Source organism: Primulina huaijiensis, chromosome 5 (genome assembly GCF_012295235.1).
Source record: "Primulina huaijiensis isolate GDHJ02 chromosome 5, ASM1229523v2, whole genome shotgun sequence".
Lineage (NCBI taxonomy): Eukaryota > Viridiplantae > Streptophyta > Magnoliopsida > Lamiales > Gesneriaceae > Primulina > Primulina huaijiensis.
In genome coordinates, this window is record NC_133310.1 from 1209213 (window position 1) to 1280682 (window position 71470).

Genomic DNA, 71470 nt, shown 5'->3' on the forward strand with positions numbered 1-71470 from the left:
AAACAAAATAATAATAAAATAACTCATGCAACTTGCAACCTTCACGAACGAGGCATCCACACATTTAGCCGTGGATTATAGTTTGTTTATATTCCCAATTTTGTCTATATATTTTTGCAATGTGCTAAATATATGCCTCAAGTTTTTTTATTTCGCCCGAGATTGAACGAACAACTTCCATAATCTTTAATTTTATTGTGCTCTACATAACTTAATTCTCAGGGTTTAGAGATGTAGAGCATGATAAATAAGAGATTATGGATAGGGATGTAAACGATTCAAACCAAACCAAACAGTATTAAGCTTGAGTTTGGTTCGTTTAAGATTGTTTGAGGCTCGAGCTCGATTTGAGCTTCTATTATCAGGCTCGAGCTCGGTTTGTATTCAAATTACTAAGCTCGAGAAAAGCTCGAGATCGGCTCGTTAAAAGCTAGTTTATCATGTTAATCAAGCCAGACTCGAGCTTGATTCAGTAATAACTTGTTTATCATATTTAACAAGCCTGGCTTGAGCTCGGCTCGTTTTTGAGCTCGTAAAGCATAGAATTGAGCTCGAGTTTGAGCTTGATTCGAGCTTGTTAAAAATTAAATCTATCTATGAACTAATTTTAAATAAAACACAAAAATATAAATTCATTAATAAATAACCAAAACGACAAAAATAACAATTAAAAAAATATAAAATCATCATATTATTGAACATCGCAAAATAATATATCTAGCATCCAGATAACAAATATTCGTCATACACTGATATCACCATATAAATAACATTGCAATAACTTCACTCCTTTAATACTCTATTCGATGTGTTCCAAATAAATTTTATTTTTTAATCAATATAAATTCATTATATTCAATTTAATATAATATTTTAGGATAATACTTTGTAAAGTTACTCAACGTGTATATTACTTGGTGATGTAAATTTTTTGGGGAAAAAAATAATAAGTTGGTGTATTTCTGTTAATTTATTATGTTTTAAAGAACATTTTATTATAATGATATTCAAGTAAGATAAAAAATGTAATCGTGACTATGTAGTGTAAATTCATCTTTTTTTTTTCAACCATGTTTTGTGTTCAATTCCTTCCATCGACATTAGTAATAATATTTTTATTTGTCAACTCAACAAATGAGTCAAATTCGAGCTTACGAGCTACCTAAATGAGTCGAGCTCGAGCTCGAGTTCGAGCTTACGAGCCACCTAAACAAGCCGAGCTTGAGCTCGCGAGCCTATTATCAAATATGTTTGCGAGCCTATAATCGAACATGTTTGCGAGCTCACAAGCCGAATATCTTTAGGCTTGAGCTTAGTTTGATTAAATTTTCGAGCTCGAAATCGAGCTTGAGCTTGGTTTGATATGATTAATAAACGAACTCAAACGAGCTTTTTATCGAAACGAGCTCACGTGCGTTGCCATCACTAATAATGTCCTCGAAGAGTTATCGTTAAGATAGATCCAATAATCATCACTAATATGTGTTTTTGTGACTGTTTAATGATATTTTGGTGGCCGTCAGCGGTGAGGGTGGAGCTATATGAAATAGGTAACGAAGATGTTTTTTTTTAATTAATAATTAATTATTAAAAAATATATAAATATGGATTAGTAATCCATACGTTGGAAGAAAATAATGATCAAATTATATATATATCTTAGTTTGGTGAACAAAAAATTATAATCTCAAAATAAATTACCCAAAAACTAGAGCAACAAGGTGTAAAACGAACGTTTTCAATGCTAGAGAAATATTTTGATCATTGTAGCTCAGTATTTTAATATAAAAAATGGAATAACAGAAAATATAAATAATCAAGGTTTATCATCTTATTTATTATATCAATTGTTTTAAAATGTGCTCGATGTTTCCACATAAATTCACGCTCGTCCATAGTTGTGTCAATCCTGAAAATTTAAATATATTCTTTAATATACATCAGTAGTTAAATTAAATATATTTTTATAAAAAATTATTTCAAATAATAAGGGAAGCACAATATCGGAAAATACATAAACATCTTAAAAAGCTGAAAAATACGAATTAAAAATATCTTAATAGAAATAAAAATTTAGAAATCAGGAAAAAAAAGAAGATAATCTCAAATTATTTTATCTGAGATATATAAATGAATCAACTCAAATTCAAACACCTTGGTAAGTTAAGCTGAAACACAGCCCTAAATAGTTCATTTTTTTCAGTTTTGAGGAGGCTGAAATAATTCGAAATCGAGTGCGGTGACCACATTTTTAACCACAAATAATACATTCACAAACATGCCCATCAACATACAAGGTATAATTTGGTACATGCTCAAGTTTTTTTAGAAGTCATATAATCAAGTTTAAACCAACACACACAAACAACATGAACCATAAGAGCCATCACAAAACACCATAGTCAAACTGGAAAAAAGACAATGGTTCAATTCGACGCAGTATACAGTTACACCATGAGAAGACGCATAACATTCGACGCAGTATACGGTTACACCATGAGAAGACTCATAACATACGAAAAATAATAACCATTACTAATGCCTCTTCTTCTATGTCATCACTCCAATTTGACAGAAGAATAGAGGTACAAGGATGATAATTTTCATACCATAAGGAGAGTAAGATTTGGTAAGTTGAACCGAGAGCAGACTCCAAGTACGTTTTTGGTTGACATTCTCGTCATAGACCATAAAAAGTTGTCTACCCTTTCTCAAATTATATAATTGTCACGACCAGGAAAACGTTAGGATCCGTTCACATTGCATAAATTATCTCTCCACTGCTGTCAATGTCGAGGTCAGGATCGGAATCCAGGTCTTCCATGTCATCATCCATCATGTCCATATTATACAAACCAGCAGGAGGTATGGTGGCTTCTGACACTATCTGCATGATGACTTCCAGGCTCTGCATGGGCTGGTCCGGCTCTTCAAAACTCATTGTCCTCTCATCCATCAAATCCGCAGGAAGGTTCTTTTGAAACCACGGGTGATTCGTGATTTGGGGCATTGTAATTCGCTGTCCAAGTATTTTAAAGAGGTAGCATCAAATTAAAACAAATAGCAGGATCACTAATACATTGCTTAGTTAAAAAAATAAAAATAAACAAGGAACAAACTATATGTTAAACATGAGACTTGGGAACCGAGTCTTGAGCTCAGTGTTGGGGTACAAATATAGACTCCTCAGAGGAGCAAATTTGAGAGATGAAGAAATATGGTTTGAAAAATAAGTACTTACATAACGACCATTTATTCTACTTGTGCAGTATTCAAATTACCTTTTGTCATATCGAAATGGATTTGATTAATATCTACACTTCTCAGGTCTTATTTCTCAGGTCTTACATTATAATTTATGTACTTATGCCTGTTCAAGTTACCCATTTTGACTAGGATTCATCATGTCTTACATTACATATAGACTACAAAGAGTTGAATATTGCTGTAACAGTAGTAATAGAGTTCACATAAAAGGTCGGTTATAACGTTTGGGAGTAATAATTAAGGCCAAGGGAGCGTGGTTGGAACATAGTGTTTGATATGTTGTATGGTTAAATAAAGATGACAATAATTCCGGGTACGATGGGTAAACCCAACCCATTTGGCAGGGGCGGATGAGAAGTATGGCAAATGTGGGAAGTTGCCCGGCATGATTTTTGGCCAAAATGTTAAGGAAGTCGAACCCAACAAAAATATATCCAATATGAACTATCAAATTCTAATCTAATAGCACACGTGTTAGCATTTTTAATTATTTTCACTTCTCAAGAAATCTTCCCTCCTTGCTTGGTGATGCATTTCATTTTCATGGATGCTTCTGATAATATAGTTTTGCAATTTCAAAATTGATCTTGATAGATGATATTTGATTTTATAATTTTCTTTATTTGGTTGGTATTAAGGGAGTTTCATTTTGGTGTGGTTATTTTTTATGTGTTGAATGATTGAAAAAAGCTCGATAAAATGTCTACATTTTTTCACATGGCTAAAATAGAATAATGTAATTTTATAGTTTTGTAACTGATTATACGAGCTAATAATTGGAATTAACACAAAAGAATATTTCTAATTTTTTGGATTTTATTTAGTGAATTTATATGTTTCCAAGTTTTTTCGGCAAAGAAAAAATATTTATACTATTTTCAAGTTTGATCCAAAAATATGTTTTAATTTTTATATTGATTATGAAACCAAAAGTAAAATATCCATATAATAATATAGTTTTGCAATTTTGAATTGTATCTTGATAGATGATATTTGATTTTATAGCTTTATTTATCTTGAATGTGGTTAAATCTGTTGGTATTAAGAGAGTTTCATTTGGGTTTGAGTATTTTTTATGTGCTGAATGATTGAAAAGTGCTCGATAAAATGTCTAAAAATTTTCACATGGCTAAAATAGAATAATGTAATATTATGGTTTTGTAACCGATTATATGAGCAACTAATGATTGGAATTAACACAAAAGAATATTTCTAATTTTTTGGATTTTATTTAGTGAATTATTTATAAGTTTCCAAGTTTTTTTTTACAAAGAAAAAAGTTTACAATATTTTCAAATTTGATCCAAAAATATGTTTTAATTTTTATATGATTATGAAACTAAAAGGAAAACATCCATCTAATAATATAGTTTTGTAATTTCGACTTGGATCTTGATCGATGATATTTGATTTTATAGCTTTATTTATTTTGAATGTGGTTAAATCAGTTGGTATTAAGGGAGTTTCATTTTGGTGTGAATATTTTTTATGTGCTGAATGACTGAAAAGTGCTCAATAAAATATCTACATTTTTTCACATGGCTAAAATAGAATAATGAAATTTTATGGTTTTGTAACTGATTATATGAGTTAATGATTGAAATTAACACAACAGAATATTTCTAATTTTTTGGATTTTTCCAAGTTTTTTTGACAAAGAAAAAAGTTTATATACTATTTTCAAATTTGATCCAAAAACATGTTTTAATTGTTACATGATTATGAAACCAAAAGTAAAACATCCATTGATTGTAAATGATTTAGTTATATTTTTTACGCATACATATCTTTATTAGTACTTGATTATGGTACATTTTCCCACCGTTTCTCATTTTATAACAATCATAAAACAAGTCTTTTTAGTGATATAATTCATCAAGATGCATCGTCAAGACAAAATTTGCTCACCTGAAGAAAAACTTCTGGCTACGCCTATGCATTTGGGGCATGTCTAGATAAGTTAAACGGGTAAGAGACGGATAACGGATATTGGTTTTCACTAGACAAGTTTGAATTGGCTGACGAGTTTTATAGGACCCGACCTATTTAGTGAAGAATGTTTGATGATGAAGATCATTACAGAATGCCGAATGACGTCACCGGCTAATTAATTTGATTGTGTGGTTTGTTATAACGACTTAATTTGAATTTTTCTATTTAATTTTTGTTGTAAATATGTTAGTTAAAAATATCAAAAACATTATGAATCCATATGAGTTGGGGTAGATATGGACCCCTTGTAATCTTGGTCAAGCCTCGGGTCCAAGCAAATCTACCCATTGCCATCCCTAGGTTCAATAGGCTTGATTTGCATTGCTACAACTAATTAATTTTGATGAAGTATCATATGCTCCATCCTAAAATTAATATTACGGCTAAGGTCAATTGAGTTTGGTCTCACAACCTTTAGGAAGGGGATTATTTGAGATTGATAATTGCCCTTACTTTAAAAAGAGTTGATGATGCAGATCAATTGCTAAATAAATAAAAAGCTGTAATGACTCACTTGTGCAGGGTCAGCAACAAAGATCCTCGAGATTAGATGCCTACAATCCTCGGATATATTGATATTTTCTGGAATCGAATACTGAACACTTAAGATTCTTTGAATTGTCTTTCGGAAGTCCTTGGGTTCTGCAGGATCCTCAAAGGGATAGGCACCAACTAGCATAACATAAAGCGTGACTCCACAGGACCACACATCCGCAATCTGAAGCAAAAGCTTTGTAAATATTCACGACCTCTATTCAAAGATCATTCATGAGTAGAAAGGAATGACAATAAATCACATCGTTTAAACGGTAAACAACATTTGTTTATATCGTTATGCTGGGGTTATTATGAAACACGTGAAGACTTTCTACCAACGACACAAGGCATCCTCTATAATGCAAGATCCAAATTATCCAATTAACAAGGGCTTAAAACCACATTTATATTTCCTTGATCATAACATGCCAAGGGATATAAGAACACATCAATAATCAATCTCTCCCACTAGATTCACAACTGTTCACAAGCTGCATGTGAAAATAAATTACCAATTTACATTAGAGATACGATTGGATAATTGACACCCAGAGTCAACCTCATACGCACATAATGGAGCTACATAACGGCAGCAAGATCACAAGAAATTAACAAGAAAGTTGAATCAAGCCTAAGCTTCAACTGCACCTATAACAACCAGAGTACAGAGACTAGGATCAACTTAAAGGGCGAGGGGAGGGAGTTGGAGACTGAGTGTGAACTTCGTGCAGCCAAAAAGATTATTTTTGGCATTAGATCTTCCACGAGATTCACCACTAAATTTGATATAAATGACCGGGACATGGGAGCACATTTTAACAGTGGTATTACTAGCATAAGAATCCATTACTTATTTCCTAATCCCTAGTAGATGCAAATATAAAATGCAAGAAAAAAAAATTGGGCAGGGAGGCACAATTTACTACATCTTACATCTTCTGAACAAAGCCAATAACGAACAAAAGATAAATGACGAAAGATATAGAGAATAATTTGATGAACAAAAGCAATCGGGTAATAACCAAGCATACTGACATTTCAGCACAATGTCACAATATAACTGGTACAAATAAAATTTGACAAAGCCAATATTTATAGGGCATGTCAAATTGTCTTGGAAGAATATATACAGAAATTCTTCGAATGAAACCACATGCAGGCAAATAAAAAAGCAGATTACAGTTTCAGTCAGTGAATCTTTTTTTAAGGCACCAAATTGTTTTACCTTGCCATCATATTCTTTCCTAAGAAGCACTTCAGGAGCAATATATGCAGGGGTTCCCACTGTAGATTTTGGTTGAGAATGGAGCAAAGAAGACTGTCAAAGCATAATTATGATCAAATAATGATCAGAAGATAGTAGATGACTATGTTTCAAATTGGCTTTTAAAATGATTATACAAATATTCTTCTTCAGCACGTGACAGTGTCTGGCTCAGATTACCTTTGAATAACCAAAATCACATATCTTCAACCGAGGAGCTGGGCTCCCATCCAATAAAGTGTTTTCCAGCTTCAGGTCTCGATGGCAGATTTGCTTCATCAAGAAAATGAGAGATAAATCAGATTTCTATTATGCAAGGACAAAAAATAATTAAATCAAGAAACTAACTTTCCGATATAAAAGAAAGTTTTGATACCATAGAATGGCAGTAGCTGACACCAGATATAAGCTGTTGGAAAAAGAAACGAGCCTGCATGAGAAACGTGGACAATGAGTAACTCTGATCACAATCACACATTGCATAAAACAAACATATATGAGCAAATTAAGAACCTCATCCTCACTGAAACGTCCTGCATTGCATATCCGCTCGAATAACTCTCCCCCAGATGCATACTCCATCACTATAGCCAGATGAGTTGGTGTTAAAATCACCTGAAAAGCATAAAATTAAAAATCACTGGTATGAAAAGTCAGACAAATGCGAAAATAATGATGAGAATTCAGAGGATAACCTCTTTAAATCTAACAATATTAGGGTGCCTCAAAGACCTGTGATTGATGATTTCTCTCTGCACATTTTCATCTATCTGCCATAAAACCAACACGTAACTGTCATAGCTGGAGCACTATTTTACATAATCCCAACCCGGTCTCCAGCCAAAAAAAAAAAGATGAATATGCCAGATATAATGAAGTTTAGATCTTAGCTCATAAAATATGAGTAAACACAGTGGACAAGGCGAAGGACATAGGGACCAAAGGCAAGAATTTACCAACAAAATATAAATCGATGCAGAATTAGAAACAGATGCCAAATTTAAATTCCACGGCCACTAAAAAAATGACGAAACAATCTATTTGAAAATGGAGCACATGGTTTTTTCTCATCGTGAACAGATCTCCAATCAAGAAACTTCTTTCGGTGCAACAATGTTCTTTAATGGTTAAAACTTGTTCAAAACACACATCAAAATACACGATATAGAATAAGCACTGATATATACACATTCCTGAGTTCAAAACACACATCAACTGATCAAAGACAGTCTTGCCTAAGAAAGCAAATAAAATAAATAAATCAACAATCAACAAATATATAAATGCCTCACTATTGAAAGCAAAAAATATTTAAAACCCTCATTGTACTTCAAATGTTATTATTGAAAGAGAATGCAGTAATTTTCCACCAGTACTTTATTTACCAAATTAGAACGCTAACATTTCCTAGAAAAAATAAGGACATTATTGTTGGAAAACCAGTTTCAATGGTAAAATAAAGACAGATCAAATAGACATGTTTTGCGATGAAAATGCAAATCTGACCCGGTTGCCTCGCTCGATATACTTAATAGCAACAAGCTCATCAACCTGTTTATCTTTCATGAGCCGGGCTATCCCAAAATTACCAGATCCAATATTTTTAACAAATTCATATCGATCACTGTCGTGCAAGATGGGTACGTCACTAGGAGAATAATTTCTGGTTCCAGACTCCATATGGCATATACACAACCAAATTCTTGCTAAGACCTCTAGAAGTAATAGAAATCAGCACACCCTCATCACTTAAAGGCCATCCATAACAAATGATGAGAAGACAAGGAAAATCAGAGATAAAATTTGCCTTGGTTTTCAAATGGACTATATTAATTGATTCTGTAGAAGACGTTTACTTTCCTATTTTCGATTATTAGAGAAAGGGGGATACTTTCCTCTGCGTTTTGATGGAGTATGAAACAAGAGTGTGGTGGAGATATAAGTGATGCTGACTAATACATTGTCGTTTAGTGCCAATTAAACGGTGGTAGATATGAACATTTTCTCATCTTACAATGAAAAAAGTGTCATTTGTATCTTCATTTTTCCGTGACGCGGTTTTAACACGTGATTTAATTTAGGAATGAAATTACGACTGCGTCCTTCATAAATAAATTACTAAATCGCCAGTGGTCAACAGAAAATACCTTGTTAACTGTTATTGATTAAGTATTAATTATCATTACTGAGGTCAAGTAACATTCATATTCTGGGGAAAATTGTTTCTTAAAGTACAAGCGTGGTTAACATAAAACATTATAGGATCACAAAAGACTATTGTTCCTACAAGTTATAAATGTGATATACGAGCACCTGCCTTTCCCAGCTTATCCTCTCTACCTCCTCCTGATCAACAAAACTTGTAACATCAGTATGTATACAGTGGGGTTTTCCATGGATATTTAATTCTGAGTATATGTTCACATTCAATAATTAATTTAAAATTAGGAATTTCTGATACGCATGTCTAGCCCCAGTAACAAATTTCTCACGAGCAATGGTAACTGCTCTATGAAGTCAGATCTTAAGATGATCCTGCCAAGCCTCTCTAAACCACTAGACCATAATGAAGCACATGACCAGTACGATGGAAGATAGGAGATCACAAACTAGAGAATGGGAAAACAATTCACACCCAATGTCCACATGAAAATTCTCTATCACAGAATTAGTGCCAAAATCAAGGAGTGCTACTCAGAAGTCGGAACATAGACGAAAAGATTGAGTAAAGTTCATAATTACAAAACTTGAAAACTAAAAATTCATAATATCTTAAGTAAAACGAAAAATGGAATATTTCAAAGTAATTCCATTACACAATTATACAGGAATTCGTTAACAAACACAGAAAAGAAGCACGTGACCAGTACGTTTGGAAGATAGATCACAAGCTAAAGAATTTAGGGAAACAATTCAGACACAATGTCCACTTGACACTTGAGAGTTCTGTTACAGAATAAAATTAAAAGATTTGAAAATCAATAATATAAAATCTTAATTAAAAGCAGAAATGGAATATTTCAAAGTAAATCTATTGCGGCGGAAAGGTGTGGAGGAAAACATTTTTATAGGGGAGTTGTTCGTTAACCACCACAGAAAAGGAGATTTCCCCAGAACAGACGAAAAGATGCAAGAAAAACCAACACAAACCTTAACAGAATTTCTTCAAAAAAAAATCTCAATCCCATCACAAGCAGAAGAGATAAGAGATCTCTGAAACTAGAAAACCTTCTGTACAATTCCATTCATAATCCATCCATGAACATTAATCACAATAACACACAAATCTCAACCTAACAAAATAACTAGCTCCGAAGAGCTGATTACATACAGAGCCGCGGAATCTCAACTTTATTATATAAACTAATCATATAACGATAATCTCCAACTTTAGCAGCAAAAAAGAAATAAAAATGAAAACAAATATCAATCTGGTCTCGGGAATAGCAGCTTTTTCACGACTATCCAATGTCAAAATCGATGAAAGCCCTAAAAATCCCGACCATACCAACAAAATTTCCAAAAATAGACATTCCATAATTGCGGCATCAGAAACATTGGACCCGAGCTAAAGGGGCCAGCAGTACTTACCAAAACCGGAACCAATAGGAAAACCTATTACAAAAAAGCACGAAACTGACCTTATCCCCTCGTTCAATGTATTTAACCGCAATCAACTCCTTGGTCTGCTTATCTCTCATCAACCGGGCCACGCCGAAGTTGCCCGACCCGATGTCCCGGACTAGGTCGTACCGATCACTGTCATGCATGATCGGCATATCCATACCCGACCCGACCGTAACCGCCGCCCGATCCATTTCCACTACCAAGTCAGCACTCGACCTAGGATTCAGCTGGATTCACTCCCATTACCCAAGCCTCCAAAACGACGGCGTAACGTCCACCGGCGACGATGATTGCGGAGCAGTTGACCCAATCGGGGAAGCGTGGCTCGTGGTAGTGATAAGTCTGTTTTGCCCCGGGAAGAAAGTCAACTTATAGGGGGTGGCTGGAGGGGCATCTCCGTAATTTCAGTCCTCTTTGGTCGGCCATAGGGATAGGATTAATCTGTTTTTTATTCCAGCAAAAGCGTGGAGAAAGGAAGCAAGGCCGATGAAACGGCGTCGTCTAGCGAGGGGCCCCCATACGACGGCGTTTAGCGCAGGTTCGATCGGGTTGGTGGGCGGAAGATTTTGCGTTTTTGTTTGTGGGAGGTTTTGTTTTAGTGGGGTGTGGAATTACTGAAATGTCCTTGACTGGATGGGCTTTGGCGTGACTCTCGATGTCTTCTCGTATCTTTCTTCCAACAATGATGCTTTTGGAATATGGGGGCTGGTTTTAACCAAATTCTACCACTAGCACTTTCGCGAAACCTAAAATTTTTTTTTATATTTTTACGAAATTACCAATATTTATCGGTGCAGTAACTGTTTGTTTAGATTGTTGCGCACTATAAAAAAAATTTAGAATTTTAATGTTATTATTAGTTTATTTTTTAAAATGGTTAGTTTTTGGTTTTAAAAATATTTTACAATTGAATTTTAAAAACACATAGTTTTAATATATATATATATATATATATATATATATATTAATTCATCAAAAGTTTACTATTAGGTCAAAAATTATATTTATTTTTAAAATATACAACTGTATTTTCTTTATACGTGTGACAACGTTGAGCCTTGTACTAAGCGATCAGTGAAGGAGCTGTTTCATGTTTGTATTTGGATGATAATGACTCATATTATTCGACTCATGAATTCGAAGAAAGATATAACTTATTACTGATATTGTCTTGTATCATCTTACAAATATCTTTTTTTGTTTTTTGTTTTTTTTTTGATAAAGTAGTTGTATCCACCAAATATCACTTTTATTTTTTAAGATCTGACTTTATTTTTTACTGTTCACGCTATCAATCAAATCATATAACAACGACAAGAACTTGTCGATAGAGACATTTCCAAAAAGTCATTAATCTTAACATTCTCTAGTCCAAACATGTTTAACCCAAAAATCTGTATCCTTGAAACTATAATACATAAGATGACTTTATGATTTCGTTCGCGGTGTCACCATCTCGATTGCAATTGTGATTATGTTTTAATTTTCATGAACCGTGATCAAAATCGAATCAAATCGTGAACCATCAATTTTGATTTTGATTTTTCGAAAATGATTTTAGTTACAATTTTCAAAAACTAATCCCAAATTCATGAATTCACTGCCAAATCAGATCAGTTTTAGCCAAGTATATGTCGCCCAAGGAAAAAGAGGGGGAAAAAATACAAACCAACACAACAACAACAACAACGTCGGAATAAGCTGCATTTGGTGCAATGCATCAACAATAACAAACATTTTGCATCTTATAAATAGGTTTTTGTCTGAGTTAGTATCGAACTCTTCTCTTTCTCAAATTGAAAAAATCAATCAATGTTCCAGCATTGATATTTTTATGCTGATCGCTTACAGTTCTTTCATAGTTTCTCAAATCTCTTTCTGTGCAACCTACATGTCCAGGCCTTCTAGACTTCATCTCAAACAATCGCATTTGTTGACAAGTTGGCATCGGTTGTTGCAAACTGTTGACTCAGTGCTTTCTTTGATGCAGAAACACTACGGTGTGAATGAACCGTCCACTACCCGTTTTTCTTTAAAAATAAATCAACCACCCTAATATTTGAAAATCCCAAAGGAAAGCATTCAAACATAAAATCGTAAACGTCAACCAACCAAACCTAACATTATTCTAAAGATAAACTTAACTCTAGCATCTTCTCAAAAACATCTCAAAAGCATATAAGGTATAAAACTCTTTAAAGTAATCATAACTCATAAACGTAATTTTATTTGCGGAAAACTAGCGACGGTCCTCAGGTGGTGTGCACCTTCAGTCCAACTAGTTCAACCATCAAGACCTTCATTAACATCAATCTCATGCTCACCTGCATCGGTCACACCTAGTGAGTCTATTGACTCAGCAAACCTTAACCATAATAACAAGTAATACATATACATTCACAAACAACTGTAGAAATACTTTTAATAAAATAGCTTTTCATGAGCATAAACTTTAACATTTTCTTTTCAACATATCATATCATATTTTCTTTCATCATATACGTATATGTTTCCCTTTTATTGAATTCAGATCCTCAATCAGTCAATTGTGACTTTCGTATTAGCTGTAGGTCAATGGATCCTTCTACGTATTACCACGGTACTGGACGGCGGAGATATCAGCGATACTCTCATCCGTCAACTAAGCCTTGACCTTACATGTCATCGTATAATTGTATTAGTCACAATCAATGCACCTCCTTCAAATGTTCACATTTCCATCACTTATAAAAATTCATGCATATATAAATCATTTTTCTTTTAAACCAAGCATGTAACACGATTTTTAGCATTAACGTTTTATCATAAAATGCAATAAACATTTAAAATACACATTTTAACATTTATTACAGCATTCAGGGCACTGCGAAGACGTCTAACATTTTTCATGTGTAAAATGACCATTTTGCCCCTGAATCCCTAACTTTCTCAATTTATCCTTAGACCTTAAAACGACGACCCAAATCCATCCAAACTTAACATATCACCTTAAAATACAACCATAAATATTTCTTAGATGTCAAATTAAGCTTCTCGACTAATTTCTCAATTCGTATTTAAATTTAGACGTACATCCCGATTTTGACTCGTGTGAACTCGAAATTTAACCAAACTTCTCCAAATTGAACCAAAGTTTATTAACACCTAAATAAACCACATACAACCCAATTCAAGCACATTAAACCATTGGACAAGCCTAAACCAGCTACTGAATTTTTAGCTCCTATTTTTCGAAAACCCTAGCCATCCTAACCATGCATCCTTCGGCCCAAGCTACTAACCGGCCTATCCAGCCCTTAGCTAACCTTCTTGGACCATGAATAAACCCTAGGGACCCTATTGGACCGAGCCTAAAATACCTAGAAGCCTCAGCCACCAACTCGTGACCCTTAAGCCCTATGCGACCCAAGCCTCTCGTCTCCACCCTAGGCTTTGTTCCAGCCTCCCCTTGAGCCATCTAGGGCCATGAATCAACCCTTGTAGGACCCATGATCACGTTCCTACAGCCTCACGTGGCCTAAACCTCCCTATACCCCAAAACCGAAACCCTAGTTACATGAAAATCCAAATTTCGTTCTGCATGCTTCTCCATCTTGTCCTGCCCTTACACATGCATCTAAGGTCCTTTAAACATATTAAACTTCATTCCTTCCCATAGCCCTACCATGGCAGCCTCTTTGAGCATCATACTCAATAGTTTTACAAGATGAAAACACTAGTTTTATGCGTGTATAGTCATAAAAACGAAAATATAAGGAGTGCATAATATTTTTCATGCAAGGATAATCAAATATACATAATATGGTGTTAAAGATGTTTGAAGGAAGATTAAGGCGTGCTTTTGCGTTTATTACGCACGAAAAACGAGTTGAGATGCGAAGAACGTCGACGTAGGGAGGACCTTGCTGATTTTTCCCTTCAAAAACCGTGGCTTCCTCTCAATATTCATGTGTGGTGTGTGCTTGAATGCTGAAGGAATGAGCCCTAGTATGATTTAGGGTGAGGGGGCGTGTGGTTATAGGGATTGGGAAGGGTTTTAGGGCCTTTTATTTTAATTAAAACACATAGTATAAGTTTGGGCCCATTAACCGATTATAATGCCCATTAACCGATTATAATAGGCCCATTAAGCCCATTAATTAATGTTTAAAATATTTTGTTTAGGAAAGTTTGTGAAAATAATAGCCGAGTTCTCAGAAAGTCCATATTTTCATTTAAAATTGAATACCAGTTTAAAAATACGAATCGACATATAAAAACACCTCAAAACACCTAATTTTCGAAAATTCCATTTAAAATACATCACACATTAAACAATTGAAAATAATTATTAATAAAATTATTTTTCCGATCAACATTCCTCGATCGCATTTCGAATACCTTTTAAAACACAGTTTTATGAAAGTACCGACAAACCAACCGAGACCATTTTGTTCATTCACAACTGAAATCTTTAACTTATATCTAGTTCTAACATCTTCACGAGCTCTTTCCTTTCTTGGTCGATCACTATTTACTTGTTTACTCTATCGGTCATCTCTTTGCCCTTTTTTAAAGTATACAAATTTTTTTCAAATAAATTCATTTGTTTTCTTACTTTTCTTGATATTGCTCATTTTCGCATTAAAACTGGATTAGCGTGCATATTGGTTACAGAACAAAAATACTTCCTCTAACCATTCAAATGTCATCTCAATCTCTGGGATTCAATTGTCTCCAACTTGGGGGTGTATGCATGATCATCACCATTATTTTCTTTAATTTCTATAAAATATGACAATCACATATGTTTACATAATAATTTGTAATCAAACGCAAAAAACAAAAAACAAACCACTTATAATAATAATTGATAGATACCCAACATCACTGAATACAAGTGGTTTCAATTTATACAATCGAATTTTTGCACATCATTACACAACAAAGTGGGTGGGACAAAAATTCTCGTTGATGACACAATAAGATCGATAAATTCAAAATTTTATTTTTATTTTTTAAAGTGATGAAATAGAATGTAAGTAGATATTATTCTACAGAGATTTTTTTCACAATATATCAGACATTATTTCCACCATAGAATCTCGTTTTATTATAGCAAGATTGAATTTATGAAATACATGAAGCCAAAAAAATGGGACAAAAACTTGTGTGAGACGGTTTCACGAGTCGTATTTTTATGAGACTGATCTCTTATTTGAGTCATCCATAAAAACGTATTACTTTTTATTGTGAATATCGGTAGGACTGACTCGTCTCATAGAAATATATTCGTGAGACCGTCTCACAAGAGACCTACTCAAAAAATAGTGATATTTATATATTGAATCTACTGATAATACATTTAAGGTTGCGTTCATATTAATCATATCATTAATTATTTATTTTATATCAAACAAATTATTGATTTAAAATTACAATATTATTGTTATATCTTTATTTTATTTTATATTAATTAACTATCGATAATGATAAAAGTATATATTTTATATCGTTCTATATCAAAGTTAATGAATTAAACTAAAAACATTATTATTTATTCAATACTATTCTATATCACACTCAAATATTTTAAATAATCACAATATTTATTATCTATACATCAAAGACTTTGAGGTAATTATATTTATTTTAACTCGAAAAATAAAAAATTCTCAAAATAATAAAAAAATAAAGAGGTTGTTTACGAAGCTTTGGTCTTTGTTAAATATTGGGATTTGTAATTAAAATATTTGAATTGATATCATTTTTTGTAATTTTTTTTATCTGGCTGTAATACTAATGTAGCCATTGAAAATTGTATTTATTGAATTAATTTATTATATTTGTGTTGTAATATATTTCAATTGTCAATAATGAAAAATTAAAAATAAACGTTTGTAATCATAAAAAAAACCTTATCTGAACATTAAAGATGCCATTTTATTCTTTATTATTAGGTAAAAATATATAATCAATATGCATAAATTTACCTGAGAACAAGTAATCATACTGATTATTCTTAATTATACGAAGGCATCCGATCGGAGATCAGATATTATTTTGACTGAATATATAAAATTCATCCAGACCTATTTTTTTTAGTAAAAAACCCGACTTTATTAGTAAGGGTGAGCATTCGGTCGGTTCGGTTACCGACCGAACCAAATTAGCCGTAACCGAACCGAATCGAAATATTTAGCCATAACCGAACCGAACCGAATTAATTTTCATAATCGATGAAAATCGAACCGAATTAAAATCGGTTAATTCGGTCACTTTTTAAAAAAATTTGTGATTTAACTTTAAATATATATGTAATTTTTCTTGAACAATACAGTCTACACAAATGGAGAATAAAGAAGTGAGAACGAGAAATTCGGTTAGAGAAGTGAGTACGAGACCATATATTAGAATTATGGCTGATTTTAAAATAAAAAAATTAAAATATATATAAACATTGATAAATAATAGTATTTATTATATCGGTTAATTCGGTTAACTGATTTCAAAATTTTAAAAACCGTAACCGAATCGAATCAACCTATATAACCAAATTTTTTTAATTTGAAAACCGAATTTCCGAAATAACCGAACCGAATTTTCGAATTGACTCAGTTCGATCGGTTAATTCGATTTAATCGAAATCTTGCTCACTCCTATTAATTAATTAAATAGCCTATCGGGTTGGGTGGGATCGGATCAAGTCGAGTTCGATATGGGAAATTTGGAATGCCCACCCGTATAGGGTAAAATGATAATAAAAATAGAAAATAAAGGAGCAGGATAAATTTGTCCTTGGACCTTTAACTTCAACAACACTGTATTTCCAAAGTCCATTTTGTTCCGGGAAACCTGCCATATTCCAATCCAAACCTAAAAACACAGAAGATAACCGGGGGGAAAATGGCGTCGGATTCGGAGCTGATCGTCCGGCTGCGAGAGTTCCTCAGCAGGTCGGACCTGGACACGACCACCACAGCTATAGTGCGCCGGCGGCTCGAGGAAGATTTCTGCATCGATTTGTCTGACAGAAAGGCGTTTATCAGAGAACAGGTCGATATCTACCTTCAAAGCCAATTCAAAAATGCTGCTGATAATGAACACGAAAGTAACGGCGAAGGAGATATTGCTGAATGCGTTGGAGAGGTAATGGAAGAAGAAGGGGATGTGGAAGAGGAGGAGGAGGAGGAGGAAGAGGTTGATGAAGAAGAACAATCATCAAATGCAGCCGCAACGGGAAAATCCTCTACCAAAAAACGGTTAGTATCAATTTTTTATTTTCTGATTTTTTCTGCATCTTTAATTTATGCAGTTGAATCGGACTGCTGTTAGTTTGGGTTTTCTGCTGTTTTCCTTTGTTTTTCGTATATTCGGCGTAATTACTTGATTTTCTGATAACGATAATGCTAATCCTGCAAATGCTTGGGCGTGGTTACGTGCAACTTTTCTCGTCTATCCACTGGGAAAAATTAGGAATTCAATCGAATTTTCGTTTCTCTGGAGCGTAATTATTTAAGTCAAATACATGATTGGAGATTTGTGCTTTTTATTGATTTATTCGGTTGAAGATTGGAGATTAATTCGTTAAATTTTATGATTACACATATAAACGTTGTAACTTTTTGCATTCTTGCGAATTTGGAGAAGGGGTTGATTATTTTCAAAAAAATTAATTATACCTATTTATTCTCACTAATTGGTTGGTAGGCTCACATTGTTTGCTGGGTGCAGCAATGTGGGGCAAGTTAGCAATTAGCTAAGAAGTAGAAAGTGTCAAGACATAATATATATTTGTGATTTAGTTCCAAGTTGATGCAAATAAGTAGCTACCTCTGAAGTATGATGTTCAATTAGCTAAACTGAAGTTTATCATTCAGTGGCAGTTCATTGCCTTAAAATTTGATTTATCAAGACTTCATCTATGCACTTGTGTATGTATATCTGTCATTTTAGAGGTAGCAAATAGTTTCTCTGTTGAAATGACATTATTTACATCTTGGTTGGTGTAGAAAGAAGGAGGTGAAGAAAAAAGGTGGTGGGTTTGCCAAATTATGCAAGCTTTCACCAGAACTAGAGAAATTTACTGGAGTAGCTGAATTGGCTCGGACTGAGGTTTTTCATCTGTGTTTCATGATTTATCCGTTATGTATTTTAATAAATTTGATATATTGATCAAAATGTCTTTGTTTTGTAACCAGGTTGTGAAGCAATTGTGGAGCTATATTAGAGAAAATAACTTGCAAGACCCAACCAATCGGCGGAATATCATATGTGATGATACACTGCGCAACCTTTTTGCTGTAGATTCCATAGATATGTTCCAAATGAACAAGGCGCTGACAAAACACATATGGCAATTAGATACTAGCGGTGGTATGTTGTCTATCCTCACTTTCTTAATATTAACTCTTGATAGTAGTTGTTTTGCCTACCTATTCCTTTCTTTGTATTTACAAATTCTGTTGGAGAAATAATTATTCATTTGTGCAATAAATAGGGAACCGGTATTTCTGATTTGAAAAAATTGCTTATCGGGAGAGGAAAAAGCAGTAAATGAAAGAAGACAATAGTGTGAATGATCTTATAAGATGACTATGGGAATTACATGTATTATCTATAATCAAAATAATGTAATGCACTAGTTTCTGAGAGAAACTGAAGTTTCTGTTCAGCATTTGACTAATGATGCCAATATTACTGTCTAGCCCATTGAAGGAAAGGAACCACTGGCAAGATTTGTGCATGAGCACATGGTATAATCCTGTGAGGATGTAAGATCATGCATGGAAGTACCTGTGGCTTCAGCACTGAAAGATTTATTGGTTAATGCAGATAATAAACTTGAAACTAGATAAGTATGGCAACCTTTGTAAAATGCCTAAATGTCCTAGGCGAAAACTTTATGTAATGATCGGCGTGTCCTCGGTAGTTTTTGTTGAACGGTTGAACCATGGACAAAATCTGTCTATTTTTAGTTATAGCCGGAAAGGATTTCATACTTGAAAGGGATCAATTTTGGGTGTTCGAAATCGCAACGGAAGCACAAAATTGTTTTCTAAACATGAAAATCGAAATTTTTGAGAAAAATTGAACACCATTGTACTAGTGTGTAACATATACTAAACACCTTTGTCATACATAGGGTGTTAAGAAATTTTACCTATCAACCTCTTGAGGTTGATGATGGCTCCAACTAAAATGTAAACACTTTAGCTCTTGTATGGTAGACAATCTTCAAGCCTCCTCCTACCTTCAAAATCAAGCCCACCACCAACTAGGTAGATCCTCTCATATTTTGCACTAGAAAAATATGAGGATTTTTCTTTGAGAAGAGATTTGTTTCTTCAACAATTGAAGAACAAAAATTTGAGAGAAATTGAGTGTGTAATTTTCGGCCAAGCTAGGTCTAGGAGGGAAGGAGAGTGAGTTAATTCCTTGTCTTGGTTGTGAGAAAAGTAAAAAGCAAAAAGTTGCATGCCATGCAATTTTTAATTCAAAAGTATTCTCCAACCTTTCATCTCCCAAGCATGCAAAACCTAAAGGGCTTGTAACATTTACAAAGGGCCCATGGACTTTTAATTTAAATTGTCTCAAACACATTTGAGCCCAATTAATCCTTACTTGATTTTACTCAAGCCCACTAGTTTAATAATTATTTCCAATTGGGCTCTACAAGGCCCAATGTTATTTAATTAATACAACACTTGAATTAATTTAATTATTTGGACTCTACTAGGCCCACTAGTGTTTAATTAATTCAACACTTGAATTAATTTAATTTAGTCCATAATAATGTTTATGAAAATCACAATTTTCAAATACATTATTTATTTGACCAACTTTTAATTTAGGAACACTTCCACAAATTAAAAGTTATATTTCTCTCATAGAAATCATACTTCTATTTTTCCTTACGCTTATAAACTCATTTATAAGTCGTTCAACACATTGAACTATTTCACTTCTCAATGGGATCTAGAAAGCTAGTACTTGTGTGGCCCTCAATGGTTCATTGATACAACTAGCCGTGGGTTCACATCTCCATGTGATTCGAACTAAACATGTCCTTATACGAGCATACCCCAATTGCTCCATTCCTAATTATCAACTCCTTGATAATAAGAACGTCAGAACTCAAGTCTGATAGTACCCAACCAATCATGTTAAACGCCTAGCAGCATCGCTTACATGATTCCCTAGGTATCAAATGATAGTGCCTGCAAGAACCATTCAATTATGGTTAGCGTACAGTACGGTCCCTTCATCTCATATATCCCGACCGATTCGACAACCATTGGTATATCGAGAGTTGTCAATGAATCGATACTATGTGTCATGTTGTAGTTGCATCGATGGTGTAATCTATGAAACCCCTTTCATAATTACCACCATACTCTGATCAGAGATTTCAAACTACATATACATGAAAAACACATAGGATATCCATACCCGTAGGTAAGCGGTGAATCCCCGACTACAATGCATCGACTCCTATATGTTTCGACAGAACACCCAACCTTGCCACCTGATGACCCCATGAGAGTCGGTAAACAAGTCAAAGTGTAATTCTAGCACATAGAGTCTCAATGTTGTCCCGGGTCATAAGGACTAATGGTGTACAACCATAAACTAGGACTTTTCCACTCGATAAGTGAGAACCACTTGGAAAGTCCTTTATGGAGGGTTGTTCAGTGCACTCTACAAGGAGCACCTATCTGCATGCTCGGACATCACAATGTCCCCTACCAATGAAACATGGTACTCACATCGCAGATACTAGTCTCGAACTCGAGCGGCCTATATCCTTCTTAGTGGCGGCTGAATCGACTAGGAACCGTTTAGAATATACAGTATTACAAATATGAGTTTCATGATACTCATCATATGAGCATCTCATATTCTTTCTACTATTTGTATATTCAAGGGCTTTATCTATGCAACTAGCATGGGTATACAGATAAAGAAGTGCCAAAATAATAATTTCAAATATTATTAAAATAAAGACTGTTCATACATAGAGTTTAAACATGAACCCTCGGCCAACACTTGGCTCGACGGGCACCTACTCTAACAATACTAACACTTCATGATGGTTTATTGACCTTTTAGGGTTCTTATGTTGTGGCATTGCATTTATGTTGACAATTGTTATGCTAATTGTAGATGAGCTCATTATGTGGGCTATTTTCATTCAATCAACTTATTTAATTTTGTGCCTTTACAATCTGGCAGTTGCAGTTATTTCTGCTCCAAAGGACAAACCTCGGAAGCAAGAGAGAGATAAAGGTTGGGAATCTGTACCGAGCTCTTATAATGCTTTGTTATTCTTTAACAGCTGAATCACTTATTTCCTCCCGAGGTGATTGCTTATATCTTTTTACCTGCTTGAACTTGTGATAAAGTTGAAATAGGTTCTAGAGAGAGGGTTGTCTTGTTCATTCAAATCGACAAATTGCCAGTTATTGTGGCTTGGTACTTGTATAACTCTTGGAAAAGAACTTCTTTTTGGCAAATAACAGGAAAAGGTTTCTGGAAATAGGGGTCAGTGTCAAGTAGTTGTTCTTTCACCTAACATGAGATTTTAGGGAAAAAGGAAGGAAAGATTAAAATCATGCAGAGGAAGGAAGGGAATTAATGATGATTTCTGCATGTTTCTGCTCTTTTCTATGTTGTTAAATGCAAAGATGCCTGCTACTCTTGGAGCATGCTTAGGCTTTGCTTGATTAATCATGCAATTTTTTTCTTATGTTATGAACTCTGAAATTACTTTCTATTTTGTCTATTTTAGATCAAGATGAACCGCAAATAAAAGAAAAGCGGCAGAGGGGGGGAAATTCTGCTTTTCTAGCTCCCCTGAAACTTTCTGATGCTTTAATGAAGTTCCTTGGCACTGGAGAAGGCGAACTACCCCGTTCTGATGTCATTAAGAGGATTTGGGATTATATCAAGCAAAACAACTTACAGGTATGAGATTCAGCAGAACCATACACATTTAATTTGCTTATCAGTTTCCTTTAGGATCTGTATTATTTATGATGTAGAATCTACTTTGGAATACGGAATTATATCATATATTGCTACAAATCGATATGTTTTTTCTTTTGTTTTTTAAACCTATAGATGGATCAATGACACTTGGAACACTTGTCTTTTGATTTATCTACTTGTTTTCAACGTTTCATATCTCTTCTTGCCTCATTATCTGTGGAAACTGAAAGCACTAATTTAAACCTTACAAAAGTGGAAAATTTTGTTTGTCCTTTCCCCAAGTTGCTACTAAACACGAGTTCACAATTTTTTTGTTCAAGCACATGCTGAATCATCTCATAAAGCAAGTGCTACTGACACAAATGAGAATCCCTCAATTTTCATTTTGTACGCTTTGTTTCTCTTATTTTTCTCAAATGTTGCTCATACCATTTTTCTTTTTCCGAAGGACCCATCGGACAGAAGGCAAATAATATGCGATGAAAAGCTGAAAGAACTGTTTGACGTTGACACCTTCCGAGGATTTTCTGTTGCAAAATTACTCACAGCCCATTTCATCAAATCACAACCGTGAGTTACTCAACAGTTGCCTTTCCTAAACCCTTGGTAAATCACAAAGTTTAGTATGGTCACACTAGCGTAGACGATCTTTGGTTACTTCCATCTTTCTTTGATAGCATAACTGGTTTTTTTTTTTACCAGAAAAAGGAAATTTGTTAATGTCTTCAACCCTCTGACATGCCGTCATGTAACTCTTGCTAATTCACCAAGCTTATGACAAACTGTATCCGAGGTAGATCTGAACTATTGTAATTGCCATTCCATGTTTCTTCTGGAATTAGAGAAGAGTTGAATTACATAGAAAACAATCGACACAGTTGCAGTGGTAGTTACTACTCATGCTTTGATAGAATATATTACTTCTGCCCCATATTTTCATGTAATATCATCTTTCAGGATCCGTACATTTTCTTCAAACAAAGTATATCAAATCTTCTTTTTTGTTTCGAGCACGATGGAGAAATTCCCTGATCCTTGATTTATTCCCTTTATTTTTATTACTTGCAATCAATCTTATGGTTGAAATTATTTCATAGTTCGGCTGCATATATCTGTTATGTGGATATTTGTGGCATATTTTTCAAGAGACAAGAACTAATTATCCATTTGTGGTAGCAGAAGAGGTATTGACGATATGATTGGTAAGTCTTGGTTCCTGGAGAAGGTAAATATAGTTCTTGAAATCTGGAAATATGGTTAATTAGGATTCTTTTGTCGACCAAAGGCCATCGATTTTTAGTGCCACGAGTGGAAAGAGTTTGCTGAAATCAAATGTTTGTGGAATCTCTTCCTTTAATTTGATAAACTTTTCAAGCTCTTCACATTCCACTTGTTAATGAATCACCGTATCAGGGCATCGTGTTCTTTTGGTTTGAAGTATATCGAGCTATGGCTGATTTAAAACCCAAAAATATTAACTTTAAATTTTAAATTCTTCGTCTCAGTCTATCCCGGGGATAAAATATTAAGATAGTACCGTTACTGTAAAAATTTTATTTTATTTTAAATTTTTTTTTTGAAATCCTAATCTAGGGGGTTGGGGAGGGATCGAATTTTTGCCATTTTCATGGGAGTAACAAGTAAGAACCAGTGAGCCACTGTCCTGGTCTCTCAAAAATATAATTTCTAGTTACACTCCAAACACACAAATTTATTATAATTATATTATTAATTATTAATAAATTTACAACCGGATTATTTAAAAAAAATATTTTTTTTCCTAAACAAAATAAATGGTGATCTTAAACTAATAATACCACCCCCTATACATAACTGAACCCAGTACAATATTTTAAATCTACATGCTTATAAAATAAACATTAGGTAATTGCCAATTTAAGAAGTATTAACTTTGTAATAATTTTGAGATTCTTGATTTTTTATTCATCAAAGTATCAGCAAACATAATTATAACCTAAAAGCCTCATGGAATTTAATAAGAGTTATGAGACTTGTAGTGGATATTCCATCAGAATGACAAAATAATTATTGAAATCCTTTAGACATCAGTAATTTTTTTTATTGCAACGACGGATTTCAAATTAATGGATGATTATAGACGTTTATTAGGATCAATAACGAGGTCTTAACTCTCGATTTTTTTAACCATATAATTAAATACTATTTCACACCAACATTTTCACACATTCTTTGAAAATTTGATAGATCATTATGTTTTAACTTATGCTGAGTAGGATATGCTAAGACACTCAATGAGCAAGTTGATAGTTAGAATAACACCTCAATCATATCTTTGGCACCTTTCAAGATACTTCTGGAAAAAATATTTAAATTGCATCTTTTATGTCAAAATCAAAATATATTTATGTGTATATTTTAAATGTATGATTTTTTTACTGAAAATATGATTTCTGTTAACCGATTTTTGTTCAGTGAGTAACTATGAACAAAATATTAGGGTTATTCAGACATTACTTATTATTATTTACCATCGATGAAAAAGAAATAATATATAAGGGAGTGATATTAGTTTAGCTATTAGGAACATTGTTATTTTAGTGAACTTGTGAAATGATATGATTAATGTTATTAATGATCACTGAATTTTCAATTACTGTTACCCAATAATTATTTGATTTTTTTGTCAAAATCTACTATTTTTATATAATTTTTTCAAAACTGGGAAAATTCTCATCCTCAATTTCTGAGTGACAAACAAATGACTGACAAACTCACCTTTTTTCTAGTTAATAACAAAGATAACAAGGAAAACTACATTTAATATAACCAAATTTTTGGGAGGGTAGATATCTGATGATGGAGATTCGTTACTGATGTTAATAGAAGAATTATGTTGTTACTTTATTTAGTAATATGTTTTTTTTTTTTGAGTATTACGATCTTATGAATCTTTATATGTGAGACGGGTTAATCCTACCGATATTAACAATAAAAAGTAATACTTTTAGCATAAAAAGTAATACTTTTTAATGGATGATCTAAATAAGAGATCCGTCTCACAAAATACGACCCGTGAGACCGTCTCACACAAGTTTTTTCCTTTTTTTTTCGCTATTATATCTGAGAATTTCAAAATGTAAAGACAGTACTTAATCATTTTTATGAAATTAAAGATTGGTTTTAAATTTTCTGTACTCCTTATGCTTGTTATTATAATTATTATTATTTAGTTGTCATGTCTAGCCACCGCAGGAGATATTTTATATTATTTTTATTGGAATTTTTTTTGCGTTTGAATTATTTATATATGATGTGTTGGTTTCAAGACTTGAAATAATTTAAAGTACTTGTGATTATGTTATTTTATGTTACTATCTAGCAAGTCGCACGTGTGTTTTACGTCATTTTTTATGTGGAAACTAAAAGGTTGCATTGGATTGAGATATTTAACATGAAAGGAACAAAAATCAACCTATATAGTTTTTTCAATTTCTTTTTTGAAACCTAGTTTGTTCCAAAAATTATTATTTTTTATATTTATTAATTTTTTTTATATAAAAATGAACATTCAAACCAAAAATTATACTCATCAAATCATTTTTTTAAATTAAAAATAATTATAATTTATAAAACCTCATACACAGGGTTTGGGTAAACTAATTAGTTAAATTTACTTTTAATACAATGTCTCTAATCATATTTGCCGTGGAAAAAGACTACAAATGAAAAATAGAGGCAAATTATTATTAATGCTCTCTAGGCCAATTTACGGGCAATTTTTGAATTTTTTTTCCTGCCAACTCAGAACACATATTACACGTGTACGTTTAAGGATATTATAATTATTATATATTATTATTACAATTTATTTTTACTATCTAATACTATTTTTAAATAATCTTACGAGAATGCGACGACTTGTGTTTGGAATGAGTAAAAAAACTGCAAATCAATTAGTAAATTTGTGTAACTTTAAAACATGTTCTTGCATTACCATTATTTTCTTTTACAATTAGTGTATCTATTTTTACAAACAGATTATCAAACGCGTCCTTTTTCCTAAACAAAATAAATGGTGAAATATTTTAAATGCACATGCTTTATAAAAAAATATATTAGGTAATTCATAATTTTATATGTATTTTATTTGAAATATTTCGAGATTCTTGATTTTTTATTCATAAAAAGTACTGACAATAAACTTCATAGTAACATAACCTAAAATTCCCTAAAAAAAACATAACCAAAAAGGGTAGTGGAATTTAATAAGAATTTAGGTTAAAACTTATGTGAGACGGTCTCACGGGTCGTATTTTGTGAGACATATATCTTATTTGGGTCATCCATGAAAAAGTATTACTTTTTATGCTAAGAGTATTACTTTTTATTGTGAATATCTTTAGGATTGACCCATATCACAGATAAAGATTCGTGAGACCGTCTCACAAGAGACCTACTATAAGATTTATGAGACATGTAATGAATTTTCAATCAGCATAAAAAAATTAATGTAGTAAATTATTATATAAACTCGATTATTTGTTATTATTTCTCTTTCCGAATTCTTATTTTGGTTAAAAACTTTATCTCATTCCTTATTTATTTATTTATTTTTTAACATATCCACTAATTATTTCGAGGAACGAGAATTTTTAAGAATGAATAAATCTGATTCTCTCTAAAATTTTCCTCAATATCCAATGAATCATTAATCATGAATGAGAATGAAAATATTGAAATCCAAGAATAAATGCTATAATCCCATTCAACAAAGTGAGGATAAAACGAGCATAATCCCTAATAAAGTTTTCCTCTTTGAATGGCCTATAGTGATCCTATAGTGATTATCTTGGGAAATTGATTACATATAAAGTAGTAATTGGTTAGAGGTGAATCTTGAAATTACATGGAATCTCTTCCCTTTAATCCAAACAAAGATTATACTAATCGTGCGAATCAGGGGCAAAATAGACAAACACACGAAATAAAATTCAACGCTTATCGAATCAGATTATTCATGAAATTTCAAACTTTTTCATCATGATAATATTTCATTCCGCATGTTTTGTACATAAACGAATTCCATATATGATATATGTGTCAAATTTGAAGCGAAATACTATTTGGAAATATAAATTTATATTATTTTAGAAACTGTTTCCATACAATTTTACGATTGTTTTTTGTATTATAAAAAAATGTCTTAAATAATTTAAAAATCTAATCAAGAAAATACTTCAAAATGGAGACAATCATTTAAATTTCATATCCCATTACAAAAATTTCACCAATTTATGCAGCCACCAGAATGTGAAACTCACAACACAAAACCTAAGGAATCTTTTGATTCTAAGAATCTCAAATTCTTTTTCCTTTTTTGCCCCTAATTTACATTTCATACTTTACACCCTACTTGCTCCACACATCTATATAAATGGGAGAAACCCCAAACTCTCCATGCACACAAAGCACCAGAAAAACCATTAAAAAGAGAGTACATACAGAAACATAAAGATTTGTTAACATATAAATTCTTTTTTTTTTTTTTAAGATTAAAAATGGCTAAGATTTACAAAGAATTTAATGAAGAGTTGGGATGGATTTATGTTCCGAAAAGCATAGCACAGATCCTCATAGACGTTTCAACAATCGATGATGTTTCGAGGAAAGTAAAGATCCTAGAATTTCATGTCCAAGCATTGGAGGAAGAAATGCGGCGTATTTACGGCTTCAAACATCAACTTCCTCATTGTATACACTTCTTAGAAGATGGTCAGTTTACAAAAATTTAGTTGATAATCTATATGACTTGACATATCTAATTTCATTTTTTATTCAAGAGGAGAGCGCCCTCGATTGCCTTCTAGTACTGTCCATGATCTTTTTTTTTTTTTTTTGCTTTGCAATATAAAAATCCTATGAATTTGGTTTTATTTATTAATGATTTTTTGAATTTTTTGTGGTTATTAAACTTTTGAAAATGAATGGTGATTTGCAGCAAGTGAGATAATAAAACAGGAGATACTGAGGTGGAATAAAAATGAAACATGCCCGATTGTAGAAGAATTCATGCCACTGAAAACTGGCATGGAAGGATCTTCAGGGTTAAAAGAGTCGAATGATGTTGGGGAGAAGAAGGAATGGATGAGTACATTTCAGCTCTGGACCACTCCTGTTCAGTGTGACAATGTTTTGCACCAAAAATCTGTGAGTTTGTTTTATTATTTCCAGTACACATGAATGATTCAATCCATTCATTTCATGAATTTTTAAAATAAATTTATATTTTTAGATAGATAAAAATTCAAAAATGGTACTGTATGTTGACCAGTTTTGGGGTTTAGACGTCAAATTAGTAAAATTTGATATTAGTTCTGTAAGCATGTTCTTCTTTTTTCTTTTGATTCCATTATGTTGGGAGTGCTAACTTCGACTAAATAAGAATAAAAAAGAAAAACTAAATTACAAGACAAAGACTTAATTTTGAATATTTAAAAGATCAAGTCCCAAAACAGACGAATTTAGAAAATGAATTTGGCTATTTTTTCAAAACATCAAACATAAAATTTATTTTTTTTGGTTAGATTTGAATTTTTTTTGTTTAGATTTGAAATGACAACAAATGCTACACACTTCTGGTACCAACAATAACTCAACAAAGTTTTTTTTAAATAAATTGATGAATAATTGGATATTCATTCGTCCTACTCACCAAATCTTAAAAATTGATTGTTTCGAGAAAAAAATATAAACTAAATCCGAAACCTTGTTGTTTTGCAATGGTTTGTAATCAAAATTTACTCAAATATTTTAATCCGTAAAATAATCAGCGTGATTTTTAGGTATTTATTACTACTCTCCAAAAATGTGTTTCCAATAATTACATTAATTTATGGCTCATTATAATTGAACTCATGATTTGGATTTTTATATTAATTGTGGGATTGAGAATAACTATAAATAAAAGTAACTACGTAATTTAAATCTTTTAAACGTTTTGACCGTCCAAGCGATATATTTCGACTTTACATTTTACCTTTGACATCTCTTATATGATCCAATTTTGACATTCTTTTACATTACACATCCAATTAAAATTTCATATTTAATTAGAAATATTGTCATTAAGTTTTACTTTAAATAATTATTGGATCAAGTTTTTTTATGATTTCGTTTTCGAGAGTTTCTGTCTATTTATATGCACATATGATCCCTTATACCTACCTGTAAAATTTTTTTTGCAGAGTTTTCAAGAAGATCAAGCAAGTGGCAGTGGGGGGAAATTTAAGCACAAGGGAGAGGAATCTATGCCTTTTAAGAAATCTACCCTGAAAAACATGAAAGGGGTTGATCTAGTTTCTTCCTCAGCTGCTGATCAGTCTGAGGTGGAACTGATTGATTTGAATGTAACAGGGAAGAATCCACAAGTACAGGAACCGTACCTTCAGCCGGCGCCGAAGAAGCAGAGACGCTGCTGGTCTCCGGACTTGCACGAGCAGTTTGTTAATGCACTACAAAAGCTTGGAGGAGTAGATTGTATGGAGAAATAATCCTTTATATATTCTAATTTATTTATCATGTCATTTCGTTTGTAGTTTGAAAATTTTAATTTGGCTTTTTTTCATAATTCTTTCAAGTTAGTTTCTTCATTTGCAAGGTATACAGATTGATTTAGAAAAGAAATAGGTATATTGACTTGAAATCATTTATTTGTTCATTTTAAAGCGGCAACACCGAAGCAGATTAGGGTAATGATGAATGTTGAAGGCCTAACCAATGATGAAGTCAAAAGCCATTTGCAGGTAACCCTAAAAAAGTATTATTAGAATGAAGGAATTCGAATAATTCACCATAAAAGTTATATATATCCATATTTTATTTTTTTTATAAATTTTATTATTATTGGTTTCGTGCATATATTTGAATCTATATATAAGATCAATTCATTTTCTGGTCATATATATGACGACGTTTTACATTTCTTCGTTTTCAGAAATACAGGCTTCACCTTCGAAAGCTTCCATCTTTGGCCCAACAACTGAGTCACTCGTGGCTGGTACGAGACAACCAACGTGGTGGTGCGGCACTGGTGCCAGTGGTTGCAAACTCCGGCAACTCACAAAGCCCTAATTTGCATAGAGCTGGAGGATCGGTTTCGAGGGGTTGCATGTAGTTTTGATCTGAACCATGCTAATTGCCAATTGCCATTCAATGTTTCTTCTTGAATTAGAAAAGACTTAAATAGAATAGAAAAAATGGACACAGTTTGTATTCACTAGTCATGCTTTGATAGAATATATGACTTCTGCTCCACATTTTCATGTAATATCATCTTTCAGGATCTGTACATTTACTTCAAGCGAAGTATATCAAATCTTCTTTTTGTTTAGGTCCTTAATTTGTCACCTTTATTTTTAGTAGTACCGCGAGGCTGCAATCTATACATGGCTAAAATTATTTCGTTGTTCGCCTGCATATATCCTGTTATGTGGCTTATTTTTCAACAGACAAGAACTGATTATCCATTTTTCTAAAAAAATATATAACATGAAATTTAAGTTCTTTTAACATCAGGAATATGGTTGTCCTGTTCATTTTAGTCCATTCTAGCCCATATTACTATGGCAACTGCACTGGGTGTAGATCACCCCGATATAACATAGAATTTACCATAATGAATAGATTTGTTTATAATTATGTTCCATTAGTACTGTTTTATCAATCTAATAATGCATCTGAATTATGGCCTTCATATTGGATAAGAACACATGCAAATTTTATACGCGTAGATCAAGGGTTTGATGCTGCTACTTTAAGCTTGAATATATAAAGCGGAATAATCCAAAAAGGGAACCTCGATTTGCCTAACATATTTTTTTATCGAATTAACTTTTGAACACGGAGGAATGAGAATCAGTTTCTAACCCAACACTCTATCAAATTAAAAACTCTTCAGAGTATGACCGTTCAACTCTAATCAGTTAGACACTAATATATTAAGATGAATAAAACAACTCAAGCTGTTCAATTATAATATAAAGTGTCAAGTATAATGTCTTACCAAGTCCCGGTTGATATGGATGTTTCCTAAATGTCAAGAGTCAATCAACATTTTAGAACCTTTAATCCAAACAAAGGTTTTATACTAATCATGCGAACCTAGGGCAAAATAGACAAAATACATCGAATAAAATTCAACGTTTATCGAATCATATTATTCACGAAATTTCAATCTTTTTCATCACGATAATATTTCATTCCGCGTGTTTTGTACATAAATGAATTCCATATATAGATATATGATATATGTGTCAAATTTGAAGTGAAATACTATTTGGAAATATAAATGTATATTATTTAAGAAACTGTTTCCAAACAATTTTACAACTTTTTTATGTATTATAAAAATATATTTTAAATAATTAAAAGAATCTATTAAGAAAATCTTTCAAAATGGGGAGAAATAATTTAAATCTCACCAATTTATGCGGCCACCAGAATGTGAAACGCACAACACAAAACCTAAGGAATCTTTTGATTCTAAGAATCCCAAATTCTTCAGTTCCTTTTTTGCCCCTAATTTACATTTCACACTTTACACCCTACTTGCTCCACACATCTATATAAATGGGAGAAACCCCACACTCTCCATGCACAAAAAGCACCAGAAAAACCATTAAAAAGAGAGAATATACAGAGAAATAAAGATTTTTATAACATATAAATTCTTTGCTTTTTAAGATTAAAAATGGCTGAGATTTACAAATTAAGAATTTAATGAAGTGTTGGGATGGATTTATTTTCCGAAAAGCATAGCACAGATCCTCATAAACGTTTCAACAATCGATGATGTCTCGAGGAAAGTAAAGATCCTAGATTCATGTCCATGCCTTGGAGGAAGAAATGGGGCGTATTGACGCCTTCAGGCGTCAACTTCCTTGTTGCATGCACTTCTTAGAAGATGGTCAGTTTACAAAAATTTAGTTAAGATAATATATATGAGTTGAAATATTTAATTTTATTTTTTTATTAAAGAGGCGAGTGCCCTAGGATGCCTTATAGCTAGGGTCCAGGATAGTAATTTTATAATAAATTTGAAAAATATTTAATTAATAAAAAATTATTTAATTTAAATAATTAATGCAACGAAATAATTTCTTCTTAAACATTCAATCACCCAAATTTAATTATCATTATATTATTAAATTTATAAATAGATTTCTAATTCTTTATTTTATTTTTAATGTTTATTTATTTTTAAGAAATACAAAAAATTAATTAATGGTTTAATTTAATGAATAAATAATATAATAGTCTCGTAATATTTTTTTATTAAAAAAATTTTGTTATTTTTTTATTTATTAGTATATTTAATTTTTTCCATAATATCTTTAAAGAATTTTACTTTTTCCACATATGATTTTAGTTGTCATGCCTAGTCACCGCGAGAGAGGTCTTATTTTATTTTGTTGGACTTTTTCCTGGGTGATTATTTATGTATGATGTCTTGGTTTCAAGACTTGGAATAATTTAAAATAGTTGGGATTATGTTATTATCAATCGCACGAGTGTCGCACGTGAAGACATGCTTTATATGAAAACTTATTAATAAGTCGCACGAGTATCGCACATGAAAACATGTTATATGTGGAAACTAGAAGGTGACATTGAATCGAGAGATTTAACATTAAAGGATTTCAGATCTTTCAAACAAATATACTTAAATTGTTTTTTAAATTTCCTTTTCTTGGAACGTTAAGTTTTTCAAAAAAATACTTTTTTATTTATAAAACGGTACATTCAAACCAAAAAATATAAGCGTCAAATCATTTTTCTGAATTTAAAAAATTATAATCAATAAAACCTCATATACATATAGTTTGGGTAATCTAATCATTTAAAGTTTCTCTTAATACAATGGCTCTGATCATATTAACATTGCGGTGAAACAAAAAAAAAGTGAAAAATGGGGACAAATTATTATTATAAATCCTATCTATGCCAATTTACGGGGGCAATTTTTCGAATTTTTTTCTGCCAGCTCAGAACATTGAAACGATCGTATGTATACATTACACATGTACGTTTGAGGATATTATAATTATTACATATTATTACAATTTATTTTTATTATCTAATGCCATTTTTAAATAATCTTACAAGCCGCTAACCGCTTTTGGTCCCAAATCTTTAGGTTTGCTTTTTCCAATAAACGTTGGTTATTCCACAGGAAGGGAGCGGTCGGTAATCAATCTATGTCAGTGTACTTCCTTCAAGGAGGAGGAGGTCAACCTCTTTCAAATATACAACATGGATTCTGGCAATGCAATATAGTTGGACTCTCGTGTCGATCCGAATGGATCATCCTTTCCACGTAGGAAAATCTTAGCTTGTTAAGCAAGAGGATAGCAAGTTACGGGTCCAAAAATTGCAAATCAATAATTAAATTTGTGTAACTTTAAAACATTTTCTTGCATTACCTTTATTTTCTTTACAACTAGAGTCTATTTTTACATGTCTTTTTTCCTAAAAAAAGAAATGGTGATTTGAAACTCATAATACCACTCCCAAAAATATAATTATACCGAGTACAATATTTTAATTTCACATGCTTTATAAAAAAAATAATTGGTAATTGTCATTTTTATATGTATTAAATTGTACTATTTCGAGATACTTGATTTGTAATTTGTCGGTTTAAAAAAAAAAAACATCAAGCATAAAATTTAATTTGTTGGTTAGATTTGAAATGACAGAAAATTATCGACATCCAATTAGAATTTCATATTTAATTAGAAATATTGTTATTAAGTTTTACTTTAAATAATTATCGATCGGATCATTTTTTTTATGATTTCGAATATAATTGTTTCGAGAGTTTCGATCCAGTTATATGTACATATGATTCCTTATACCAATTAACCTGTAATTTTTTATTTTTATTTTTTGCAGAGTTGTCAAGGAGATCAAGCCAATGGCAGTGGAGGGAAATTTAAGCACAAGGGAAAGGCATCTATGCCATTTAAGAAATCTACCCTGAAAAACAAAGGGGTTGATCCGGTTTCTTCCTCAGCTGCTGATCAGTCGTCTGAGGTGAAACTGATTGATTTGAATGTAACATGGGAGAATCCACAACTACAGGAACCGTACCCACAGCCAGCGAAGAAGCAGAGACGCTGCTGGTCTCCGGAGTTGCACGAGCAGTTTTCTGCTGAACCTTTCCATTTTCTGAATTATTGATGCTGATCACGAGTTTGTTTCAAGACTTCAATAATTTACAGTACAATGGACTGTTTTATATTATTGTGAATGGTTGTGTTAATATTATTTATGTTGGGTGCACGACGGTCGCACGGACTTTCTTTTTGCGCCTCACAATCGTCGCACGACACATTAACCTAGTATGAATCGAATGGTGATTGATATTATGGGAGAAGTATGTTTTGTTATTAGCGCCATAATGTGCAAGTGGGAGATGTTCGACTTAGTCGCACATTTGAGTTTTAACCCGTTCAAAGTAATGAAATGAGATATTCATTAATTTGAACAGAATATCTATATGATAGATTTTGATTAGATATCAAACAACTTATTTTTCAGAATATTTATATGTGATTGTGGTTACTCTATATGTAAATTGAAATTTTTACTTGCCAAATTCTTTTTCTTTTTACTTTTTTTTTAATTTAGAAAATAAATAGGTATATGCACTTGAAATCATTTATTTGTTCGTTCTACATCTGGAACACCGAAGCAGATTAGGGAAATGATGAATGTTGAAAGCTTAAGAAATGATGAAGTCAACAGCCATATTTTGCCAGATATATTGTATGTATCTGCGAGCATTTTATGCCTGGTGTTTTATTTTTAATTTCTTATCTGAAGTATTTATGCCTGATGTTTTGGTTGGAAGACTTCAATAATTTACAGTACTATGAATTGTTTCATGATTTATTGTATGTATCTGCATGGAGGAAATTTGTAAAATAAACCTAGTCAACTATTTTTTTAAGAAAAAAGATATCTCCAAGTGTATTTAAAATATACTCGAGGATATTATTTTTTTAAAAAAAAATAGTTGACTGATGTGTGTGCAATATATATCGGCCTCGGTGCAATTTAAAAACATGCTGCAGGAACACCATATCGAAGATAAACATGAACCATACAAGATGATTCTTTGAAGGAAGGATCAACAATCAACTTCCTGGCCTCCTCTTCTGTCATTCTCTTCCAGTGGTTCCGGCTATATGATTGGTCCGTTGTTTTTTTTTTTGTTTTTGTTTTTTTTTTTCAATTTTAGTGGTTCTCTACGTGGTACTGGTGTTTTACAAATACTAAGTAAGAATAATGGCTAAAGGATTTCTATCTAAAGATATAGAAATTAAAAAAAATACTTTAAGTGGATTTGTTTGAAAGATTTGAAATCCTTTCATGTTAAATATCTCAATCCAATGCAACCTTATAGTTTCCGTATAAAGCATGTTTGTGTGATACACGTGCGACTTGCTAGTAAGTCTTTACATGCTACAATAATGCGACTTGCTAGTAATATACAATAACACAATCCCGATTACTTTAAATTATTCCAAGTCTTGAAACCAACACCTCATACATAAAAATTTATTCTTCCTAAATAAAAATATATTATACGGTTTTTTGATTAAAAAAAATATTACAAATTTTAATAAGAAAATTTGCACAATGTTGCAAATGTTCATTAACGTTATTGTGTAACAAATATTGATGGTGAGATTCACAAAATTGGTTTCATGAGTTTTTCTTGCATTAAAAAATATTAGTATAATCAAGAATTAAATAATGTACCCATATGCCCTTAGTTTTTTTGTGATAAATTTATTAATACTGGTCACTATACGTGTATATAGTTGATCTATGAGATCAATTTGTTTTTTTTCGAATCAGTATTGCATTGATAAATATATTAAATATAAGAAAAATAACAATTTTAGTCGGTTTTTTGAGTTTTAGTAATGTAACTTGGATTTTTTTTTCCACCTAAAACCACTAAATCCATCGAATATTACTTATTTGAAATTATTGTTCTCTTACATGTCTCATATGACGAAAATAAAACACATATTAAATATAATAAAATCTATTTAAGCAAAAATAAAGAGCAACAACAAGCTTTTTTCTCTCATTTTGAAATTTTTGGAGTCTTTTGCTTTTTCATTTTTGATTTTTATTTAAATTATTTTAATGTGGGTAATATAGGTTTATTTTTGCTATAGATGTTATGTGGAAGACCGTCGTTGCTAAAAAAATAATATTCAATGATTTATTGGTTTATGGTAAAAAAAGACCAAAACAAAAAGAAATCCAAATTACTATATCAAAATCATATATTGATAAATTGTATTACTAAAATCCAAAACACACTAACTTGTACAACTAAAATTTCGTTTTCTCTTAAATATACTTTTTTTTCCAGAAATACATGCTTTGCGTTCGAAAGCTTTCATTTTCGGCATGACAACTGAGTTACTTGTGATCGACACGGGACAACCAACATAGTGGTGCACCGATATCCAGTGGTTGCATATTTTGGGACCTCTCAAAACCCTAATTTGCACTTAACGGGAGGATAGGTTCCAAGGGGGTTCGAACAAGGCTGGTTCAAGCGCTGGGAATTAAGAGCGGCTGATGAGGAATTCGAGGGTCCTAGCTGGAAGGTGCGTTTTTGGGGAGGATCATTCAGGAAGACGTCCATTGGTGATCTCACCTATGAATTTTTCCGATGCGACGTCTGAGAAACAAAACTGAAAATGCTTCATAATACGCATCGCTGTCGATGCATGACGAGTTTGCTGTCATTTTGTTGTCATGCCTTTCCACCTCGGAAGAGGTTTTATTTTATATTTAATGACACACGTAACTGCAAGCATAATTATATATTTAGATGTTGCCCTTCAACTTTGATCACGTCCGAGAGACACTCACATATTGGATATAATGAATCATATCAAAATTGTATATCAATATACGAGTGTCATCTCATTAATGGGTACACAGGTGAGTACGGTTAGTGAATACTGAACAACATAGCAAAACAGTATATATATATATCGAAGAAATACATACTAGAGATCTTGAACCTATGCAGATCTGCATAGTGTGATTCTGTTTTTGCTGAATCCCATTATAAATTAAGCTTTCTACATATCAGGGGCAGACCACCTATTTGGGAAGAGTTATGAGGCATGTAATAATTAAGTATTATATTTGTAAGAATTTTGAGATTCGTCATTTTTAATACTTATTATAAATTAGTAACAATAAACTTCATTATACAATAACCTCATGGAATATAGTTAGAGTTATGATACATGTAATAAATATTCAACAAGCACAATGAAATAATTGTAGTAGAGTATTATATGAAACTCGATTATTTGTTATTATTTCTCTTTCCGAATTCTTATTTTGGTTAAAATTTTGTTTTATTACCGTATACCTTGTTTTTTTTTAACGTATCCGCAATTTATTTTGACGAACGAGACTTAGAAGAATGAAAAAAAATCTGATTCATCTATCCCTTAATTTTTCCTCGATATGTGACGAATCATCAATCATGAATGATAATGAAAATGTTGAAATCCAAGAATAAATGTTATAATCCCATTCAACAAAGTGAGTATCAAATGAGCATAATCCCTAATTAAGTATTCCTCTTTGAAATGTTGAAATCTCAATATTTTGTGAGATTGATTTGCTTTAATCCAAACAGAGGTTATACTAATCTTGCAAACTAGGGGCAAAATAGACAAAACTACCAAATAAAATTCCATGCCTATGGAATTAGATTTTTTAGAAAGGTTCAAATTTTCTCAACATGATAATATGTCATTTTGCGTTTTATGTATATAATTGAATTTCATATATGACATATTTTTACAAACATGAATTGAAATATTATTTGGGAATATAAATTTTTATTATTTTAAAAAGAGTTTTCTAACAAGTATTTGAATTTTGATGTGTCTTAATTTTAATCGCAAACTCTTTTTATATACTTGAAAATGTTGATTGTGAAGAATTAAAAGAAAGTATTATTAAATAATTAAAATTCCAAGTAAAAAGTCCAACCAAAATGTGAAGCATAAGACACAAAACCGAAGGAATCTTTTGATTCTAAGAATCCCAAATTCTTTTTCCCTTCTTGCCCCCGATTTACATTTCACACGTTGCACCCTACTTGCTCCACACCATCTATATAAATGGGAGAAATCCCACACCCTCCATGCACATAAAGCACAAGAGAAAAAACATTAGAAAGAGAGAGTATACACACAAGATTTGTATCACATATATTCATTTTTTTGGATTAAAAATGGCCGGAATTTATAAAGAACATTATGAAGAGTTGGGATCGGTTTATGTCCCAAAAACCATAGCACAAATCCTCGTAGATGTTTCAATGAACGATGATATTTCAAGGAAAGTAATGATCCTGGAATTTCATGTCCAAGCATTGGAGGAAGAAATGAGGCGAAGTGGCACCTTTATGTGTCCACTTCCTTACAGCATTCATTTCTTACAAGACGGTGCGATATTATATATAATTCTATGAATTGGGTTTTCGAAAAAAAGAACTAAATGATTTCATTCATTTTAATTTGAGAAAATTGATTTTTTTAGTCAATTAACTTATTCAATTTTGGATTTTGGTTCATTAAGTTTTAAAAGTTTGGTTTTGGTACACTAACTTTTAATTTTTTGTTATTTTGATCAAATTGTTAACTTTAATTTACATATGTAAAGTCAACAATTTTCCATGTTACGTCAGCATTTTTTGATGTCATGTTAGCATTTTTTTGGTGTTACGTCAGCATTTTCCAATTTCACAATAAAAATTTGATTAAAATAGATGAGTATTAAATGTTAGTTTACAAAAGCAAAACTTTGAAAATGTAGTCGACCATAACCTAAACTTGAACTACTTAATTAGCGGACTAAAATAAACTATTTTCCTCTTAGTTTTTTTGGGTTATTAATTTTTTTTGTTAAATTATTGGTGATTCGCAGCAATTCAGATAATGAAGCAAGAGATACAGAAATGGAAGAAAAGGGAAACAAATGCAGTTTTGGAGGAATTAATCCCACTGAAGAGTGGCTTTGAAGGGTGTTTGGGGGCAAAAGAGTCGAAGGACATCAACGAGAAAATGGAACGGATGGGTTCAGTTCAGCTATGGAACACTCCTATTCAGTATGACAATAATTTTGGCCCCAAAAATCAATACTCTCTTTTGCACCAAAAATCAGTAAGTTTATTTTGTTACTTGTAGGAGGAGTGGGATTGTATATGTATCAAAAACCGTAACGAAAATAAGGTTTTTTTCCCCACCCCTAAGCAGAACATAAACAAATAAGTTCAGTAATTTCTTGAATATGATTAGTTTGTTAGCTTTGAAATGACTAGAGGTGGGATCGGGTCTGGACCTGTCCCGTAACCATCCTACTCAATTCTCGTGCTGATAAAAATTGAAATTTTTTTCTCTCCCGATAAAGTATCCAAAAATACCGGGACCTAAATATTCGGAATCCCGAAAGTTTGGGATCCCATCGGGTAGGGAGATGATATCCTGTAAATTCAGGATCTTACAAGATAGAAAGATGATATTCTGATAAATAGAGGTTGAACAACAACGTGTTCCTTCATTTTCTAAGTTTAGGCTGAAGTGGTGAAAACGATGATAAATTCTATTTTTATTTTGTATAATTTAATTGTAATTATAATATTTTTTATGTGATCTTTTTATTTGGATGAAATATTAGTTAATCATTTAATTTAAGCCTTAAAATCGTCATCTATGTGCTAACCTATTTTAAACGCGTTGCCAATTTCTATTTGAGCTTCGATCAAATATTATTTTATTTTAAATTACAATCTTTCAACTCAATGTGTTAATAATATTATAATATTTTTTTTAAAAAATATTAAAATAATCGGGTCGGTTCGAGAATCCAATCAGGTGGATATTGGTTTCTCAACCCCTCTCCCGATATTGATCGGGATGGGAAAAATCCCGACAACTGGGTGAAGAAAAATGCGGGTCGGGATTTTTCAGGATGGAAATAGGGTGGGATTCAGGAATTATCAGGATAGGTCGGGGTTTTCAATTTTTTTGCCAGCCCTAGAAATGACAACAAATCCTACACATTTTATGGTTACCACACACATTAAATATAACGCGCATGCTCCTCGCGTAATGGATTCGACAATTTTAATTAATGATAAATTGGATATTTAAATTATTGTATTCACCAAATCTTAAATTTTTTCTCTTATAGAATAATGTACAAAATCTTAAAATTATAAACTATGTAATCGAACGCTCGTCCCTTAATCAATTGCTATGTCAAGCATGATTTCATTCTTTTTCTAATTAGGAGTATTTATTATCATACGAATAATAATATTCTCAATAATTACAATTATTACTAATTCATTACAATGATTTTGATTATGATATCAATATAGTATTAGTGCTCACTGTTTTATGAATAACTATAGTTGGTAACAGTAACATTGTACAACTCAAATTTATTTAACATGAAAATTATATGTTTGGTCTTGTAACTTGCATGTTTTTCATTTTTGTTCATGTTATATGTCAATCCACCATATCAGTCCACTAATTTGCTAATTTTCTCTTTATTTTTACAGAATTATGAAGGATTTCAAGCTAGTGGAAGTGGAGGAAATTTCAATCACAAGGCCGGGGCGTTTATGCCATATAAGAATCCCACCATGGAAAACAAAGGAGTCGTTCCAGTTTCATCCTCGGCTGCTGAGTTTGAGGTAGCACCAATTGATTTAAATGTGAAAAGGAAGTATCCAAAACAGCGGAAACCATACACAGAAGAGCCAATGCAGAAGAAAAAAAGACGTTGTTGGTCTCCTGAGTTGCATAAGCAGTTTGTTAATGCACTGCAACAGCTCGGAGGAGTCGAGTGTAAGGAAAATAATCCTTTATACTAATTTATTTATTTATTATGATAATTTTTTATTTGAAATATAATTAGGGTTTTCTAATGATAAATATATTTTTAAGTAAAAGTTTGCTGGTGGTATTGAAGCTAATTTATTCATCTGCATGGTAAACAAATTTCGTTGTTAACAAAGCAAACTATTTTTTGAGAAGGGAATCTATCTATTTTTAATAAATGAAAAGGGTTCTTGACCTTCGGAATTTTTTCAGAATATTTATTTATGGTGGTGGTTACCGATCTATATATCATGATCTGTTTCCTTTTTTCTAACTTTAATTTAGAAAACAATTAATAGGTATATACAGTTTAATAATTTATTTGTTCATTTTACAGCTGCAACTCCAAAGCAAGTTAGGGAAATGATGAATGTTAAAGGACTAACCAATGATGAAGTCAAAAGTCATTTGCAGGTAACCCTAAAAAGTATTATTAGAATCAAGAAATTAGAATAATGTACCAAGAAATATTGTATGTCCCCGCCAGTTTTCTTTTTTTTGGAAACTACATGTCCCTAGTTTATTTTCTGATAAATTTTTTCTACATTGATCACTATATGTGTATATATCTATGAGATCAATTCGTTTCTCTGGTCATACCAGTATTGTGACAAATTATTATATTTTTTTGTTTTCAGAAGTACAGGGTTTACATCCGAAAGCTTCCATCATCAGCACGAAAAGTGAGTTACTCGTGGCCGATACGAGACAATGGGGAACGTGCATAGGTGATCTCTAGCTACCACCGCAAGAGAGGAATATTTCTTTTTAATTGGAGTTTTTTCTTGTTTGAAGTATTTATGTATGACGTTTTGGTTTGAAGACTATAATAATTTACAGTAGTACTAATAGCTTTATGATATATTACATCATAATTATTAAATTTCAGACGTTGCTAGCTGTGCATGCTATTATGATTGTTACATGTTGCCCTAATTTTGTGTTTTATCTTTATGAACTTTTTTATGTATCTGCATGTGTGTGTAATATATATCGGCCTCTGTGCATTTTAAAAAATCTGCTGCAAGAAAGAGGAACAACAGATCGCATGGTAAACACGAACCATACAAGATGATGATTCTTTCAAGGAAGGATCAACAACCAGTTTGCATCCGCCCTCCTCTTCTGAATCTTTCTCCTTTGGCTCTGGCTATATGATTGGTCCGNTTTTTAATAAATGAAAAGGGTTCTTGACCTTCGGAATTTTTTCAGAATATTTATTTATGGTGGTGGTTACCGATCTATATATCATGATCTGTTTCCTTTTTTCTAACTTTAATTTAGAAAACAATTAATAGGTATATACAGTTTAATAATTTATTTGTTCATTTTACAGCTGCAACTCCAAAGCAAGTTAGGGAAATGATGAATGTTAAAGGACTAACCAATGATGAAGTCAAAAGTCATTTGCAGGTAACCCTAAAAAGTATTATTAGAATCAAGAAATTAGAATAATGTACCAAGAAATATTGTATGTCCCCGCCAGTTTTCTTTTTTTTGGAAACTACATGTCCCTAGTTTTATTTTCTGATAAATTTTTTCTACATTGATCACTATATGTGTATATATCTATGAGATCAATTCGTTTCTCTGGTCATACCAGTATTGTGACAAATTATTATATTTTTTTGTTTTCAGAAGTACAGGGTTTACATCCGAAAGCTTCCATCATCAGCACGAAAAGTGAGTTACTCGTGGCCGATACGAGACAATGGGGAACGTGCATAGGTGATCTCTAGCTACCACCGCAAGAGAGGAATATTTCTTTTTAATTGGAGTTTTTTCTTGTTTGAAGTATTTATGTATGACGTTTTGGTTTGAAGACTATAATAATTTACAGTAGTACTAATAGCTTTATGATATATTACATCATAATTATTAAATTTCAGACGTTGCTAGCTGTGCATGCTATTATGATTGTTACATGTTGCCCTAATTTTGTGTTTTATCTTTATGAACTTTTTTATGTATCTGCATGTGTGTGTAATATATATCGGCCTCTGTGCATTTTAAAAAATCTGCTGCAAGAAAGAGGAACAACAGATCGCATGGTAAACACGAACCATACAAGATGATGATTCTTTCAAGGAAGGATCCACAACCAGTTTGCATCCGCCCTCCTCTTCTGAATCTTTCTCCTTTGGCTCTGGCTATATGATTGGTCCGTTATTTTTTTCCCCCAATTTTAGTCATTTTTCTATGTTACGTTGACACGTTTTACAAATACTCACAAAAAACTCATGTGTATTTCCACAAATAAAGTTTGATATGATTAAATTCTCTTTGAACCAATTAGCTAGGTTTTCTTTTGATTGGATGATTTGATTTCAAATCATTAACTTCAAATGAGCCCGTATAGTAAAGATTTGAAATCAATCATTGTCATAAAAAAAAAACTAAGAATAATGGCTAAAGGATTTTATATCTATAGATTTAGAAATTAAACAAACAATTTAAGATATTTGTTTGGAAGATATAACATGAAAGATTTGTTTGTAAGATTTGAAATAATTTCATGTTAAATCTTTCATATAAAGCATGTCTTTATGTGCGACATACGTGGAACTCGTTAGTAATATAAAATAACATAATCCCAACTACTTTGAATTATTTCAAGTCTTGAAACCAACACGTCATACATAAAAATATTTTCCCAATATAATAATATAACAAACGTTTTTTTAATAAAAAAATATTGGAAATTTTAATAGAAAGTTTAATACATTAATGTTTCAAAATGTTCAATAGCATTATTGTTTAACAAATATTGATGATGCATAGATTCATAAAATTGGTTTGATGAGTTGTTCTTGCATTAAACAAATATTATTAGATCAATAAAGTAGAATAATGTATCACTTTGTCCCTAGTTTATTTTGTGATAACTTTTATTGATATTGGTCACTATATGTGTATATATTTTATTCTACGAGATCAATTCGCTTGCTGGTCGTAACAGAATTGCATTGACAAAATATTGAATCACTGTTTTTTTCGAAATACAGGCTTCACATTCGAAATCTTCCATCTTCGGCACGACAACTGAGTTAGTCGTGGCCGAAACGAGACAACCATCATGGTGGTGCGCCGATGCCAGTGGTTAATTGCAATGACAAAATATCAAAATACAGTCAATATTGCATTCAAAAGCTTCCATCTTAGGCACGACAACTGAGTTACTCGTGGCCGACACGAGACAACCAACATGGTGATGCACCGATGCCAGTGGTCGCATAATTTGGGACCTCGCAAAGCCCTAATTTGCACGTGATGGTAGGATCGGCTCCAAGGGATTCGAACAATGCTGGTTCAAGCGTGGGAATTAAGAGAAGAGGGTGAGAAATTCCATTGGTGATATCACCTAGAAATTTTGCCGATGCAACGTTTGAGAATTATGTATGATATGTTGTTTCACGACTTGGAGTAATTTAAAGTAATTGGGATTATGTTATTTTATATTACTATCTAAAAAGTCACTCGAAAACTAACTAACAAGTCGCACGTGAAAACATATTTTATTTAAAAACCCCAATTATGGCATCCCTCAGTTATCACTTCACATCTCAGAACACACCGTAAGGTTAGATTACAACGATAGATTTCGAATTTTTTACTATCTTGACTCATTAGAAATTCATGATTTAATTTGAAATAAAATAACCCAATTTAAATGAAGCTTAATAGAAATTGGTTTAAAGAGAATTGAATCAAATCCTTTATTTGTGGAAATGGATGTGTTTTTTCGTGAGAATTTGAAAAAAAAAAAAAGAAAAGAAAAAAGTAAGTCTCTTGTGAGACAGTCTCACGAATCTTTATCTGTGAGACGGGTCAACCCTACCGATATTCACACTAAAAAGTAATACTCTTAGCATAAAAAGTGATACTTTTTCATGAATGACCCAAATAAGATATCTGTCTCACAAGATACGACACATGAGACCGTCTCACACAAATTTTTACCAAAAAATTTTATTTATAAATAAACCTCCGTAATAATTATTGATTAATAATATACGAATAAAATATCAATTCCAATTTTATAATCTCATCATCAATATTTGTAACACTATAACGTTAACGAACATTTTATAATTATATAAAATTTTTATTAAAATTTGCAATATTTTTTATTCAAAAAAGTTTTTTAGATTTTCATTTATTAGTATATTTACGTTGTTTTCCATTATATCTTAAAGAATTTTTCTTTTTCACAATATAAATAAATATAATTCCTCACCACTTGCTCCTTTATATATATTCACAAATATCTTTCAAAATAAAAATCTTTCAAAATCTTTACAATAATCCTTTTTGTGTGGACTGATGGCTACTTCTAACGCATTTTTTTGTTTTCAATCCCTCTATGATTAAATATTTTATATTTTAAATTTCAAGCTAAATTCTTTTATACAAAAATAATAAGTTAATTTTTCGTATTATTAAATTTTTATTTGTATTTATTAAATCTATAAATAAAATCCTATGGCTATAATTTTGTTTTTCGTTGTACATAAGATTCTCGTTTATACAAAACTAATAAGTTCCATGGCGTGTCATCGTAGATTTCAATTTTAAAAGATGAGAGGGTTTTAGCTCATTACTTTATAAGATTTTTATAAAAAAAAAATAATCGAAAAACACAGATTTTAATGTACTAATTCGACTTATTTCATGCTATTAATCCATTTTTGCTGAAATTACGTTAATACGACTTGATGAAATATGAAGTTTTTTTCCAAAATAAAAAAATAAAATTCCGAACATTGTTGAGATCTTTAGTAGTCCGATTTTATGATACCAATCAGTTTTTTTTTTTAAAAAAAATCTTATTTATTTAGATAAATAATGTTTTTTTATATAATTTACTCGTAACGATAATATCTATTCTAATTTAAAAATACAAAATTCACATATTTAATAGAATTACATTATATTTATCCAATTAATAATTAAAATTACAACAAAATTTTATAAATCAACTCGATTTTTTAATGATATGATTCATATAGATAATAATCATTATTTTAAACAGTATTATGTACGTGTCATTTACTAGTATATATAAATGAATGATGAAGAATTATATTTAATATTGAAATTATTGGGACTCAATAATTGTGAGTGTATGTATATTCTCAATTATCGAACACATGTCTGTATTCACAATTATTGAGTCGCAATAATTTCCAATTTAGCTGCGTGGCATAATAAATACATGGCCCACGCAATCAATAATGTAAGAAGAGATGAGATTCAAGGTTGAGGAGAATAATTGAATGTAATTAGTTAAATTTTTTTAGTTTGAAACATACATAAAATTATAGTTTGTGCCTATTTTAAGAATAAATAATTTTCCCAAGTTATAATCAACAAAATCGATCATATTCTAATTGAATGGGCTTACATAAATTGTTTCGTTCGAAGCCAAAAATACGAGATTTAATCTAGTTAGTTCGGAAAATCGTACACCATATATATAAATTTAAATATCCAAAAAAATCTAGATATTATATATAAATGTTTGAGAGGCTAAGACGAATTTCCCAGCTAGGGAAAAGTCAAACGGATAAATTGAGATCCAATCTATATTTTATTTATTTACACGCTGGTAAGAAAAAATAAAATAAATTTCAAAAAACACAATTATTAGTTGATTTTGAAAAACATTAACATGAAACATTATATATAAAGTATAAACATGCAAAAGTAGATATGAAGTTCATGATTTAATTGCTTCTCTAAAATGACAAAAATATATTTGGATTGATGTATTTGGATATAAGGATTTCAAATCCGTTAATTCTTTCGGGAAAATCAACTTGTTAAATGATTTTAAATCTCAAATTATTATTTTTGAATCATTACGGTGGACTTTGTAAATCCATGACAACATGTATATATTCATTTCAATTATCCCTTCAAATGCTTCTTCAAATCCAAATCTTCAATCCAAACACAAGCTTATTCACATTTTAAAATTAAGATTGTATTTGGAACATTAGATTTTAAGTTATAAATTTCAAATAATAATAATAAATTCATTAGTTTATTTGGACAAATTCATTTCAAAATGAATTTCAAATCTCAAATAATTATTTTCTGGTGAAATTCTAATTCATTTCAAGTAATTTCAAACCGTCTCTTCAAATACTTCATCAAATCAGAATCCTTCAATATAAACGCGACTTAAATATTCACTCTCACTTAAGAGGTTGCTCGTGACTGAGGTTTGGTAATTATGTGATTGTTGAATAACATCGGTGTCGACTATACACAATATAATATAAAGTTACAATATTACGTGGGCCAAGTGTTTTCTTGTTTTTACTATATTGTTAACAATAGATCATGAAAAATATTTTGGAGAATATAATTTATGTGCTATGCTCCAATTTTTTGAATTATATATATTTGTTAGTGATATTACATGAAAAAAATAGCATATAAATTTTTTAATTGTGTGTGCTAATTTTTTAAAATTTTAAAATAAAATATTTTGCTTCGGTTCACAAATAACTCTACACGGAACATATTTTTTGTTGCCAATATTTAAGAGTTAGAATATTATAATATATAGTCGAATCAAAGAGAATAAATAATTATCATTGAATACAATTACCGACATATAACATTAATTATTATTGAATAGAATCACTTCATGACATATTACATAATAAAAAGATACAAACCATACAAATACAATCAAAGGAAGATGACAATATAGGCTTGAACATACAAATTCACCACTTAAGCATATAAAAATATAATCCAACAAACATATTGGAGACAACTCATGATCAACAGAACTTGCGTTTCGATGGATATCGAAATCGAAACACTTATTCGAGGATGAATCCCGCGGTATTGTTCAAGAGGTGGTTCACGTCGCCCCAAGTTTTAACGATCCATTCGCCCTTATCGGATACGAGAAAAACATTGAGAGAAGTGTTTATAACCTTCCCAATTGGCTTCCCATGTGGAGAAACCTTCCTGTGAAGTGCTCTTATGGCAACATCATGAGACACCACAACCACCCTTTCACCTACAAATGCAATTATTTTTGAATTAATTAAATAACTTTGCTTCTTCTTCTTTTTTTTTGGTTAAGTTATCCGATGTCAAGTCAGTATTTGAACGAGAAAAATATTAAAATTGTATAAAGTACTTATTTTTACTAAGACTGCATTCTCGTTAAGAATAATTATTTATATAAATTAATATTTTAAGAATATGGACCTTGGTGTTTATTTGCAATCCTTTGCAATGCGGATGTGCTACGGTCATAGAGTTGATTCAAACTCTCTCCACCACCCTGCACCATAATTATATACTTTGAATATATAATCTTAACTTATATATCTTTTTTTTTTTTAATGTGTGTGTTATATATAGATAGAGACAGTGTATGTATGTATGTATGTATGTATGTGTATGTACTGGAATCTCTTGATCTCTTCGGGTAGAGACAAAAGCTTTGTGGGCCTCGGGATGAGAAATGGCTGTTTCACGAGCGATGACACCTTGGAGGACCCCAACGTGTCTTTCCCGCAACTTTGGATCTTTATTTACCTTTATTTATATATAAAAAGTCAAAAAAACCGTTCCCATTAACTAATTCACAATCATTCAGAGAGAGTGTGTGACTGACTGTGTTATATATATATATACCTGGTGCACCCCACATTTTTTGGCTATTAACTGGGCAGTGTAGGAAGCTCTTTTCAAGTCAGAAGAATATACAGCAGAGATTTTCGGCTCCTTTGAAAGCCGCTCAGCCACCTTTACCAATTCATACATATACATATAATTAGCACAAGAACAAACAAAAAGATTAGTAATATTCTTATAATTACCAGAAAGGCTTGCAGTCTCCCAGTCTCATTCAAGTCCACATCCAATTGCCCCTACACGCAATATACATTTTGTGATCATGCTTTCATACTATACATTAGAACGTATATAAAACACACACACACACACAGAGATAGATATTATGCATATGTATATCTGTGTATTTGGAACATGAATCGATTTCACGGGACAATCATGCATGAATGCAGTAACTCAAATGACGATCGATCATGAAAACCTGGAGTCTTCCATCTACATTCCATCCAGTTTCGCCATGGCGAATTACGATAATCTCAGCATATTTGGAACCATCATTGATGGAATCATAAGCCATTAGATTAAATGAATAGCTATACAAAAGTAGCTCGCAGAATTTTAATTTATGGTGGAGAAGATGAGCAATGGAGGGGAGATTTTATATTACTCCGGAAGCCATAGAGGCGCGGGAACATGCATGGTGGTGGGGTACCACCCCATCCATCCACCCCATCACCTCTCAATTATTACAACAAAATTATGTGATATTAGGTCCCATCGACACCAATAATTACAGAAATTCATGTGCCTTTGCCTAATAACATTCTTCCTTTTTTTACTATTTATAAACAATGCTCAACCATAAATTGGTTAAATGTATCAATTAGCCAGATGTTTTATATGATCATATACCTTTGTAATAAGGAATATCTTTTGTGTTAAGGAATCAATAATGTAATAATCCATGTGTAGTACGTATTCAATTTTAGATGATTCGAATATGTATTAATTAAGTTTATGTGAAACCTATATATTTTTTAACTGTTATATGTGATGCTTAATTAAAATATTTCTTTGGATATAGCATATAAAAAAATTGATAATATATGATTTAGCATGGAGTAATATTGTAATTCGTTGGTGTAAATTAGAGATCAATTTGTTTGTTCTCGTCTGCTCGATTATCAAATTGATCGATTTGGTTCGTGAGTTTTTTCTGTCTAATATTCAAAAAATAACACCAAAATTAGAAATAAGTAATTTATTTTATTTCAAATCACATAAAGTAATTTTTATTTTTTTATACGTAAGCATATTCTTTGTGGACCAATGATAATTTTTTATACGTATATAAGTTTATAAAAAAGAGTTCAATTCTGTGGACCAGTGCTAATTTTTTATACGTATATAATTTTATAAAAACGAATTCAATTTTGTGGACCAATGTAGTAAATAATTATATTGACACGTTCAGAAAATAGGAAACGATGTATCGATTTCTTCAGCATGAATTTAGGGGTGGAAAAATATCGAAATATTCGGAAGATTTCTATAATAAAATAATGAATTAAAATATATAAGATTTTTTTGGGTACGAAGTGGTATATACCGATAATATACCGAAATCTCGATATACCGCAAAATTTCAGTATAATTGATATGCTAGTTATACGTACTAAAAATTTCCGCATACCAAGACTCAATATACCGAAAATTTCGATACAGTATCAATATAAATTTTCTTATACCATAATTTTTCAATAATGATATACGTTATATATAATTTTCTGTACGTTACATATTTTACCCTGGCCATGTTATTTGTAGGAGAAATTTTATTAATCAGTGCAGGTGCATGCCGAAATATTCTCTTTTTAATATGTCGCTTTAATAGGGTCGGAATCACACTTTTAAATTTTGTACGTATTAAATTAATGTCTTCAGTACTTGATTGGTGCTTACACCTATTTTTCGGTGAAATGATAAATAAAATATTGTTTTAAATTATTATTGGATTAATATCTTATCGATATTAAGTTTGAGTGAAAATTCCAATTTGGTTTTAATGTTTGTTTTTAAAAAAAAAAAAAATTTGTCCATCATTTTGTTGAATTTCGAGCTTAGACTTTTTTGCATAATTGATGATATATAATTATATAAACGTCAACATCTTATCAAAAATGATTAAAATTAAAAAAAAACATATTAAAACTGAAATTTAATTTCACTTGATTTCAAATGTTGTGAATATTAAAAGACATATAAACAAGCGTGTATATGCTCAAGATTTAAAAACACGAGGATATATGTGCTCGAGATTTGAAAAAATTAGAGTTAATAAATTATTATTTTTATAATAGATTTTCAAGCATCGCAAGATTTTACAATCATAGTATTTTAATGAACCCTTTTTGATTTTATACAGCATATACACATATATATGTCCACTTTTGCGTGGGGTCGGTCATAGAAATATCTAATTCTAATCTAAATATCTAAATATTTCACAAGATTGTATATGGTTCTCATGATTTACGGTTGAAAATAGATTAGATTGGGCTGATATCAAGCCCAATAGTTTAACAACTTCTAATTGTCTTAAATATTTGTAGCCCAACAAACTGCCCAGAAAGCCCAATTTTCTCATCAGACATGATAACAATACACTCGGATTGATCCAAAGGTCCAAAATAATATAGACATATCACTTACATGTATGGACCTCATTTGTCCAAATAAATATGAGTCTTGCATGATGCAGGAACCTCTCGCATTTTAGGGAACAATGTTATATAGTTTCAAATTAATGAATCAAAATAAATAAGACATGTTTGATCTAGCATGAGGGCAATACACTCACACTAGCATCGACCTTCCTAAACAGAATTTTTTGAAAGAAGTTGTTGAAGTGGTGGCGGTGGGTGACCGCGCATATAATTAATACTAACGAGCTCGAGTTGAGTACAATTATGATTATGGAAGCACAACCAAGCAAGTTACTCGAGCTTGAGTCAAGTTTTGATGAAACTGATAGCTCGGTTGACTTGCACGAATCAAAAGTGTCTGATTTTCAAAATCTTACAAGCCCAAAAAATCTAAGGTATGTGCTTGATTTGGAGATGTCAAATGGATTCTCGGGCTATAGTTTTCTATAAGAAATGAAGATCAAGTGGGTGGAGGATTATTTTTGCTTTTACGTGAGTTCGAACCATCGTCTCTCTCTTTCAAAAAAGGATGACATATCACACTAGTGGTATCGACGATTATCAACAATGTTTGGTCAGTGTGGTGGAAAGTGAGAACGAAGTCAAATGATCACGATTTCGATTCTCCTATTAACACTTTCTCACGGTCGAATTTATCGCACAATGTTTGTCTACTGCGATATATATATATTTTAAAAATTTTATGCATTGTAATTCGGTTTCGAAGTTCATATAGTCATTTTTAAAAATATTGTTTTGCCCCCAAGAGCTAGCTAGATTAATGTAATACAGAGGGAAAAAGTCTAGAAGCTAGATTTGAATCCTTCAGTTCCTGACCATGTACGCCTCTTTTATACATGAAGAAGACCGAGTCCGTTTTTTGAAAGTTTTAGTCTTCATTTCGTGCATTTATAACACTTCTCCTCTAGAGTTATTCTAATCAATCTCAACTCTAGATTTCAACTAATCACTCACCAACGTGCGAAATTATCAATTTTTCTTTTACATTTAATTAGGCAAAAACTTGTGTGAGACGGTCTCACGGGTCATATTTTGTGAGACGGATCTCTTATTTGGGTCATCCATGAAAAATTATTACTTTTATGCTAAGAATATTATTTTTTATTGTAAATATCGATAGGATTGATCTATCTTACAGATAAAGATCCATGAGACCGTCTCACAAGAGACTTACTCATTTAATTAACCATGATGACGAAAAATCGAAACAATTTTTATATCTTATAGCAATTTGAGTTAACTGTTTTTTTGCATAATGACTGCTATAGGCTACAAGAACATATTATTCAGTCGCACTTACACGATACTATAACTTGAGAAAAATATGTATGCAAGCTAATACCCAGCTAAAATTCTGAATGTTGAATGACTTTAGAACGATGAAGACATTGATACTACAATTTAAATTGTTGACCCGGTGAATTAAAACCCTGTCACCATTTTTGACGTATAATAAAATATAATATACTGATGGTGAAATGTTTTGAGCTTACAACAAATGAGATTAATCTAAACTAAATATAATATCTCGATTCAACGGAGTGGAAAATATATCCAGCTTAAGAATTTCTGTTTCATTTGACTGAGAATAAATAGTAAGCAAGTCTATGTAGTTGGACTTCAGTTTTTTTTTTTAAAAAAAATATTTGGTCGTTATATCTATTGATATTAAAGAAAAAAATTTCATAAAATTTAAAACAAAATTTATTGGGAGACTGCTTGGTCCAAAGAAAATTGATTTTAAAAAAATTGTGCATAACTGAATCTGTTTTGCAATTTTGCATTTAAAAAATAGACTTCGTATTTGTTAATTAGTGCAAGGATATTGAAGTAACCAAAATTTGTAACTTGGGTCCGTTTTGGTGACATATTCTTCACTGATCTGATGTGGGCTGATCAAAGCTTTTGGTATGGACCAGATGGATGAACCTAAGTTAGAAGACATCTTAGATGTTTTTGGCATACTTCTAATTCGGTGCTGACACAAAACTTAAGTATGCAATAAAAATAATGCTAACTGATGATAATAAGTGAAATAATTAGAATTATGAGTTAGACAAAAACTTGTGTAAGACGGTCCCACGAGTTGTATTTTGTGAAACGGATTTTTTATTTGGGTTATCCATGAAAAAGTATTTTTTTATGTTAAGAGTATTAATTTTTATTGTGAATATCGGTAGGATTGACACGTCTCATATATTAGGATCCGTAAGACGGTATCACATGAAACCCACTCATATAAGCAAAAACTTGTATGAGACGGTCTCACGGGTCGTATTTTGTGAGACAGATCTCTTATTTGGATTATTCGTGAAAAAATATTACTTTTTATGCTAAAAACATTACTTTTTATTGTGAATATTGATAGGATTGATCCGCATAATAGAAACTTTAACTAACTTGCATATGAATAAAATTAGATTGGAGCCGTAATTATCTCTTTCCCGTTTTGCCCCTATATATTCTTTCTTTCTTGTAGGAGATATGGAACACTATTTATAGCATATATTTGAATTGATTTTGGAGCATTAACATTTTCCACCCCAGGGTTTTCATCTTCATCCTCGGAGGGAAAATTTCCCATTTTCTTCTGAATTCAGTCATCTTACCAATGCAATTTTCGATCCGAAGTCTAAAATCTGATACAAGGAATCGCGGTTACCTGTAGCCATGCACTGGTGGCAAGGCGCGTTCACGTCCGCCTCGAAATCGCATTCCGACGATGATAGCGTCATCATTGGAGGTGGGGATAGCAGGTACTCCTTGAAACCTAGCTTCTTTTCATCGGGTCGGAGCCGCCACCTCACGCGTGCGAGGAAATTGCGGCACGTTACGGAGAACGACGTCCAAATGTGGCGGTCTCCTAGCCAGATTACGCATTCTAGGTCGCCATCTGCGTCGCCTCAGCCGCTCCCTTTACCGGAATTGCAGGTTCTTTTAAGGCGTGACCCCAAGTTCGCCTCTTCCAGCTCGAACGGTGTTCCCCTGCCCTCGCCACGAGATGTGATTCAAAATCAAAGAGGATGCGAGGAGAAGCAGATCGGAAGAAGTAGGGAAAGGGAGGCAGCGGAGGGGTTGGACGCCGATGCCATTGATGGACTCAATGGTCTCAAGAGGTATCGTGAAAATGGAATTAATTGCTGTAGGGATGGAACTCATTTTGATGGAATTGTGATTTCGTTATTGAACTTTAAAGAAAAAAACATATTTTACTGAATGTATATGTTTTATGTAGTTGGTTATCATCATCAAATCGTTTATATATTTTATATGAATTTTATTTATTTTTAATTCTAATGATGTTGCGTTGTTATAAAATTTGTGCTTTTATATGGTAACATCCCCTAGCATACTGCAATTGGCTTAGACATGCAAGCAATCCAGAATCAGCACCTCCCGTGATTAGCCTCTTCAGATCAATTTTCATGCGATTTTTATCGGCAGTTGTTGCTTTAGTTTTATAAAAACTTCAAATTTTATTGCTATGATTGCAGCTCGATAATGTTATTTCATATTCAAGTTGCTACATATTATTATAGAACTACTAACTGTGGTTATTAACGTTAGATTGTCCTTTAGACTTTGGGTGTAGCTTCTTTTGAACGGTTGGTTTTCGTAGTTGGTTGCTCTATATTATTGGTTCCATTCATTAATCTATCTAGGACTTTTTTGTTTAAACATTCTGTAATGTTGTTTCTCTGTCGTGTCTTTGTTTATTCTCATGCCAGCAGATTAGCTGGTCAAGATACAAGAACAAATTCCATACTTTCTGATGTTCGGTCATCCAGGAAGTCGCCTCAGAAGCTAAACGTCAAAGATAGGTCATCTAATATATACAGTATTTGTATCCCTATAAGTGCTCCAACTAGTCCATATTCAAGCCCTGTGCTGAGCCCCCCAAGAAGTGATATGTTGGCAAATCATTACATAACTCCCCCCAGCATTTTCCAAGTTTGGTCTGCCCCGGAGATCCCTCATTCAGATGGGAATCCAGGTCTAGGTATCTTCTATCCTCGTCTGGCTTCCCACAAAGCTTCATCAAGTGTAGATAACTCACCCCTTCAAAGTCCAAGAGTAAGTTCTCGTGTCTATGGAACGAGTCCTCCTATGACAACATCACCATTGCCTACCAAAATGGCCCATGAAACCTCATTGGCACCTTGGGAAAGTAATGCTCAGGCCACCGTACATCCCTTACCACTTCCCCCAGGGGCTGTCAGTACTTCACATCTTGCATCACCGTCCCCAGTTGCAGCAGCTAAATCTGATTTTTCAGGAGCTTCCGTGCCTTCACATCCCACTCCAATTTCCCCACTTGCAGTTAAACCTGAAGTTTCAGTAGCTGTCAAACCTTCATGGACCTCTCCGGTTTCTCCACTTGCAGCTAAACCTGAATTGGTACCCATCAAACAGCAATGGCAAAAAGGAAAGCTTATAGGGAGGGGGACGTTTGGAAGTGTGTATGTGGCCTCCAACAGGTATGCTGTGCTGACTACTGAACACACTACTTTCAAGATTGACTATCAAGTCCTTTGGTTATTACTTTCTTTCTGTCGACAGAGAGACTGGAGCCTTATGTGCAATGAAAGAAGTTGAAATTTTACCAGATGATGCAAAATCTGCTGAGTGTATAAGACAGTTGGAGCAGGTTGTTTTCGACTTTATTTGGTTGCGATCTTTTGGTTTTTTAGATTCAAATTAGCCTGTTTTCAAATGTAGATGATACTAGGCTTCCTTCTGTACTTCTGGCATCGAAATGCCACACTCTGGATTTCTTTATGGCCTACGATGTCTGATCGATCTAAATGTGAAATCAAAGATATCAATGAATGTGATTGCTTACTTCCGTACATTTGCATTTTATTCATACCGGAAATGGAATAACAATATAATGGTATTGTACTACAGAGAAGAAGATTAAAAAAATAAGAATATAGGTAGTAAATTGAGAAATACTATTCCTTAAGAGATTGAAAAGTCTGAATCTTTCATTCCATCCTGTGGACTTTGGTACTTATTCTCTTGCTTTTCTGAGGAGTGAGGAGTCTTGTGAAACACATTTGTTTTTGTTAGCTCCGAAAATTGTTTGATGAAATTGTTAGGCAGGCCCTCCTTCCACAAAATTAACCGTTGATATGTGCAATAGACCTCCTTGATGATGAAACATAATTATCTTCTTTTTATAGGCTGTTTTATGTTGTGCTTTATTACTTGAAACTTTCATGCACAATTTGCATATTCTTCTTGCTACATTTATTTTATCAGCAGTTGGACTGGACACTTAGGTTTTCCAAATGCTTTCAGGAAATTAAAGTTCTTAGTCATCTGAAGCATCCAAATATCGTGCAGTATTTTGGTAGTGAAATAGTGAGTAATTTTCTTCAGTAATACCAACTTATATTTTGGTGTCTTTCTGCAAGATGCTGTAGTTAAATCACATTTCATGTAGGTTGGAGAAAAGTTTTACATATACCTGGAGTATGTCCATCCTGGTTCAATCAATAAATTCATCCATGATCATTGTGGGGCTATTACAGAATCCGTGGTTCGCAATTTTACTCGTCATATTCTCTGTGGATTGGCCTATTTACACAGTAAAAAAACCATACACAGGTAATGTGTATGTCTTGATGTCATGAAAATGCAAAATATATTTTTTCCAATGAATCATTGTCGTCAAAGTTTGAACTTATGTCAATTGAGAAGAGATAGTAAGAAGCATGCGTACGGGCTACAGAACAAACCCATGCAAACGGGGCATGTTAGCACAGCAGTTTCCAATAATATAGCTACAAAGAGACATTGTTTTGAGTTACTTGGAAGTTGGAACTGCATTTTCATTTACATACGACGATCTGCTGTTTCAAAATTAAATTGATTTATCGAATATTGTTTTGACTACTGTAATGTAATTAAACAAAAACCTAGACTTCATCATTTTCTCTTAAAACATTTTGCTAAAAAACTGTTCGGTGTTTGGCAAACACATTAGGTGTGACCACTCTGCCCTGCGCTTGTCCTTTGATGCATATCATTATATCCTTAGTGTATCATCAAAATGTTGTCAGCGCATATTGGGTAGAGGGAAATATATAATACATGTAGCTAATTTTTTTGTGTTATTTCGGTATCCTGTTTGTAGATGATGCTTATATTTATTTATCTAGATAAATTTGATGCATATTCTGCAACTTGAGGAACCATGTTATGTAGTTTAGAATTGTTTTAAATATATTTAGAGCACAACTATTATGTGACTTGGTTGGCTATCGTCACTTTTGTAGGGACATTAAAGGTGCTAATTTACTTGTCGATGCATATGGAGTTGTCAAACTTGCTGATTTTGGGATGGCTAAGCATGTGAGTTTATGATTTCTCTTAAAAAATGATTTTTTTGAATTTCTGTATTTAGAAAATAGTTACTCAGGAGGATATTGACTAAATTAGCATTTTATGGAATGAGCAATATCTAAAACAAGGTTGTATGTCTATCAAATACCTGCTGTCCATGAGCAATAAAATCTGCTGAGTTACTGCTTTCTCTAGAAATGTTTTCTTATTCTGTATATTTTGCTTTATGCTCTGTGTTCTGCTAATGAGCAATAAAATCTGCTGAGTTACTGGCATACTGCTTTCTCCAGAAATGTTTTCTTATTCTGTTTATTTTGCTTTATGCTCTGTGTTCTGCTTGTATTATACAAAGTCATTGCTAAGATGGGCTATCACTTTCTGTTTTCTTTTGCATTTGCAGCTGACCGGGCAGGCGGCTAATCTGTCAATGAGGGGTAGTCCATATTGGATGGCTCCAGAGGTACGTATGTGTTGCAACCTTAGGTTATCTATCGTGGCAACCATTGCCAAAATATACTAATGTTACATGCTTTTTATGCAGCTCTTGAATTTTGGGATGCAAAAAGATGCTAATTCTGATCTTGCTTTAGCAGTTGATATATGGAGTTTGGGCTGTACCATAATTGAGATGCTGAACGGAAAGCCCCCTTGGAGTGAGTATGAAGGGGTAAGCACCAAATATTAGTAAACAGGCTCATTTTGCAAGCTTTCACCTGGAGAAAAAATGTCAGTTATTATGAACTTCCTAATTGATCATATTACACTCGAACTCTGCGTGTATGTTTGAACAATAAGCAAGTTCTCTGGCTTTTCTTTTGCATTATTGTACTCAAGCACAAACATCTCCAGGATTCCTCCTTGTTCCAAGCATTATATGTGTAACTTGGCGAAAGTCTTTGCTTGATTTTAGTTGGGCTTTACCAAAGATGGCAAAATAAGTTGGTGTGTTATATCTGCATGTCAACCTTGTTCATCTTTAGCTATTTAAACATTTAAACCAGTGCGGATGGGATTCCTGAACTTTTTATGAAGAGATTTTGTCCTTTTCTTTTTTCAGGCTGCAGCGTTATTCAAGGCTATAAAGGAGACTCCTCCTATACCCGAAACACTGTCAGCAGATGGCAAGGATTTCTTGCGACGCTGCTTTCGTAGAAATCCAGCAGACAGGCCAACTGCGAGCATGTTACTGGATCATCCATTTGTGAACTATTCGCAGCAGCCTGAAGCTTGCTCCCAGACACGTAAAGAGAGAAAGTTGATGGTAAATTCCTTCAGAGTGTTATTGGATTTAACAATTTGAAATCAAAACTCCCAAACCATGAATTTCAAATTCATTCTCTCTCAATTTAAGTCTTATAACAACAAATGTGATGAATTTCAAATATGCCTAGTCGTGGTAGCATATGGAACCCATCTCCAAATCAAATCTCTCAGCCCTCAATTCCTTCAATCCAAACACAACCTTATCAAACTACCCTTTTAATTTTGATAAGTTAGTTTTGCATTTTACGTAGCGGTGAATTTTTAAATTATGTGCATGATTGAACAGGATGATATGCAATTCCTAAGAGATCGACTGAATCAAAAATCTGATTCAGTGCCTGTTTCATTTGACTCGCAGATTAAGATGGAAAAAGTGTCTAATCAGTAAGACTTGTCCCTTCACTCTTTACACCTGGTTTTTTTTTTTTTAATCTTGTCTTTGGACCATATACATGCAAATTATATATTAGCATTTGACTTATTATGTCTCCAACTCCAGCTTTATGCGTAATTCTTTTTCTCCAGCGTGACTGGCCAGCGAAGTCATCACCAAAGACCCCAGTTAGCTGTTGTCCCCCTCATTTCTCCTCGTTCAACGCTCGAGTCTCTCCCTACTTTATCACCACCAAGCATGGGACAATACTCAAACAATCCCGCCACTACAGCGAATCTTCCCAGTTCTGTCAAGCAAGGTGTTGGTATATGATCATAAAGCAAGGGAATTGCCACGTCTTTTTCATTTGGTGTTCCCCTTGAACGCCTGACCCAGGATTGTCTTGGTCATCCCTGTATACTCTTTTAGGTATAGCTTGCAGCTTAGGGAGATTGAGCCGGTACTTTTACCGTGTCAATTATGACTCAAGATAGGGACGTGCTATCGTCTCTCTAGTAGGGATTATAGCTGTAGGGTTTGGGTACATTGGGGATTATGGAGCTGCAGTGTCTCGGTTCTCTGAAGAGAGGTTCACACAAGCATGCACCTGTACTTACGTCATTCAAAATGGTTCGGTAAATTTAAACGAAAGCAAGTTAGAAATAGGAAATAAACTGAATCAAATTTTATTGGTCCTCGCTTTAGGGTTTTTGGGTTTTACAACCATCAGTGTACCTTGTAATCTGATCCCTATTTAAAAAACAAAGTAGATAGATACAAGGATACGATTTTTGCTGTGCAAGAATTGCAATAAAGTTAGTCACGGAAAAAGTTGTTCTTTCTGTGTGTTCGTCGTACTTCTAAAGTTAGTGATAGCCAAAATCTGCATTGATACTGAGCATACCAATCCAATAAAGCCAGCATAATTATAACTAATCATTATTAATGAAATAATAAAAAAGTTAAAACTTTTATGTATACTCTTTTGAAATATCATGCAATATATTTAATTGTTATTGTCAATTAAATTTTAAGTTCTATTGGGACGAGTACATTGAGGATGTCACGATAACAGATCTCTCTTCACATTGCAAAATCAACAAATCTTGTGTAATCAACAATAATTACTTATTAATCAAAATTTTCTAAACTCCCAGTGGACCAAAAATTATCTGTAGCATTTTGTATTATATTAATCATTGATTACCAATTATGTATCAAATTAATGTTTTACCTTCACAATAATAAAATACTTAAGAATGACAATCAATTGTAACTGTGAACGTAAATTGCAGGTAATGTCAGAAAGAGATTTTTTTTTCCTATGGTGATTTTTTTTTTTAAAAGAGAAAAAAAGAGATTATTTAGAGAAATACTAGTAATCCCCTAATATAATTATAATTCTCCTAAAATTATGTAAATTTCCTAAAAATAAATACATTCACGTGCCACTGCCAATTCACCAATGAGTGGCAAGTAAAAAAAAAAGCAAGTAATTTAACAAATCAGGTCATCTTTTTGGAGCCACTCAATCTCACCACTCCCACCGTGCACGCATCAGAATCCGGAGAAGGGGAAGAAACAATGGATCCGCCGCAAGTTCAATCGATCGACACCTCGAACAGCATAAGCTATCCTCCGCAGAAAGATGAACAAGATAAAATCATCGACGATTGGTAATACACACACACACACACACACATATATGTATGTATGTATGTATACGTACCTCATCCCCTTCTTCTTGTTTCTGCTGTTTAAACGAATCAAATCTTGAATTTGGGGTTTTGTGATGATGCCTGCAGTTGCTCTTGCTGCTACAGCTGTATGGATAACTGCCTCGACTTCTTGTTTTGCGACTTCTGTTAGTTAGTTTCTCGTGGTTTAAAACTGCTTGTAGTCTGGAGTTTATGATTATAATAATAAGGTAAATACGTTATTGTTTTACTTTTCTTTTATTTTGTCTCCATTTTATTTATTTATTTATTTCAAATATTTGATTTTCCAAATTTCCAAAAGGTACAAAATAGGAGCCTCGAATGCCAAAGTGGAATCCTTTTGATCGCATAAACTACATTAATTGCATGAAGTTATCGATCTTCCATATACAAGCCCAAAGATGATGTTTTTGGATGCTCATCAACATCAATTTCCTTTTTTAAAAAAAATAAAAATTAATTTTTAGACCGTGACATTGAAAATCAAGCGATCCTCGCTTTACAAAAAAGGTAAAAACATTGGGTCATGTTTCACAATTTTAAAAATTGCACTACTTTGCAACTCATGAAAATCAAAACAATTTCGAGATGTTTATCGAGTTATCACACCAACTCCCCCCACGAAGAAAATCTTAGTCTTGGGCAATTGGTGGGTGCGAGGCTTGAATTTCATATATATTTATTGGAGAATATTGTTTGATGATCTGATCATATTTTCAAACTTGTCTTGATCCATAAAAGTGGTGATAGTTTCCACTCAGTGGATACAACTTTTGATTTATAAGGTTAATTTGATAGTGGCTGACCTCATTTTGCACTGTTTTAACTTAGTAATGGTTTCTTTTTTCGCTTAGTCTTTTGACTTTTTTGAAATCGGTCTTTTGACTGAAGACCGTTAAACTGATTTATTTTATTTGGGCTTAGTTATCATTTGGCAATAGAATATTTGAATTTGCATTTTAATTATGATGTATATTAAGCAACCACTTCGAGTCCGAAATTAAAAATTTTGCCTGCTCGAGGGTGTTTGCTAGGGTTGTTGAAAGATTTGAAGCTAAAAGTATGCCAAGATCCTCTTTTTAAGGTCTTATATTTCTTCAATGAAGTATGAAATCGGGTTTAGTCCTGTAATTTGATTCTTTTTTGGCTTTTGGCCGGCCATCCTATTTCACAGGAGTATTTAATTTACACAAGAAGTGTCAGCATTTTGCGATTTCATATAAGAATTTTCTAGTGTTACGTTTGCATTTTTCAATGACATATTCGCTATTTAAATAACCAAAATCCAAATTTGGCAAATTGGCAAAACTTAGAGATGAAGTGACTATTTTCCCTTTTGCACAACCTAAAATCAGTTGCGAAGAATTAATAAATTAAAAATCCCTACATTTTCGAATTGATAATTGAAATTGGATGATGTATTTTGTAGTTCATATGTTTTTATTTTTTAAAGTGACTATCCACGAACTTCACGAAGTCGAAGACGTTAATATGAATGGAAGAAAACACGAATTTTTGTTTTGCCAAAGTGTTGGTTGGGAAATATGATGTAGTAGCTGTTTGATGAATAAAAAATGATTTCAATCCTTTTAGGCCGCTGAAGTATATGTCACTTTTGAGTAATACATTTTGATTTACCGATTAAAAAAAAGGAATTACAAAGTGGAAAATATTCTATTGATCCATCAAGTTTCAAATTTTGGTTTTGGTAGACTAACTTTAAATTTTTTTGATTTTCCGTCCTATTTCGTCGGAGTACTGATATGGTTGTCTGATGTCATGTTAGCAATTTGAGTAAAAATTAAAAGTTAGTATATAAAATCAAAATTTAAAAACCCGGCTGATTAAAATTAAAAATTGGAGAAGACCAACAAAAATTATTTTCCTGTTACAATGGCATACTTATTTACTTTCAACTTGGGATTTATCATGCCTTTTAACATGTGAAGCTAGGTTCCACCACCTTAATTCTATCATCGTTAGGCTAGGCCAGAAGTTCTCTGGTCGAGCTTGTACAAGTGAAATTGTGAGGATTAATTTAACATATCTCCTACAATCCAACAGGAAGTAAAAGCAAAAGGCCAAGAATAGATGAAAATGCACTAATAAACCTTCCATATCTTAATTATTTAAAATAATATATATTTTTTAGGAGTAACAAAATATTGCTTTTTGCGAGATATAATAATTTAAAGGAAAATGTGATTTTGATTTTTTATTTTTTTTTGTGATTTTGGTAATCTATATAGTTAAATTTTTGTCTTACTTTTCTTTTGTGATTCTTTTCATACATAATGCTAATATAGTGTAGCGCCAACTTGGCATCCATCATATGAAATGTTATATATATTAACAATGAAAATTGATTAAAATTGTCAAAAATTAAAAGATACATGTTAATCTTCATTTTAATATAAAGAACCAAATTAATTTCAAAAAATATAATTACACAACTTCTCCCAAATTTAACGTTACGAGCCCCCTCCTTAGCAGTGGCGGAGCCACATAGCTCGGGTGGCTCAAATTTTTTTTTGAAAAATTTATATGTAAATTTTGTACGTATACTTTTGAAATAATATGATATTAGCCCGAGTAGATTAATTTAAAATAGTAAAAAATTCTAGAGTTTAAAATTCTGACCTGACCAGAACCATATTTCTAGCTCCGTCATTGCTCCTTAGCACAAGCTGTTTCTAGACGAAAAGGAAAGTGACAGCAAATTCCATTTCTAGCGAAATTGTTCCATAGTCAACATGAGTCTACCATAAGTGCACCCTTCATTACTTAAATCTTCTATAGGCACCGCTTATTGGAGGCTTTAGAATTCTGAATTTTGCTAACGTGGATTTGGTTGGTTTCTCTACCCACTGAGAACTTGAGGACTTTCACCAAACTTAAGTGAAAGGGACATCTTCAGTGGCTTTGTCACTCTCTAGAGAACAAACTAGCACATTGTGTTTTCTTATAAATTCCTGATTCTCCTGTGTACTACTCATGCTTCAATTTTGAAAATCTTGGTTGTTCCATTCCTTTCAAAATATGGGTCATAGTTCTTCTGCATTTTCAGTTGTTCTTTGCCTTTTGCTCTTGCTTTCCGCTGGTTATGGTCAACTCGATTACAAATTTTATGATACTACATGTCCAAACTTGACTAAGATTGTCAGGCGGGGAGTTTGGTCGGCTATAGCCAACGAAACAAGGCTCGCTGCGTCTATTTTGCGCTTGCATTTCCATGACTGTTTTGTTAATGTAACGAATTCAGCTCACGCTTATTAAATATTTCTGTAATATTGTTCACTAGATTTTCTCTTGTATCAGTAAAAAGTATAAAATAATAATATTAATCAATTGAATTTCAACATGTATAAGAACCACACTTAATCCATTATTTGACAGCTTTGGATCATTAATGAAATGATTTCAAGATGTCACATATATTAGTTTAAAATTAACTATATATATTTCAGTGATGTCTCTATTTTTCTTTTTCCTTCGAGGTGTTTAGGGTTGTGAAGGATCTATCTTGCTTGATGAGAGCAACGATTTCAAGGGGGAGAAGAATGCGTCTCCTAATCGGAATTCAGTCCGTGGATTTGAAGTCATTGACGCAATAAAAGCCAATGTTGAGAAAGCTTGCCCATCCACCGTCTCTTGTTCGGATATATTGACTCTTGCTGCCAGAGATGCTGTATCTCTGGTAAAAGCTCACAATTTTTCTGGTGCTTTTAACAAATTTGTAGCATCAAAACTCTTTATGAAGAACCTGATCGTGTCTATTGATTCATTAGGCCGGCGGGCCATTTTGGTTTGTGCCCTTGGGCCGTCGAGATGGAATAACAGCGAATGAGACCGCAGCTAACACAGACCTCCCATCACCTTTTGAGACCTTGGGGAATATCACTGCAAAGTTCATCTCCAAGGGTCTTGATTCGAAAGACGTAGTCGTGCTGTCAGGTGCGAAATCTTGTCTTGAAAAAATGTTATGAGTTTAGCGTTCTTATGAGTTCGCAGCTCAAGATAGCTACGTGCATGAACTTGAGGTCAACTTTTTTTTGAAAAAATTGCAATTTTTCGTCGTCCAGATTTTTTTAATTGCAATTTTAGTCTTTCACGTTATTTTATATATTTCAATTTTTGGATATTTTAGTTATTTTTCATCGACAATTTGACATGCCACAGCACAAGACGTTAAATCAACGTCATAATAGCGCCACATCAGAAGAAATAACTAAAATTAAAAAACAAAAGCAAAACAAAACAAGGATCGATGGAAAAATAAAATTTAAATTTGATTGTCATAGATCTCACCAAAATCGTAAAGAGACAAATATATAAGAATAAAATTGAAAAAAAAAAATCAAATTTCTTAAGATAAAGGATCTATTGCATGCAAATCTATTTATATATTCACTGGTCAATGAATCCATGTGTTAGTAGATATTTCAATCTATGCATGCAGGTGGCCACTCCATTGGATTTGCTCAATGTTTCACATTTAAATCGAGGCTCTTCAACTTTGATGGATCTGGTAACCCCGATCCGATTCTGGATGAATCACTACTGACCAGTTTACGGAGTGTTTGCCAGAATCAAGATGATTCTAACTCCAACTTGGTTCCTTTGGATTCTGCTACTTCAAGCAAGTTCGACAACAGCTACTTCAAGAATCTGGTAAACAGCTCCGGCATTTTACTGTCGGATCAAACTCTGATGAGTGACAATAAGACTGCTGCCTTGGTGTTAAATTATAGTAAATACCCTTTTATGTTCTTCAAGGACTTTGGGGTGTCAATGACAAAGATGGGTAATATTGGTGTTCTTACTGGAGATGATGGTGAAATAAGGAAAAATTGTAGAGTGGTTAATAAGTGATTTGGCTTTGTTTGGATTCCATGAAGAATTTGGTACCAAAATTACAGTGGACTTCAACTTTGTAAGTGTAAAATAAAAGTTTTTATGGTTCTCATCATATACCTGATGTGTGTGAATGAATAATCCTATACTTGCAGCAACGTAACAGTTTGCCGTTTTTTGTTAGAGGATAATAGTCCTCTATGTTTGTCCATTTTTTATTTTGGTCTTATAACTATTCTATTTTGGGTTTTGGTTACGTAAATTATGTTATGTTTTGGTTTTTGCTGACAAAAAGGTCGTCAAATACTGAAATGACTCTGAAAAATGTCGATGTGGCATGGGAAAATGTTTGTGTCTAACGTCACATCAACATCCAATCGAAAAAAATTAAAAACCAAAACATAACCTAACTTATAGAACCAAAAATTAAAATTGGATTCTTACGTTACCAAAATACAAATGAACAAATTTTGAGGACCATTTTGGCTATTATCCCACTACTTAATCATACGTAAACCAGAACTTATTAAAAAAGAAAATAGAATAAAAACAGATATTATTGAGATACGAATTTTAATTGGGAATAAATTTTTTATGGATTTGCCATTGATTAGCACTCGGCAGAAAGATTAAAATTACAACAAAAATGATTTATTATGGTAACCTCGATTCGAAGTCATTATATCTTAGATGTAAATCACTGTTCTACGAGCAATTCCGTCTTGCGGAAAAATGATTCATCCTTGTTTCGGCTTTCAGTTTGTGTTGCTGCGAATTTTCCTAGTGAAAGAGATCCAGACTATTAACACTTTTTATTTCCCCGTCTTCAGATATTACTGTTTCAATCTGATGGCAAACATATTTTGAATTCATCCTAATGGAATCACATTTGCCCGGCCGGGTTTGAACTCATTGGGTAATCCTATGGAGTAATGCAAGACAAGATTATACCAGACCCGAATACCTCTTATTAATATTGATCTCGACGCCATCAATCATTTAAAATACTTTGACAACTTTCGCACAAAAAAAGTTTTTATTCTAACAAAAATAGATATCTTCTTCTTGATCAAATAGTTCTTGTTATTGTTATTATCATCGGTTGGATTAGAATTAAGTTGCTGTCGCTTACTCCTTTTATCTGCTCCGCCAGGTGTTTTCACCTTGGCCTTTTTCTTATCAATGCCTGTTACGGGTTTCGCGGGGGTATCTTTTTTAACAATGATTTTCTCGACCATATTTCTTCGGTTGTCTCCCTTGCGAGGATGCAGTTTCTGCAGTCTTGCAAACGCCGCATCTCGGCTGTTCTCTGCCGTAAGCTTGTCTTCCTGGGACACCGAAATTCGCCATTCTCCCGTTGAAATCTGCTCGCTGGCTCTCTTTTTGAGCAATTCATACTCCTCCTGACGTAGCTGGATCAGAATGTTGGCTGCCTCCGAGTTGTTGATGTAATGGAGTGCTTGAGCTGCCGAAGTTCCGAAAGCTTCCGATTCCAACTTTATTGCTACAAGGGTGAGCTCCAATGTCTGAAGAGTCTGCTTCTTCAGCCTCAAGACTTGTTTCAGTTTCGATTTTCTTCTTCGTTTTTCATCAGTTATTATTTTATGTTGCTCCATCTCTTCCTGTGCCTTATGATGTGCTTGGTTTATGTCGCTGATCATCACGTGGCATTTCTCTTCTTCTCCCTTTGCGGATTTGATGCACATATCCATGGTTTCTAGTTGTGCTTGTAGCTCAGAAATGGTGGCATTAGCTTTGATAACTCTGTCTTTTGCACTGGCTAATTCGGCTTGCATCGTTTCAAGCTCGTCGATCAAGGGACGGGAGTCTAACCATGATTGAGTAGCATCATCTTTTGCCTGCTTGAGATTCTCTTTGATCATTTCCAGTTCTCCTATTTTTTTCTCCAACTCCATCTTCCTTTTCTTGCAAATGTGTTGCTTAGTTACATGTTTGTTGGCTAGTTTATAAGTATTCCGCGTTTTGCTTGTATTAAATTAAACATTAATTTGCTGATGAAACATGAACTGTCATTCGAGTTTTTGTTTTTAATATAGATTGGTCCTTGTTATTATAAAGTTGGTAGATTATCCACATGTTTTTTATGGCTTTTGAGCGGCCGGTCTTGCTGTCTTACTGTCTGAGTTTATCATGCATCTGCTTTTATGTTTAGTTTTTTACTCCTACATTTGAACTTTGTCCACGTACCAAATCTACTTTGGTTTTATTAGCTGCCTCATTGTGTCCCTTTCAAGTCCCTTCAAATTGTAAGCATTTTGGGGAGCCAAAATTTTTTGGATCTACTTCTATTTTATCGATTTACATATATCTTGAAGACTAATATATTTTATATAGACATATAATTTTATAAATTAGTGAAACTTATTATAGTTTACTTGTTGAATTAGTATTCACCAAATAAGTCTAGCTTAGTTTCAGTTTTTACATGAAGTAATTATGTAAAAAAAAAAAAGGCCCTCATTTACTTCCATTTGAATGTGTGTTTGTTTAGTTTTGATTAAGAAATAACAGATCAAATATTTTGTTTTGGGATATATATATATATATGCATTCTTTTCGGTGCTTAGCGATTGAAAAAAAGTCGCGACATGAATACATATCGACCGTATCGGAGCTGGTGTCTCCGAATATATCGATTATGGGACTGGCGCCGTTGTTTTATGCCCAGGAGAGTAAGCCCCAACGCGCTGCATCTTCGGCATTGTGCTTCTCTTCGTTTTTGTCTATCCCGGAGCCTAGTGATAGAACCAGCATCCTGGTGCTGTCCATTGGTTCCATGTCCACGGTCTTAAACTCTTTTTCAACAATATTTCTTTGGAAATGTGTGTTATGGCCAACAAGGTCTGCCAAAATAGTTCAAATTTTAGTAATTTTTTTCCTAAGATGACCCAAATTAAACGTTGTGACCATTGATAATCAAATGGACCGAATGCCAACAATTTACTTTTAACAAAACTAATTATACGAAATTATATATATTTTGGAACAATTATTTTTTTGTCCCATAACTCATATTGTCAATCAATCCACCGTCTTAGTCTACTAATTTATATTTTTTTCGATTTTAATCTTTTTTTACCAGAGATTGATTGACATGACATCGTTCAGCACCACGTCAGCAATTTTCAGTTCCATATCATTATTTTACAGTGTCACGTCATCATTTTTTTTATCATTTCGGTGAAATGAATAAATAATATACTAAGATCATGACCCACATTATATATATAAAAAAATTTGTGCAAGTTTCCAGGACAAAAATATAATTTGTTTTCATATATTTTCATTCTCGTCTCATCATTATTTGGGACAAATTCAAAAGAATGTTGCAAACGATAATCGTATAATAAAATAATGTGGTGGAAGATCGCTGCAGTTAGTGCCCGAACAAATGTCTGATAACAAAGCATTTGTTAACCCCTATTCAAATTTTTCTTTAAAAAAAACATAATAATAAATTAATCAATATTTTATTAGACGATTATCGTTCCATATGTGTACGTAACAATTCAATTTTAAAAATTAATGACCAAAAAATTATTAAAAAATCTGGTGCCAATTTCTTCTTACACATTTAATACTTGAAGTCGCTTAATATCAAACATCGATATCATCATATATGTTAAAGTATATCTGTTAAGGTTTGGCTTACTGCCAGATGGCGTAACAATCCCCAAATCAACAATCTCAAGTACTCTTCGTCGTACTTCGGTCCATCGGCCAAATTCGTCGCCTTTCTTAGAAAATCGCTTCGACTTGAACAAGATCAAGAAGATATATGATGTAAATATTAAATATCTCAATTGTCAAGAGTCCTCTTACCAATAAGGGCACTTTCTGGAGTATTTGTGCATGCATGCATATACCTGCTGGTGGAAGATATTTGGGTCGGCCCAATATTCTGGAGCTGATATGGTACCTATGGTTGCCAAATAGGCTTTCTCTAATGGGTCGGCCCAATAAATCCGAAAGCTTTGAGGATCAGTGGATGGTACGAAGATTTTTTCGATTCGCGTAGCATGAGTGCACTCAGCTCGAATCGGGTAGCATATCCGCGCCATTCTGCTGCTTCTCCTCCACTGCCCATTATTCGCAATCAGCTGAATCAATTTGAAATCGAACTTCGGAGGAATTTTTCAGCGACTCGATCGAAGCTTGATCTCCGTGGTTTAATGGCCGATTCGGATTCCAGGTTTGTAAACGCCCATTTGTGAACGACGCGGTTGATTTTTTTCTTCTTCTCGTTGTGCATCATTTTTTATCGAACATAATTTACTTTTGTCTATTGTTCTTGATATATTGTTCCTCTTGTGCACTATGAGTTGTGGTTTCAGGGATTAGGAATTATAGAATTTGGGAAATGATAAATTATGTATTGCTTTGTGGTCAGGGATTCAGTTTTGCCTAAAACTGAGAGTGTGGAGAATGGTGGACCAGTCAATGGTGTTGGTCCGAATTATGCGGAGGTCATCATTGTTCGCCATGGTGAAACAGAATGGAATGCTGATGGTAGAATTCAGGTTTCATTCTGCTTCCATTTCTCTGGTACAATTTATTAGTGTTTTTCAACGGAAGACGGGAACTTTATTTTGGTTAATACCGCTTCTCTATAATTTGGAGTGAAGAAAATTATGTTTGTCAGGCTACTGATCTATCAAGAATCGGTAGAATTTCAACTGCAGCTTTACAAATCTTTTTGGAAATTGCAGTGTGATTAATGCCTTTATATATGTTTAGGGGCACTTAGATGTGGACTTAAATGATGCTGGGAGACAGCAAGCAATTGTGGTGAGCCATTAATTCTGAAGAAATATCACTTATTGTAGTAGTTTGTTTGGTATTTGATACTTTGGGATCATTTGGTAAAGGTTGCTGAACGGCTGTCAAGGGAGCCTAAGATATCT

At 32.6% G+C, this 71470-nt stretch overlaps 7 protein-coding genes and 1 long non-coding RNA gene across 11 annotated transcripts in view; 5 read left to right on the forward strand and 3 right to left on the reverse strand.

The window, feature by feature from the left end:
- Nucleotides 1–2697: 2697 nt before the first annotated feature.
- LOC140976183 (serine/threonine-protein kinase SAPK10-like) lies at nucleotides 2698–11255 on the reverse strand. Its single transcript, XM_073440124.1, has 8 exons — nucleotides 10702–11255; nucleotides 7756–7830; nucleotides 7574–7675; nucleotides 7437–7490; nucleotides 7241–7333; nucleotides 7022–7114; nucleotides 5774–5977; nucleotides 2698–3019 (listed from the first exon to the last, which is right to left on the reverse strand). The coding sequence occupies exons 1-8, from the start codon at nucleotides 10876–10878 to the stop codon at nucleotides 2756–2758; spliced, it is 1062 nt and encodes a 353-aa protein (XP_073296225.1). The 5' UTR covers nucleotides 10879–11255; the 3' UTR covers nucleotides 2698–2755.
- Nucleotides 11256–17461: 6206 nt separating this feature from the next.
- LOC140976184 (uncharacterized) lies at nucleotides 17462–24016 on the forward strand. Of its 3 annotated transcripts, none has more exons than XM_073440125.1 (7): nucleotides 17462–17928; nucleotides 18679–18781; nucleotides 18868–19042; nucleotides 21902–21955; nucleotides 22458–22633; nucleotides 23106–23227; nucleotides 23755–24016. In XM_073440125.1, the coding sequence occupies exons 1-7, from the start codon at nucleotides 17573–17575 to the stop codon at nucleotides 23831–23833; spliced, it is 1065 nt and encodes a 354-aa protein (XP_073296226.1). In that variant the 5' UTR covers nucleotides 17462–17572; the 3' UTR covers nucleotides 23834–24016. The 3 variants fall into 3 exon arrangements, with proteins under 3 accessions (XP_073296226.1, XP_073296227.1, XP_073296229.1); XM_073440126.1 differs by lacking the exon at nucleotides 23755–24016 and adding an exon at nucleotides 23360–23664; XM_073440128.1 differs by lacking the exon at nucleotides 23755–24016 and adding an exon at nucleotides 23360–23664 and having other exon boundaries at nucleotides 17463–17928; nucleotides 23106–23263.
- Nucleotides 24017–38993: 14977 nt separating this feature from the next.
- On the forward strand, nucleotides 38994–43380 carry LOC140977430 (transcription factor HHO6-like). The gene is made up of 7 exons (XM_073442176.1): nucleotides 38994–39207; nucleotides 39689–39924; nucleotides 41331–41619; nucleotides 41990–42066; nucleotides 42291–42372; nucleotides 42989–43065; nucleotides 43291–43380. The coding sequence occupies exons 1-7, from the start codon at nucleotides 38994–38996 to the stop codon at nucleotides 43378–43380; spliced, it is 1065 nt and encodes a 354-aa protein (XP_073298277.1).
- Nucleotides 43381–48236: 4856 nt separating this feature from the next.
- LOC140976484 (phosphoglycerate mutase-like protein 4) lies at nucleotides 48237–49909 on the reverse strand. The gene is made up of 6 exons (XM_073440664.1): nucleotides 49742–49909; nucleotides 49506–49556; nucleotides 49321–49431; nucleotides 49090–49221; nucleotides 48889–48964; nucleotides 48237–48694 (listed from the first exon to the last, which is right to left on the reverse strand). Exons 1-6 carry the CDS (start codon nucleotides 49835–49837, stop codon nucleotides 48492–48494), a joined length of 669 nt encoding a protein of 222 aa, XP_073296765.1. The 5' UTR covers nucleotides 49838–49909; the 3' UTR covers nucleotides 48237–48491.
- Nucleotides 49910–54471: 4562 nt separating this feature from the next.
- LOC140976185 (mitogen-activated protein kinase kinase kinase 5-like) lies at nucleotides 54472–60815 on the forward strand. Of its 2 annotated transcripts, none has more exons than XM_073440129.1 (11): nucleotides 54472–55102; nucleotides 55715–56464; nucleotides 56547–56634; nucleotides 57291–57353; nucleotides 57436–57599; nucleotides 58271–58346; nucleotides 58738–58797; nucleotides 58879–59004; nucleotides 59395–59598; nucleotides 59887–59984; nucleotides 60126–60815. In XM_073440129.1, exons 1-11 carry the CDS (start codon nucleotides 54657–54659, stop codon nucleotides 60304–60306), a joined length of 2256 nt encoding a protein of 751 aa, XP_073296230.1. In that variant the 5' UTR covers nucleotides 54472–54656; the 3' UTR covers nucleotides 60307–60815. The 2 variants fall into 2 exon arrangements, with proteins under 2 accessions (XP_073296230.1, XP_073296231.1); XM_073440130.1 differs by having other exon boundaries at nucleotides 54473–55102; nucleotides 55718–56464.
- On the reverse strand, nucleotides 60211–61637 carry LOC140976186 (uncharacterized). The gene is made up of 2 exons (XR_012175170.1): nucleotides 61502–61637; nucleotides 60211–60580 (listed from the first exon to the last, which is right to left on the reverse strand). It is a non-coding gene; the product is annotated as an uncharacterized lncRNA (long non-coding RNA).
- Nucleotides 61638–64389: 2752 nt separating this feature from the next.
- LOC140977545 (peroxidase 10-like) lies at nucleotides 64390–66761 on the forward strand. Its single transcript, XM_073442294.1, has 4 exons — nucleotides 64390–64940; nucleotides 65197–65388; nucleotides 65480–65645; nucleotides 66151–66761. The coding sequence occupies exons 1-4, from the start codon at nucleotides 64731–64733 to the stop codon at nucleotides 66561–66563; spliced, it is 981 nt and encodes a 326-aa protein (XP_073298395.1). The 5' UTR covers nucleotides 64390–64730; the 3' UTR covers nucleotides 66564–66761.
- A 3782-nt stretch (nucleotides 66762–70543) lies between these two features.
- The window catches only part of LOC140976321 (phosphoglycerate mutase-like protein 4), a 2221-nt gene continuing 1294 nt past the window's right edge, over nucleotides 70544–71470 (forward strand). Inside the window, exons 1-4 of the mRNA XM_073440399.1 lie at nucleotides 70544–70758; nucleotides 70957–71086; nucleotides 71304–71354; nucleotides 71435–71470. The exon at nucleotides 71435–71470 is cut by the window's right edge and continues 75 nt beyond it. Of these exons, the coding sequence (XP_073296500.1) occupies nucleotides 70586–70758; nucleotides 70957–71086; nucleotides 71304–71354; nucleotides 71435–71470 (390 nt within the window). The 5' untranslated portion in view covers nucleotides 70544–70585. The remainder of the gene's footprint in view (nucleotides 70759–70956; nucleotides 71087–71303; nucleotides 71355–71434) is intronic.

Bases quoted from the DNA above. Each gene is read 5' to 3' on its own strand.
- LOC140977545 (XM_073442294.1), top strand. From the start codon at position 64,731: ATGGGTCATAGTTCTTCTGCATTTTCAGTTGTTCTTTGCCTTTTGCTC. The intron at 65,389-65,479 runs GTAAAAGCTCAC...TTGATTCATTAG, and splicing joins CCAGAGATGCTGTATCTCTG to GCCGGCGGGCCATTTTGGTT. The intron at 65,646-66,150 runs GTGCGAAATCTT...CTATGCATGCAG, and splicing joins AGACGTAGTCGTGCTGTCAG to GTGGCCACTCCATTGGATTT.
- LOC140977430 (XM_073442176.1), top strand. From the start codon at position 38,994: ATGGCCGGAATTTATAAAGAACATTATGAAGAGTTGGGATCGGTTTAT. The intron at 39,208-39,688 runs GTGCGATATTAT...GGTGATTCGCAG, and splicing joins CATTCATTTCTTACAAGACG to CAATTCAGATAATGAAGCAA. The intron at 43,066-43,290 runs GTAACCCTAAAA...TTTTGTTTTCAG, and splicing joins AAGTCAAAAGTCATTTGCAG to AAGTACAGGGTTTACATCCG.
- LOC140976484 (XM_073440664.1), bottom strand. From the start codon at position 49,837: ATGGCTTATGATTCCATCAATGATGGTTCCAAATATGCTGAGATTATC. The intron at 49,222-49,320 runs GTATATATATAT...ATATAAATAAAG, and splicing joins AAAAATGTGGGGTGCACCAG to GTAAATAAAGATCCAAAGTT. The intron at 48,695-48,888 runs GTCCATATTCTT...TTGCATTTGTAG, and splicing joins GATTGCAAATAAACACCAAG to GTGAAAGGGTGGTTGTGGTG.
- LOC140976184 (XM_073440125.1), top strand. From the start codon at position 17,573: ATGGCGTCGGATTCGGAGCTGATCGTCCGGCTGCGAGAGTTCCTCAGC. The intron at 22,634-23,105 runs GTATGAGATTCA...CTTTTTCCGAAG, and splicing joins TCAAGCAAAACAACTTACAG to GACCCATCGGACAGAAGGCA. The intron at 23,228-23,754 runs GTGAGTTACTCA...ATTATTTCATAG, and splicing joins CATTTCATCAAATCACAACC to TTCGGCTGCATATATCTGTT.
- LOC140976185 (XM_073440129.1), top strand. From the start codon at position 54,657: ATGCACTGGTGGCAAGGCGCGTTCACGTCCGCCTCGAAATCGCATTCC. The intron at 55,103-55,714 runs GTATCGTGAAAA...TTCTCATGCCAG, and splicing joins GGACTCAATGGTCTCAAGAG to CAGATTAGCTGGTCAAGATA. The intron at 56,465-56,546 runs GTATGCTGTGCT...TTCTGTCGACAG, and splicing joins GTGTATGTGGCCTCCAACAG to AGAGACTGGAGCCTTATGTG.
- LOC140976183 (XM_073440124.1), bottom strand. From the start codon at position 10,878: ATGGATCGGGCGGCGGTTACGGTCGGGTCGGGTATGGATATGCCGATC. The intron at 7,676-7,755 runs GTTATCCTCTGA...TATGCTTTTCAG, and splicing joins ATATTGTTAGATTTAAAGAG to GTGATTTTAACACCAACTCA. The intron at 3,020-5,773 runs GTGAGTCATTAC...ATACTTGGACAG, and splicing joins TTGTTGCTGACCCTGCACAA to CGAATTACAATGCCCCAAAT.